Here is a 64,313-nt window from a genome sequence, read left to right on the forward strand (position 1 = left end):
CCACATGATAGGTTTAGTGAGTGCTGCCCCTACAGCTGATACCTGAGTCAAATTCTGCTATTTTCAATGGGAGTTTGAGGTCGTTAAGATTAGCAGAATCGATATGTACCCAAAGGCGCCCGATACCAGCAATGTGGTGTCTGCTGACTGGAGCTCTGCACTCCGGGACCACATCGTTACCAGATGCTCTCACAAGCAGCAGCATGACACTGCACTGCTGGGAACAGTCGCTTGGCACACACATCTGCAGCACTGAATGCAGGCAGACGCAGCACATGTCTGGGAGGAGAGTGACACCTGCGGGTGGGCCACTGCCACAGCCTTGGTTGGCCTCCGTTCTCATCTTCTGCATTCTACAGGGGACATTGGGCTGTCTGATTGATGAAGCTGGATTACTAGCGCCCGGGCTATGGTATGGCCTAGAAGCCTGGATAGAGGATCAGGGCGCTGTTGTGCTGTGCAAACACATAACCAAAGGGCAGACCCTGCTCCAGAGGCCTTACCAGCCAAATGGAGTTTTTACTTTTTTGGTAGACTTGGGCCCCTGCTGCAAAGTGAGCCCACAATTCAAGGATGTTCACACTTGGGATTGGGTCCAGGCCCATCGCTACTTGGTCCCTCTGATCAGTAGATGCCCTTTTCTGAATCCAATGCCTATAATGTCTCTGGTTTACAAGGAATCTACTGTATTTATACCAGGTCTCCCACTGGTCTCCTGTGTCTGCGTTTGGATTCACAGGGATCCCAGCAACCGGGATCATGAGCTGAGCTGCAGAGGGAAGGCAGAGATGGGCAACATAAGATGCTGTAGGTCTCCTATGGGCCCCAACTGCATTGTGGGAAACGTAGCACTAGAGGAAGTTTCCCGGGCTTGTAGAGCATTTGTCTGCAGTAAATGAAAATCCAGCAACACTTCCACCCCTGCGCTTCAACTCTCCTACTCCCCACACCTTTTCTCAGCCCCAGGAAGTATCAACTAAAAGCAAAGTTTAGGGCTACTAAAAGATCAGTGTCATGCGGAGTCTTTTTCGGTTTTAGACCGTGTCCGACACTAGTGAGTTGTGCTGTGTTTCTATTCAGTCAGCTGGAAACCCTTGAGCAATTGGAAACATGGCCAGCAGCAATGTCTCTTGCTTCCAGCAAAATAGGTGAAAATGCACCAGCAGCTACAGCTTTAGTGCGCCTAACAAGAAAAAAAAAACACAGCTCTGTTTAAACAAGATTAATATACATCAAGGAAAAATGCTTATTATGCATGCATATTCAGTTGCTTAAATTGCCTCTGCTTAGCCACTTTAGGAATAATAAACCTTAAAAGCCAGCAGATTAAATCAAGAGACAGTACGTCTGACTATTTTTTTTTCTCTGTCCAAAGGTTTGTCTGGAATGGTGCAGCTTTGCCTCCCAGTGTTCAGATACAATATAGCACTTCTGTGGCATTAGCTAATCTAACCCTCTGAAATCCCGTTTATAAATCGCATTTCCCTGGTCCCTGCGTTAGTGGGTGTGGGAGAGCAAGCGCTACAGTGAGGCTGAGGGCAGCAAGAAGAGGATGAAGGGTAACATTTTCTGAAGGCTCTAAGTGCCATTTTTTATAATTTAGGCACCTAAACATCTCTGAGGATCTGGGCCTATCTGCCTCCTCAGGCACCTACAGCCACCGTTTAGGCGCCACTGACATTTCACATCCCACCCAGCGGCTGCCTGAGGCACTAGGCACCGCACTTTCCACCGGTGGATACCCACAAAGCTGCCTTCGCCCTGGTGCTGCCTCGCTGCTGACAAGCAGCACAGAGCCCCAGTGCAAACCAAGCCCTGGAGGCTCTGCAGGGGATTCTCGAACTAGGTGGGGGAACGTCTGTCTCCCCTGTAGGGCCTGGTCCCGTAGGTCCCCTCTGAGCACACCGTAGAGCTGATACGTGCCAGACAGCACAGCAGGAACAGTGGATACAGGCCAGCACAGCACCTACTGAAGACAACCAGGGCACAGGGACATGCAGGACAATGGCCTTGAGAGTGGGAGGATGCAAGTTCCTTATCTCCAGCCCGAGCGCAAATGTCTACACTGTAGTTTTATAGTTCTGCCGTCCCAGCCAGCTGACTCAGGCTCCATGACTCAGTGCAGCTGGTTTTTTACTGCAGCATAGACGTTCCCACTGGGATTGTCATGGACCCCTTGTATGTGGTAGGCTGCTGCTAGCAGGTCAGGCCTCCGGACCAGTTCTGGACTGGCTACTGCGGTCCCATCACAGAGAGAAAGACAAGAGACGCGTTCTCACTTAGACACGTTAATGCACAGCCAGGTATGGCTACTACCAGCCCAGGTAAGGGATGTTACACATGGTGCCACCTACTGGCTGAACATTATAATACACTTTTAGAATTCCATCCCAGGTACATAAGCCCCTCTCCTTGGCATTTCACTCCTGGCTGACTTAGGCAGCTCCTAGCTCAGCATGCCAGCTTCTGAGCAGCCCTTTCTCAGATGCCTAACTCTCCCCAGGCATTGCATGGGGAGCCTGGGCACCTAGTTTAGGGCTGGGGATGCCAGGTGGCAGAGCACCTAGGAGCTAGGTGGTACAGTGCTGAGTGGAGAAAAGCCTGAGTTCCTTTTATATGTGCCTTCAGAGCCTAACTCCCTTTGGCTTTCAATGACTGACACTCCCTAGTGCCTAAATCACTTTTGCAAATAGGACATAGGCTCTTAATTCACTTAAGCACTTTTTAAAATTGGACCCGCGGCCTGTACAGCAAACAAAAAGGCCCCTGACTGAAGTTATGGGCCAGATTTTCAAGCGCTCAGTAGGCAAAATTGGGGACAGATTGTCATAGGCGCTCAGCTTATTCTGGGTACAGAGCTATTCTGAAAATCCGGTCAACCTGCATCCCAGCTTCAGAGCTCTTCTGAAGTTCTAGCCCCAGTCTCTCACCTCGAAGTGAAGGGCCTACTTTGAAACGGCCAAAGTCGGGAGGAGGGAACAGAAGGTGGGGAAAACTCTTTTTGATTCTATAGCAACAGCCACATGGCGACACTGGGACACTAAGGCCAATATAACTAGCCCCAGGAGGCTCATGTCACAGTCAGATCCTCCAGTGGCACCGAGCTAGTGTAGTGAGCCCTACACATGCACACTGCCTCCCTGCACAGGGCAATCAACAATGCCTTGCAACACAGCGCCCTCCTTGGACCTACCCCCACTTGGACTGGCCTTGGCCTGGGTCACTCACACATGAACCATCTGCTGGGGGGCCCACCACAATCTTCTTTGGGTGGGCTGGGGCAATCTGCCTGCTCCCACCTGCAAGAGTGGTGCCCGGGGGTTTCTCCTTAGGGTGACCAGACATCCTGATTTTATAGGGACAGTCCCAATTTTGGGGTCTTTTTCCTATATAGACTCCTATTACTCCCCACCCCATCCCCCTTTTTCACATTTGCCATCTGGTCACCCTATTTCTCCTTCTCTCTAGGAGTAATGGCAGTGGCAGGGCCACCCATGACTTAGCAGCCAGTGTGTGCCTGGGGGAGCAAAGTCCATGGTTGGGAGGTGTGGGCAGGGCACCCATGTCACTTAGATACACCATACCATTGAGACTCACTACACACCACTCTCAGCTGTTGTTTCAGGCTCACTGCAAACTCTGGCACTCATTATTGCATCAGTTACACTCGAGTCAAGTTTCCAAACGTTTCTTCCCAACCCTGAGAACTAGAAACTTCCTTTTTGTTTTCAAATGAGGTTCAGTGATCCAATTTGCTGACACACAAGGCTGTGGGAAGCAAATTTCAGGACTCTCACAAGAAGGAGCTAATTGAAGGCATATTCCCCTAGGGCCCAGTCCAACCAGCACCCATTAATGTCTCCTAGTGACCTCAGTGAGTGTTGCAGCAGGTCCCCCACTCCAGCAAGGTGGTGCTGGAATGCTGCCAGCCCTAGGCTTGGGAGGTAAGTCAGGGGTGCATGGGCTGTGGTGTATAGTAGTTGTGGTAGGACAAGGAGTGGCACAGTGAATGGAGGGATATGGGGCATTGCTGATGGCTTCGCTTTTCATTGGGTTGCTTTTCTAGCTTTGTGTCAGGTAAGTTGTGTATGGGCAGCAACCTTTACCTCTGTAAAATAAAGGTTTGTGGGGAGTCATTTCCTTGCAGAACCAGTCACAAACAGTAAAGAATTTTTGTAGAAAAAGGAGAAATAAAAATAAATATTTGTGTTGTGCAGGTTTTGAAAAAGGACAATTTCAAGAGCATTTCGGTGGTGGGGTTGTCTGTTCTCCCCTCCCCCGAACATCCCGCATCCAGAGCTGTTTACCCTCTACATCTCTCTTCCTCCACCCCCCACATCTACCCCCTTTTGTATCATCCTAAAAACCATCAATCATTTATTACAAATTTTGATTAAAAGTGCTACGTTTGGCATAAAACAAAATTCTTTGGTAACTTTTGACATTAATTTTTTTCCCCTTCTTTGTAAAGGTCAAATTTTCAATGAATAAAAAATCAAAAAACTTTTCATTTGAAAAATTTCAGCCTGTTCTACTCACAGCTAATGGAGATACTTGACTTTTCTTTTCAAAAATAATTGTTTGATTGTGAGCACGGGGGAAATGCAGATGGAATATTACACAGGCCTGCGTAGCAACTCCATAGTTAAATCAATATAGAGATTTCCAGAAGTGACATTTTAAAGAACTGTAATTTAACAACTTTGTCAGAAAATTCAACCACCACCAATCTTCAGAATTTCAAGTACCTTCTTCAAAAAAAATATTCAAGACAGAACATGCTAAAGGGCCCATTATCTTCAAGGGTAGCCTAGAGATGAGATTTCAGTGAGTTTAAATTAGGATGATCAGTGGAAGAATCAGCTTCTCTCTTTTCAGGACCATTCTGGACAAAACCATGTCTGACATGGAAGGCTGAATTTCTTAAAGGACCCATTAAAATTTTTTTTAAAATTTAAGACTGGGCGGGACTGAGTTTCGATGGGACTTGTGCTCCTCAGTCAAAGCATTTTGGAAAGCTCCAGTTGTCAGACTCAATGGATTCACTTGTAAACTCCCTGCACATCCACTCCGGACTCCAAGAGGAAATGCTGTCAGTGGGGGGTGGGGAGGAGAGCTACACTGCATTCTTCCTACCTAGCAAAAAGACCGCAGGGCAAAATTCAACTAAATCTTAACAGGCGAGACAGAAAACCTTCATGATTAGGATGGTGTGTACAGGCCCCTGTTCAGGCCGAGGCTCTGAGGAGCTGGCTGCTGTACTTACACGTAGTAAGAGAGTTCTTGCCATGAAGTGTTCACGGTCTAGATGAACAAAGGTCTACACTAGAAAGCTAGGTTGACTTAGCTGTGTCACTCCGGGAGGTGAAAAAATTAACATCCCAACCAACATACTGAAGCCAACCTAAGCCCTAATGTACACAGTGCTAGGTCAATGGAAGGATCTTTCCTACCAGCTCTCAAAGGGGATTTACCCCTTCTGTCACTGTAAGCTACACTACATTGGTGCTGCTGTAGCATTTCTAGTGAAGACAAACCCTAGTGTAGACACACCCAAAAGGTAGGAGACCCCAATTGTCTGGTTTTGTGCTATCAGAGAGAGTAAGTGACTTGCCTACGTCACACAGGCAATCAGGAATTCCGAGCTGCTGAGTGCCTTAAACCAGTGGTTCTCAACCAGGGATACGTGTACCCCAAAGGGTATACAGAGGTCTTCCAGGGGGTACATCAACTCATGTAGATATTTGTCTAGTTTAACAGGCTACATAAAAAGCACTAGCCAAGTCAGTACAAACTAAGATTTCATAAGAACGGCCATACTGGGTCAGACCAAAGGTCCATCTAGCCCTGTCTTCCAACAGTGGCCAATGCCAGGTGCCCCAGAGGGAATGAACAGAACAGGTAATCATCAAGTGATCCATCCCATCACCCACTCCCAGCTTCTGACAAACAGAGGCTAAGGATACCATACAGAAATGACTTGATTATACTGCTCTGTATACTATACACTGAAATGTAAAAATAATATTTATATTCCAATTGATTGATTTTTAGGGTAAAAATGAGAAAGTCAGCAATTTTCAGTAACAGTGTGCTGTGACACTTGTATTTTTGTCGGATTTTGTAAGCAAGTCGTTTTTAAGTGAGGTGAAACTTGGGGGTACGCAAGACAAATCAGCCTCCTGAAAGGGGGATAGTCATCTGGAAAGGTTGAGAGCCACTTCCTTAAACCACAAAACCATCCTTCTTCCCCAAACACAAAAACCCTGACACACTAACAGGTCTGAAACACACCCGTCCTTCCCATGCGGGGGAGGAAGGGAAACACTTTAATCCCCCAAATACGACTGTGATTTCTGTCCATATAAAACTCGGAGCCTCAAACTGGTGCCAGGAGCAAAAGGTGAACCTTCCAGCATAAGCAGAGGAAGAGACCCCTGGGAGAGTCCTAAGGGAGCCAGAAAACAAGCGGCCACATGAAAGGACCTCATAGACTCCACTCAAGCAGCCAACATGAGCACTTCAGAATGCCATTTGGAAGTAGTTTCCCCCGTCAGTAGATGAAATGCCAGATAAACACACCAAAGAATACCAGCTCTTGGCAAGCTCTGGGCTGACAAGATAAAGCAGGCCACCGATAATCCAGCTCGAGCTGAAACGTGGAGAACAAGAGAAAGGGCTGGGATGCGGTGCCGAACATCGCTGGATCTGGAAAGCATCATTTCTAGGCAGCAAGCCAGTTCCGGGCTGTGATGCACATTTCTATGTGAAATTAAATCAGGGAAGCAGTTTATTGACAATAAGGTTGAGTGTAATCTGAATGTGAGCTAGCTTTAGCAGGAGAGCAGCCTGCCTGCTGAACAGAATGAAATTTAATCATGCCGAAAAGGAACCCAACTTTTTTTTAGAAAGCCGCAAAAGCAGTAGAGAGCTGCCGCTTCCAATTCTCTCAGCAGGAATGGTAATAAAGGGGTTTAACCTATTACATTGATTAGTGGGATTACAGCTCTCTGATTGAAAAGAAACTCATTCCTAAAGGCAGGCTAATTTCATAAATACTCGGCAGCCGGGGGTTACAAAAGGCTGATCAGTTTTAATGACAGGCTGGGGTTTAAACATGCAGCTGCAAAGGGATTAGCGAGAGCTGCAACTGGTGAATGGAATCTCTGCTGATTCCGTGACATCGCCACAGTAACCAACACACCCAAACGGGAAGGGAAACATGACATTAAAAGCCTGGTTCATAGAAATCACAATGGGGGAGGCAGCACTGCGTCATTTCCAGGCCACTGCAGAGCGGAAGCCAGAGACTGGGGATGCTGAAGTGGCCTCCAGACTCTTGGCCCCAACTCTGGAACAACCGAAAGAGACAGCAGCCTGAAACCCAGCCCAGGGTTTGCACTGAACCCACATGGAAGCTGGGCCAGGACGCTGGGAGCTTCACGGGTGGAGTGCAGGCAAGATCAGTAAAGCTCAGAGTTAGGGGCCTGACTAGCCAGGCTTTAAGGAGCCCCCAGTAGCCAGGGCCACGTGGTGCTGCGCAGACCGCACGTGGCTGTCACTTTGTTTGGGGCTCCGTGGCAGCAGAAGCAGAGTGATTTTTTGTTACAGCCTCGGGGACAGCGGCTCCCCCTCTGCAATACTGAGCACTCCTTTCACACCCCAAAACATTCCTCCAAGTGCTGGCCTGGGGGAGGAAGGTGGATGCTGCAGCAAAGCCGCTGGGCAGAGAACCTCACACTTCCCAGCAAGCTCTTTCCCTTTGTGCAGGTTTTCCCACAACTTTCCCAGGCTCCCTGGCGCCAGTCCAGACTGTCACTTCAAAAGTTTTTTTTCTCCTGCTGATGATAGCTCATCTCGATTGATTGGCCTCTTACAGTTGGTATGGCTACTTCCACCTTTCCATGTTCTCTCTATATATAAATACCTTCTTGCTGTATGTTCCAGTCTATGCATCCGAAGAAGTGGGCTGTAGCCCATGAAAGCTTATGCTCAAATAAATGTGTTAGTCTCTAAGGTGCCACAAGTACTCCTGTTCTTTTTGCGGATACAGACTAACACGGCTGCTACTCTGAAACCAGTCCAGACTATGGCACTGTCAAGCCCCACACCACCTTTAAATGTAATTGGATACTGAGCAGTTACTCAGCACCATAAATGCACACCTGAGGGGGTTGCACTCAATGGTCACAGGTGAAGATAGCCCTGTACCCAGGGCATATTACAGCTCTACTTGGCATCACTGGGTGCCACAGATGCTTGGCACCTCTGGAAAAAAAAAAATCAAGCCTCAAGTGTCAAATTAGGAGCTCAAAACCTGAGGCGAGCAAATGGAGAAGCCATTTGTGACTTACAGACAGACAGTTGGGCCAGTGACAGAGGCAGAAATACAACTCCCAATCCTCTCCTCTACCAAACCACAGGCAGCTCCTGAAAGGGAAGAAGAGCTGCAGTTTGAAGGTAGGACGGGATTGAAGGTGGGAGGACATTGGTCAGGAGTGATAGAAAAATGGCGTTCAGATTAGCATTTTAAATGGAGATGTGCAAAGGCTCCAGGGGAGATTTTGCAGAGATTTATGCCACCCAAACACTGAAGAGACCCTGGCTTTAATTCTTAATTGAAACATTGAAATGTCAGGCTCTGCACTTGCTCAGACTGCAGCAATTAATAAAGCGAACGAAGGAAATGATCCCCCTCCCTCCCAGTCCTTTGCAATTAAATAATGGAAGGCTGGAATTAAAATTCCTTTGTTCATCTCAGTGATAAACACAGAAAAATTACATTTGGCTTCGAGCACATAAAAAGATTTCTGTTCCTCACTTACGTCCAGGAGAGCAGAACAAAGCAGGGTTAGCTCAGACAGAACACAGCCAATTCCTGGGCTCAAAGGTGGGGATCTGCCCCTTGTGTGGCCAGACTCAGCATTAAGTGTCACAGCTCCAGCTGACACTTAACCCAGAGGAGTAAAACAGCGGTTTTTGGCCATTGGTCAGATTCTGATGGAACCTACAGTATAAGTTTTTAAGAAGCATGTGTACACTGCCTAGCACAAAGTGGTTGGTATTACAGTAGCACTTAGAGGCTCTTGCCAAGATCAGGGTCCCATTGTGCATAGATGTGGTGAGAGAGAGCTGCCCCAAAGAGCTTACAATTAAATAGGTTGAGATGGCTCTGGTTCCTGAATGGAGCACCAAGGTGCTACAAGGATAGAGATAGCGTGCAGGGCAGGTCAGAGTATTGTGTAGCACATCAGATAGGGACTTGAGAGGAGAGGGGTTGTCCAGTTACATACCTGGCTTAGTCACACTCTCCTAGTTTTGATTCCTCACTCTTCACTACCTTAATGGATTCTCATTTTGGCTCCTTCCCTTCCCCCAGTCTACTGCAGCCAGGCCTCAGCTCAGGCTTTGGTCTCCTCAGCTAACCAGAGCTGATCAGCACTTGGATGAACGGCCAAGGAAACCCCAGATTGCTGATGAATCTAAAAATGGCACCAATTCAGTCTCCCTTGACTCAGTAGCGAATCAGGCTTACCCTGCATAGGGACAGAGGGTTCTGTGCTACTGGAACATAAGAACGGCCATACGGGCTCAGACTAATGGTCCATCTAGCCCAGTATCCTGTCTTCTGACAGTGGCCAGTACCAAAGCTTCAGGGGGAGTGTACAGAACAGGGCAATTTTGGAGACATGCACCCGTCTTCTCCTCCTGGCTTCTGGCAGTCAGAAGTTTAGGGTAGCCCTAAGCATGAAGTTACAACCCTGACCATCTTGGCTAATAACCATTAATTATCTGTTTACCATTATCCTCCATGAACTTATCTAGTTCTATTATGAACTGAGTTATAATTTTGGTCATCACAACACCCCATGACCATGAGTTCCACGGGTTAACTGTGCATTTTGTGGAGCTGCCTTCTGCTGCAGAAGACCAAGGTCCAGTACTAATGGTGCTTTTTTGCAATTCGGAATTCATGTTTTCACTGGCCCAGCTGTACTGCCCTGGGGGCTAGCTCAGCGAGAAAGTGATTGCCGTGCACTGTTGAGCACGGACATCCTTCTCTACTGGGTATATGATGGAGTACCTTTTCTTTTTTAAAAAATGTTTTACTACCATATACCACTAATCCCTGAGAGACACCAACGCAGCATTTGGGCCAAGGAACAGGTTAAACTTTGAAGCCTTGCCTACACTCTGAAAGTTACCCGTTACTGACAACAGGTGCGACCCATTGGGTGCTGAACCTAATTTAGGTGACAAAAACAAACAAGCTTCGACCCCATTTCAGGACCCAGCTCTTGCCCAAGCTTTCTGAAGAGGAGACAAGCACGGTTTGTCCGTTGCTATGCTTGCAGTTAAAAACATGCTCAGCAGTAGTTCAGTCCAATCGCACCTGGAACTGACACTGGCTGCCTCTTTCCTGTCCTAGACAAAGCTTAACTGACCCAGAATACAGTACCTCAGCATACTGAATGTGAACCACTTCCATTTACATGGGGAGAAAGGAGACCACCATTAATTCTCTCAGTACTGGAGCGATTATCCTCGCAGGCCACAAACAAAGGCCATGTATACGCTATGGGGTCTCTACGGGCATAGCTGCAGTTCCAGAGCAAGGCTGGCAAAACCCCGTAGGATACACCCATAGGAGGGGGATTTTCCGTCACTGTAGGAACACCATCTCCCTCAACAACGTTAGCTAGGTTAGTGGAAGCATTCTTCTATCCACCTAGCTGTGTCTACACCCAGGGTTAGGTCAGCCTAGCTCTGGCACTCAGGACCAGGGCCGGCTCCAGGCACCAGCTTAACAAGCAGGTGCTTGGGGCGGCCAAGGGAGAGGGGCAGCACCTGCAGCAATTTGGGGGCAGCAGGTCCCTCACTCCCTCTAGGAGCGAAGGACATGCCGCTGAACTGCCGCCACCGATCGCGTTCTCCCCCCCCCCCCCCCCCAATTGCCGCCGCCGATCACAATCACGGCTTTTTTTTTTTTTTTTGCTTGGTGCGGCAGAAATGCTGGAGCCGGCCCTGCTCAGGACTGCAGATTTTTCACCCCCTGGTCACCGTAGCTACGATCACCTACATTTTAAGTGTAGCCCAGGCCACAGTGGGCCATTTAACTGCCAGCTAATGAACAGAAATGCCGTTAATTCATCCAGTAATGTTCACATTGTACTCAGCATCAAGAGCTTTGACCCAAGTGAGGTCATTTTAAATTAAACCAGTTAGGGAAGAGTAAATGACAGTTAGACATGACACACAGGAGGGTGATTTGCAGTTGTAGTGCCTAGTGAGAGCCCCTCATAACCCACTTAACATTTCCACTATGCAGGGAGTTTGTAATGGTTGTAGCCTTTATGCCCATGCAGAAGTGTGCGGTTGCATCCTAAATTCAGCTCCAGGAGTGGGGTATATAGGTAAGAAGCCAATGAAAGGAGTTTGCAGAGCTTACTGCTTCAGCTCCCAGAGGGGAAAGAGGAGGAAAAAGTTCAAGATCAAACAACTCTATGCATATAAAGTAATCTTAGCCACCAGCTGAGGTGAACCATGGATTTTAAATGTTCCTAAAATGGTCCTGGACAAAGTTTATCGTTAACTCTTTATCATCTGCAGGAGCTCCCCCGTAAGTCATCCTTGATTTCAGTGGTGCTACCATGAGTTCAGTCCTTACCAGGTTAGCATTACATGTTTTCCTAACCCAGGCCTCCTGCACGGTCCATTAGTCTGCATCCTTTGATTCATGGCCTGCCTTCACACCTGCAATCCCTCAGGTGTCGGCTCGCCAAGGTGGGCTTTTATCTCCCCAGTTCCCTTTATTTCCTGCTGCAAGCAGCACAAACTGCTCTCCTTGAACCTAAGAGTGGCGGTTACCTGCAGCCAGCCTCAGCACCAAAAACAGAGATACCCCAAATGAGAATGTGTTTCATTATCAGAATCAGTGCCAAGGAGTTAGATGAACACAGCTACTGCTTCCTCTCTCTCCACTGTTTCATGCCAGCTTCTATTGCCTAGAGCTAGGATTTAACATCCTCATAGCCTAAAATCAGAGATTAATAAAGTAATCTCCATCAGCACACTTATCCTACACCACTCCTCCAACCACATAAGCCTTATTTCTCCACTCTTACTGGTCCCCCTCAAGGGCTTTCAGAAAAAGCAAGGCTTCTCGGCAGCCCAATGCTCTCGCTGTTCACGCTCTGAGATAGGAGAACTCTCAGGCCTGGTCTACACTAGGCGTTTATGTCGAAGTTAGCGCCATTACATCGAATTAACCCTGCACCCGTCCACACTGCGATGCTATTTAGTTCGACATAGAGGTCTCTTTAATTCGACTTCTGTACTCCTCCCCGACGAGGGGAGTAGTGCTAAATTCGACATGGCCATGTCGAATTAGGCTAGGTGTGGATGGAAATCGACGCTAATAGCTCCGGGAGCTATCCCACAGTGCACCACTCTGTTGACGCTCTGGACAGCAGTACGAGCTCGGATGCTCTGACCAGCCACACAGGAAAAGCCCCGGGAAAATTTGAATTTGAATTCCTTTTCCTGTCTGGCCAGTTTGAATCTCATTTCCTGTCTGGACATCGTGGCGATCACAGCAGCACTGGCAACGATGCAGAGCTCTCCAGCAGTGATGGCCGTGCAGTCTGTGAATAGAAAGAGGGCCCCAGCATGGACTGATCGGGAAGTATTGGATCTCATCGCTGTGTGGGGCGATGAGTCCGTGCTTTCTGAGCTGCGCTCCAAGAAACGGAATGCAAAGATCTATGAGAAGATCTCTAAAGACATGTCAGAGAGAGGATACAGCCGGGATGTAACGCAGTGCCGCGTGAAAATCAAGGAGCTGAGACAAGGCTACCAGAAGACCAAAGAGGCAAACGGACGCTCCGGATCCCATCCCCAGACATCCCGTTTCTATGAGGCACTGCATTCCATCCTCGGTGCGGCCGCCACCACTACCCCACCACTGACCGTGGACTCTGAGGATGGGATATTGTCCACGGCCGGTTCCTCGGACATGTTAGCGGACGGGGAAGATGAGGAAGGAGATAAGGAGGACGAGGCAGTCGGCAGCGCTCACAACGCTGATTTCCCCGACAGCCAGGATCTCTTCATCACCCTTACAGAGATCCCCTACCAACCCTCCCCAGCCGTTACCCCGGACACAGAATCTGGTGAAGGATCATCCAGTAAGTGTTGTAAACATCTAAACATTTATTTTTAACAGAACAGGAATATTAACAATTAAAAGAATGGGTTGTTCATGATTAGTTTGCCCTAGGCACTTAACGGTTCAGTCATGGGCAGTGCAAGTTTTGAAAAAAAATCTAGCAATGTCCGGTTTTCCGTGATTGTCCTGCCCAAGCCGCTCTACTGTTTAGTCCCTGCTACTGCAGCTAGAGTAAGATGCGGTCTATATGTGCAGGGATAGAGCAGTAATCCTCCCGGGACATCTCGATGAAGCTCTCCTGGAGGTAATTGGAAAGCCGTTGCATGAGGTTCCTGGGGAGAGCGGCCTTATTGGGTCCTCCGAAGTACGACACGTTGCCGCGCCACGAGACTATCAAGTACTCGGGAATCATTGCTCTGCACAGCAGGGCGGCATACGGCCCTGGTCTTTGGAGGCTTTCCCGGAGCATTCTCTCTCTCTCGCTGTCAGAGATCCTCATCAGGGTGATGTCGCCCATGGTGACCTGCTTTGAATTAGGTAGGGGAATGTTAGTGTTGGGACTGCTTGCTCGTTCCTTTACAGAACTGTAACCGCTGGTTTGCAGCCACGCGGTGGAGGCGGGAGAGGGGCTGCCGAAAGGGATCGTTCCTGGGGACAGCCGCGAGGGGGTGGGACAGGGGCAGAGTTCCCGCTTGCCGGATTGCTGGCAGCAGGTACTGACATTGCTTTAAATGTGAAATGAGGCCAGTGGTAATATAAAAGTTTTAAACTGCCACAAGTCTACGGCTTACCATGTCTGCCTGCAACAGAAATTCCGTTGTGCTGCCCCGCTTCTCAAATGTGCTGTGGAAGACCCCAGGCACTGAATGCGAAGGCCGAGAATTCGACCTTGTGCTGAGTGCGCATGTGATAGGTGCTGTGCATGGTCTTGTTCACAGAGAAAGACTATGTTCTTTGTTCACAACTACATTTATCTTTCTGAGGAATTCACTCCCTTTTTCCCATTCCCACAGCCACATCTGCGACTGTCTCACAACCTAGCCTGGCATCACACTCCCAGAGGCTAGCGAAGATTAGGCATAGGAAGAAGAGGACACGGGAGGACATGTTCTCTGAACTTATGGCCTGTTCCCAAGCCCAGGCAGCACAGCAGACCCAGTGGCGGGAGAAATTGACCCAAATGCAGCAAGCAAACATGGATCGGGAGGAGAGGTGGCGGCAGGAAGACCAGCAGGCGACTCAAACGCTGCTTGGACTACTGAGGGAGCAAACAGACACGCTCCGGCGCCTTGTGGATGTTCTGCAGGAACGGAGGCAGGAGGACAGAGCCCCGCTGCAGTCCATCTCTAACCGCCCTCCCCCGCCACCAAGTCCCATACCCACCTCACCCAAAGTGCAAAGAAGGAGAGGCGGCAGAGTCCCTGCTAACTCTCACTCCACCCCTGCAGAGAGCTCTAGTAGCAGAAGGCTCTCATTCCCCAAAACTTGAAAAGTTCTTTCCTTCCCGCCTGACACAAGCCCCCGTCCAAGTTTCACCTCCCAGTTCCATGTGTAGTTGATAATAAAAAATACGTTCATGTTAACTACTGTTTCAATCATGTTCTTTTGGAGGAGGAGGGGAAAGGGGGTTGGTAATTGGACAGGACAGTCACCTTTGGCAGGGTACATAGGCGGGGGCAGGCACAGCAGCAGGGCACATACACAGTGCAGTGATGCAGTGACTAGTTACCCTGGTTAGTCTGGGAGGTTGTTTTCATGTTATGTGGTGGGGGGTGGGTTGCTCTGTGACTTTGTGGCGGGGGAGGGCAGTTACAGATCTTAAGCGGCAGTCCTTATGCAGGATCACAGAGCCATGCAGCAGGGGATCTGTAATCGTCCTCCCCCTGCCACAAAGTCACATAGCCCCCCCATACACACAGTCCCGATCAGGAGGGGTGACAGGCTCCGTTGAAACAACCATCCCACCGCAGCGGAGCCCGTCAATCCTTGAGTTTAGAAGCTTCATTCGCGTCACTACACTACACCCGCTCCGCACCACAGTCTGCGTCCCAGTTTTAAAAAATTCCCGCGAAAACAGTATTAAAAAAAACGGTGTGCATTAACAAAGTAGAACTATTTTTATTTCGAAACGTGTGTTGGAAGGGGGTGAAGGGGGTATGTAACTGGGTAGGATAGTCAACATTAACTGGGTAAAGAAACGGGGGCAGGTTCAGCTTCTCTGTACACAAACTTAAAAGTCACAGGTTACCCTGCTCACTCAGGAACTTTGCTTTCAAAGCCTCCCGGATGCACAGCGCTTCCCGCAGGTCTCTTCTAATCGCCCGGCTGTCTGGCTGAGCGTAATCAGCAGCCAGGCTATTTTCATCAACCTCCCACCCCGCCATAAAGGTCTCCCCCTTGCTCTCACAGAGATTGTGGAGCACACAGCAAGCTGCTATAACAATGGGGATATTGGTTTCGCTGAGATCACAGCGAGTCAGTAAGCTTCTCCATCTCCCCTTGAGACGGCCAAAAGCACACTCCACCACCATTCTGCACTTGCTCAGCCGGTAGTTGAAGAGTTCTTTTTCAGTGTCCAGGGCGCCAGTATAGGGCTTCATGAGCCAGGGCATTAGCGGGTAGGCTGGGTCCCCGAGGATGACTATAGGCATCTCCACATCCCCAACAGTTATTTTGTGGTCCGGGAAGTAAATACCTTGTTGCAGCCGTCTAAACAGACCAGAGTTCCTGAAAACACGAGCGTCATGAACCTTGCCCGGCCATCCCACGTAGATGTTGGTAAAACGTCCCCTGTGGTCCACCAGTGCTTGCAGCACCATGGAAAAATAGCCCTTTCGGTTAATGTACTGGGTGGCTTGGTGGTCCGGTGCCAGAATAGGGATGTGAGTTCCATCTATGGCCCCACCGCAGTTTGGGAATCCCATCGCTGCGAAGCCATCTATGATCGCCTCCACGTTTCCCAGGGTCACTACCTTTGGCAGCAGTACATCAACGATTGCCTTGGCTACTTGCATCACAACAACCCCCACGGTAGATTTGCCCACCCCGAACTGGTTCGCGACTGACCGGTAGCTGTCTGGCGTTGCAAGCTTCCAGAGGGCTATGGCCACTCGCTTCTGTACACTCAGTGCAGCTCGCAACCGGGTGTCATTGCGCTTCAGGGCAGGGGACAGCAACTCACAAAGTTCCAGGAAAGTTCCCTTCCGCATGCGAAAGTTTCGCAGCCACTGGGATTCATCCCAGACCTGCAGCACTATGCGGTCCCACCACTCAGTGCTTGTTTCCCGTGCCCAGAATCGCCGTTCCACGGCATCAACATGACCCATTGCCATCGTGATGTCCTCGGCGCTGGGTCCCCTGCTTTCTGAGAGGTCTGTGCTACTCTCAGACTTCAGGACATCACCGCGGTGCCGTAGCCTCCTCGCCTGACTTTTCTGCATCTGCCTCAGGGAAAGGTGTATGATAAGCTGCGAGGCGTTGAGAGCGGCCACAACTGCAGCGATGGTCGCAGCGTGCTCCATGCTCGCAGTGCTGTGGCATCCGCGCTGTCAATGACTGGAAAAGTGCGCGAACTGATTTCCCGCCGGCGCTTTCAGGGAGGGAGGGCGGGAGTGATGGACGGATGACGACAGTTACCCAAAAGCACCCTCGACACATTTTGTTACCCAGAAGGCATTGCCGGCTACACCCAGAATTCCAATGGGCAGAGGGGACTGCGGGAACTGTGGGATAGCTGACCACAGTGCACTGCTTCGAATGTCGACGCTTTCACCGTTAGTGTGGACTCACAAAGTCGAATTACTGTCCTTAGTGTGGACACAGACGTTCGACTTTGCAATATCGATTCCAAAAATTCGATGCAAGTAAATTCGAACTACTCTCGTAGTGTAGACAAGGCCTCAGATGCACGTCCTCTTAGAATTAGTTTATTTAAATTCACATGAAATAATTAGTCTGCCATTTTCTAGGCATAGCTACCCTCGCTGGTACTTTTGGAGATGACTCACTATCACCACAAATACTCAAGGGACAGGCATGTGGATGGCCACTCCAACAGATGTAAGAATTTCCTCTACCAAGCAGCACAGGCAAGATTGAGAAAAATCCAAATGTGCGCCTTGCTCTGCTTTACAAAAGCTGCAGACCAGAGCAATACCCTGGCACATCTCCAGGGAGCAGGAGTTACCTTTTCAATTCTCCACATTGCTTTACCCTACAATATCATCCCTCTGCCCTGGGTTCATTTTGGGTGCAAAGGTATTAACTGACCCACTCAAACCCAGATGGGCAAATACCACTCTGAGTAAAGAGCTTGAAGGAGGAATTGTTACAGTCTGTGCTTTGGAAGTTAGAGAGGCAGAGAGATCCAAGGATATACCACAGGCTGGAACCAGCAAATCTCTGCTGGGCCAAAGGTCATTACTCAGAACCAGGTACCAACTGCCTACTCACACAGCCTTTAGCCATGAATGAAGCAGCTATTTTGGTAACGGGAGAAGCACATACCCTAAGGCAGTCCTTTTGCAGCAGTTTAACGAGATACTGGAAACCCATTTACATCCTCTAATTGTCCTTCCTTAAAACGGATAGATGACTCATGGGATTCCACCTGCAGGAAGTGCAATGGGGACGCTGATGTGTGACAGCCTCTCTGCAAGTCCAACTGCATGAGTGGGCATGTGTTATGGCTGAGAGGTTTGACCATTCCTCCTCTTCCGCAATTGGTACATGCAGGGGTGGTGCTCTCTGCAGACAAAACCCAAGCAGGAAGTCTCTACACAGGCCAATTCAGGGAAGGCGGCAACAGTGCATGTGATGCCATTCCAACCAGAGAGATTTCAGTGGATTAGGCCAGCCTTTAGTACTACTCTGCATTATTCTCCTGCTCTGAAGCCAGACAATAGGCACTTCATGTGCTTGAAGAACTGTCTAGGAAACTCATCATTGGATGACAGGCTCTCCTGAACACCAGGCAGCACTTAGCTACAAAAGGGCTTCAGAGACATATCGCTCTCTGTCCTTCTAGTTTTCCCTGATTAATTTGATATATGACCTTAAGGTCAAGCCACAACTTCTGTGTCCCAGTTTCCCCATCTGTACAGTGGGGATAATACTTACCACCTCTGAAAAGGGCTGAAACATCTTCAGGTGCAAAGCGCTAGGAAGGAAAGCATTAAAGACATCCACCAGACTGGATTGCATTTTTCCCCTACTGTGAATGTTGGGAGGTTCTTTGCTGGTATTGCACATACATACAATAAAGCAACTAAACTTTTGCTAGTGCAACTGTTTATGCTGGAAAAATAAAGGCTTAATTGTACCTTTAAGAGGTGAATTGAGGGATTTAGCATTCTCCTGTTTGGCTACTGTAATATATAGTAGTGGATAAGCAAGACAAACGTGGCACAACCCTGCTAAAACTGCTAATTCTTTTAAGACAACATGACACTCATTTCAGGTTACAAAATGGCATATTTTGGAACTAGCATTGGGGAATTAGCTTAGTCAGGAAAAAAGTAAAGCTGCGTTTTAGTCACAGGAATTTTTAGTAGAAGTCACAGACAGGTCACAGGCAGTAAACAAAAATTCACAGCCCATGATCGGTCCATGACTTTTACCCCTGACTAAAACTTTGGGGGGGGAGGGGGAAGAGTGGTGCTCAGGGGACAGTCCGCGGAGCAGGCGCTGCAGGAGAAGGGAATGGGGGGTGCTGCGGGTAGGGTTGACGGGGCTGGGGCAGGTTCCCTACCTGGCTCCTGAGCTCCACGCACTGACTCTGCTCCATGCCAAGCCTCGGTTCTGCAGCTCCCATTGGCTGGGAACCATGGCCAATAGGAGCTGTGGGGGCAGTGCATGCTGGCAGAGGCAGCACATGGAGCTAGCAGCTGAGGGAGGGGAGCCCCCCTTCCAGGTAAGCACCACCCCACACCCCAATCCCCAGCTCTGAGCTCCCAGACACCCAAACTCCTGCTGCTAGGGGGGCCGAGACCACCCCAGCAGCAGCCATTGTGCCTGGCCCAGAGGCTGCCTGAGCTGCTCAGGCGGCCCCAAGGCCGAGCACACTGGGCTGCTACAGAAGTCACGGAATCCAGGACAAACATGGAGCCTTAATCATCCTATTTACAGCCACAGAAAGATTAGTTTAGGAACAGTTTACCTTCTTTCAACATCATTTGGCTGATTTCAGAAAACAAGACTTACCCATAGAATGAGTCTAGACTTTCTAATAAAAGCAGGAGTGAGTGATGTCTATTTCCTTGTTTTATTCTTTAAGAGCCTTGTTTATAATTCCTGGCTGTTCACTGATGTAGGCAGGGGAAGGGGAGAAGAAGAGTCAGGAATACAGAGCAGAAGTAAGGCTCCTTAAAAAAACCTCACACGTGCTAGATAGGCACACAGTATTGACCAAAATAAGTCTTCAGAGGAGACTTCTTAAGATGAAGGTAGAAGTGCAGGGCTGCAAGAAAGACCACTGAACAGTTCCAGCTGCCTGGCCAACAGAAAAAAAACAAACACACAGGAGTTATGGTGTTCAGTTCCAATTCTTGCAGTCATTTTTTATTGCAAGAGTTGCATTCTCTTCTTGTCTGAAGAAACAGGGCGATGGTACAGATAGGAACACATTACTGACTCAGCTCTACCCTCCACAAGCTTGGGAGCAGCTAGCAGTTCCGCCATCTGTGCCTCTTTGCCTTCTTTCCATTTCGGGTTTCTGGACTTGGGTGTCAGTAACTGAGGGTACATCTACACTACAGCGGGGAGTCGATTTAAGATACGCAAATTCAGCTAAGTGAATAGCGTAGCTGAATTCGACGTATTACAGCCGACTTACCCCGTTGTGAGGACGGCGGCAAAATCGACTTCTGCCGCTTTTTGTCGGCGGCGCTTACTACCACCTCCGCTGGTGGAGTTAGAGCGCCGATTCGGGGATCGATTGTCGCGTCCCGACGGGACGCGATAAATCGATCCCCAAGAGGTCGATTTCTACCCGCCGATTCAGGCGGGTAGTATAGACCAGGCCTCTGGCAACAATACTGATGTTAAGGTAACGACTTACCTTGAGGTAGGCTTGCAAATTTCCAGCAGGAAGTTTCACTGCATTTAGTGGTCAAAGCATAAATCCTAATGGAAATATTAGCGCTGTAAAATAAAAGGTCTTCTTACTAGCACAGAATATGCAACAAATCATGAATGTCAAAGATAATTCTTATGATAATTTACAGTAGGGTAGACAGAGAAATATAAAGCCAAAGCTATGTGTTCAGCCTTTAAATCAGTTGCTTCTACCTCAAAACACAGCAGGTCTTAGGGCCCTCTGACTCGGGTCTCAATCTGTTGTTCCAGCACATCATTACACTAAAACAGTCAAGAGTAACTAGTTACAGGAACACTCCCAACCATTTCGCTCAGCTAACATTGGAGTTTGTATGATAAATGACCTGACTCTGCATCTGTCACAATACTGGCCATAGCTACAATTATGGATTCAAAGATAAACTGATGCCAAAGAGTCTGTTTATTCCTCCATCAGGCAGGAGCAGAAGCCAAATTTAATGTAAATTACATTTCTTTAAATCTAAGAAAAATAGATAATTGACGACACTAGCCGAGAATGAAAATTAAACAAGATATTTAATACAGTGCAAACCATAGTTTCTTAATTAAAATAGATGTGTGCATGTATCTGAATGGGTTATCAGTTATCACAAATAGCAATGAACACTGCACTGCTACATAGAAAAAAAATGTACAGCTGGATTTTAAGTGTAAATCTCCCTTACTTCCAAGGTAGTGTTTATCAATTTCAAATCAGTTTCACTAATTAAAAATGCGAACGGCGACTAGGTCAGTGCAGTGATAGAAGGTGATCACACAGTCAAAGGAAATAAATACAGAGTGCAAAGAACTAAAAACCTAACGCATTCTTATACCTAAACATGAGAAGCCGATAGTGGCTTATGACTTTTCCTTTTTAAATGCCTTACATGACTTCTAAACACATTTTCAACTGACTTAAAATTACAGGCTGCATTTCAGGTCATTTAGCTTCAATACGCCCCAAACTCTAGAAGATGAAGATCCAGCAGTGGCATTAGCATAGTCCAGAAGCTGAATGTTGGATTTTGCAAATACATTTTATTTTACAGAAATTCAACATCATCAACTGCAGGCAACTTTCCCCAACCCTCTTTGTTTCCTTTGCGCAGACCATGCTATGCAGAGTACATCAATGCAGTGCCCACTGCTTTGGGTTAAGATTAAAGAGAGAAAGACATTTTGCTTAATGTTTTGTCCCCAACACACTACACGTGCACCTATAACAGGTGGCCAAAGTCTGTTTTGTTTTTCCAAATGATTGCTGCTGTAGTTAAATGTTTCCAGCCCAAGCTTCCAACTCTTTCATGTCATCGTCATCCTCCTCTTCTTTCTTCTTGGCTGTAGCATAAAGAGAGTGTGAAGAGTTAGGAGTGGATACCTTGATGTAACCCCATAATGTCCTGCTTCACCTGGACAGGTGGATCTGCACTGCACAAGGCACTAGGTCCCACAGAAGAGCAAATATAACATGTGGTTTTCAGTTACAAGACTTATGTGCCATTTTAAAAGCCAGCCAGGGTTAAACTTCCCAGGGCCATATTTCAAAAAGAGAAAAGAAAATGGTTTGTGAGAAGAATGCAAATATGCATTTTAATCAGAGTGGTACACAAGCATTGCCAATATTTATCAGTCACCAAATCTCAAAACATGGGAAGATGTAGACCTGTTTATTTTAGGAGCTCCTTTGGAGCCATGTAAAGTTTATTTAGCTAAGCAGTAGCCAGTTGGCAATGGATGCCAATAGCTTTTGGTTTCTTGTTGTTCAGCATGCTTAAACCAACCACTATGGATTTGGGGCTATTGGTCTTGGACTGATTTGAGTGCAGCACTAGCTGGAAGAACAGATGGAGTTGGGAGCCAGGAAATGCCAAGTCCTAGCCTAGGACAAATTTCCTGTGCTGTTTCACCTCTGTCTCTCAGTTTACCTCTCTGAAAATGAAGGCAATAGCTACCTTACAGGAATATTGGGAAAGTTAGTTAAAAACTGTACAGTGCTTTGAAGATGCAGAACGCTAAGTACTACAAGTCTCACCATAAAAATTTCCAAATACTACACTTTCCCCAAAGAAATTCCTAATGCAGCAAGATAATTATTTTTAATTTAAAAGATATCCAGTCTCTCCCTATAATGAATCCAGACAGTAGCTTACAGTATGATGCGTGTGTGTGTATGCACAATTTGTAATACAAAGCTGGCACAAACGGGAAATTCCTGAAGTTCAACCCTTGAAAGGGGAGGAGCCAAGGGATGGTAAGTCTGTTTCAAGGTCTCTCTTCTTTGGCAGGGCCCCCCAGATTAAACGGCGTTGGAAGAGTAGAAATCAGGATAAACAAAAACTGATTTTAAAAAATGTCAAATTGAGTTTTGTATTTAAATATATATTTTCTTTTAAAAATAAGCCTGTAAAAATTAAATGTGAAATTATGACAAAAATATGCTGAGCCTTACCCTTATTATAATCTATTTAAAATCATTTAAATAAAAAATATGCTGCATCAGTCAGCATTCACATTTTAATGAATTAAGGGTGATGCTTTTTTTATTATATACAGAATTGGAGGAAAACATGGTTCACTTTTAAGCTCAACTGAAGCTTTATAAATATGGCACAATCTGTATTATTTTCAGTTGTGATAATGGAGCAAATGCTGGTATTTAAATTTATCAGATGTCAGTGCTTTTAGTTTCTGTTGTGCAGAAAAATTTTTACCTTAATTACTTTTGGTTTCAGGTTAGCTAGGAGGTGCAAAGAAAATATTTTCTTCATTTGGGCTAGTTCATTCAAAGTTGAGAAGCCAACTGAGCTGAAAAAGCAGAAAAACTTGTTTTCCTCTTTCAATCTATGAACCACCAGGCGGGAAGAGGATTCACAGATCCTAAAGCCAGAAAGGACTATTGTGATCATCTAGTCTGATCTCCAGAATAACACAGGCCAGACAGCTTCACTGAAATAATTCCTGGAGCAGGTCTTTTAGAAAAAAATCCAATTTTGATTTAAAAATTATCAGTGAGGAAAATCCACCACGACCCTTGGCAAATTGTTCCAATGGTTAATTACCCTCACTGTTAAAAATGTATGCCTTATTTCCAGCCTGAATTTGTCCTACCTTCAACTTCCATCCATTGGATCGAATCATAACTTTCTCTCCGACTGAAGATCCCATTATTAAATATTTGTTCCCTATGTAGGTATAGATTGTAATCAAGTTCCCCTTAACCTTCTTTCTGTTAAACTAAATAGGTTGAGTTCTTTAAATCTATCACCATATGGCAGGTTTTCTAATCCCTTAATCATTCTTGTGGCTCTTTTCTGAGCCCTCTCCAATTTAACATCATCTTTCCTGAACTGTGGGAAGCAGAACTAGACAATGTTCCAGGAGCAGTCGCACCAGTGCCAAATATACAGGTCAAATAACCTCAAATAGAAGTAGAGAGATTCCCGTCTTTAGGCATCCCTAGATCGCATTACCTCTTTTGGCCGGAATGTCCCATAGGGAGCTCATGTTCAGCTGATATTCCAACATCACTCCCCAGTCTTTTTCAGAGTCACTGCTCCCCAGGATAGAGTCCCCCATTCTATAAGTATGGCCTGCACTCTTTGTTTTGGGATGTATACATTTATATTTAGTGTATTAAAACACATATTGTTTAATTGCGCCCAGTTAGCCAAGTGATCCAGATCACTCTGTATTAGTGACCTGTCCTCCTCAATATTTACCACTCTCCCAATTTTAGTATCGTCTGCCAACTTTATCAGTGAGGGCCAAGCACTGATCCCTACAGCATCCCAGTACAGGGGTGAGAGGCAGACTCAAAGACCTGCAATCAGAGCATTGAGACCAACTTGTAAGACTAAATTCCAAGGGCTATTTCTCACTCAAGTCTCCCTTGCTTTTACCTCTGCGTTTGGTCTTGTCAGGATTGCTTCCCATTAAATCAGCTGCCATTAGTACAAGACTCCCAGCTTGCATTTCTTTCTCCTACGTCTCCATTCTACCTTGAACCTTGTTTTTTAAGGTATTATAGGATAAACGGGAAGTGCAGGAATACATGCTAACTGCTCCTGTTACAGCTATTCATTTTCATAGATCTAATAAAAGGAGATGAAGGATCCCTTGAGAATAATACATCATGTGATTCATGAAGCAATTCCATATTAACTCTACAAGCTGTTTGTAGCCAGAAAATTCAAATCCTTATTAACAGCTGCTGATTTGATGAATGCACATGTTAATGAACCAAGCTGGCTTTGGCAAAGGCAGACAATTACCTGGCTTTGACGGTATTGCTATTGAGGGCACATTTGGTAGTGGTACTGTCTCGGGACCACTGATATCCAGCAGGTTTTTGTCTAATTCTTCCTGTTCTAGATCCTCCAATTCTGCCATCAGTTCATCCTAGTATTGTAAAGGGAAAAAGAATGATTCAGATCACACTTGCCACTAAGTAGCACAAACAGACAGACAGACAGACTCAGCTAGGTACATTATCACTGGGGATGGCCTAAATGACCCCAGCACATGACCCTCAAACTGTGAGGGCAGGGTCTGAATCTCAACCCCGATCTGAATTTATGCTTTCACTTTCTGATGGGCACAGAATTCTCTGATCCAAAGGTCTCCAAAACGTTGGGGGTTTGAAGTCCCATCCAAGTTTTTTAGCTGCCACGCGCACAATTTTCTGAGGTGGAAGAGACCATTTGCTAGGAGAAATTTTACATCCTAGAACTTGCACTGTTGTCTTGCATGCAGAACTCAGATCACCAAGAGATGGGTTTTAATTAAAACAGTGCAACTCTTGAGCTGTTTTACCTCATCAAAGTCTTCCCCAAATCCTACAGGCTTTGAAATAGCTGTTGAAATTTCATCTGCCAGCTCCTGCTGTTCTGCAATATCCTGCATCAATTCGTCTACTTTATCAATATCCCTGTAAAGAGAAGAGTACAATGTGTTAGGTCATTAATCTGGTTTGCACTGCCCCTGACTACATTTGCTAATTCTGTGGCAATGCTAATTCCACACTGTGATGGCATTTCACCTGTGCATGACCGCACATCTCCAGCCACTGCAGCTCTCCTTCCCTCAACTGCTCCACCCTGAGCAATCTCCATTCCCTACTCCCTGCCAACATCTTCGCATTTTTACCCATTGCAGGAAGGTATGAAGCTTCTTCTAAAGCACATGCCATTTCTGCTGTGTGAATTGGGCAGGAGGAGGTGCTCATTCCCTTTCTCCCTCATTCCCAGCAGATTACCTCCCTCATGATTCTAGAAATCACCTGTTTGCTGTTCTTAAATTTTTCTCTTTGGCAGAAACTGAGTGCTGAAAGATGGACTGAGAGCCCTGGAGGACAAAAGCTTCCATTTACTCTCAGAAAAGATATAAACACATGGCAAGATGGACTGATCCCACAAAATCAGGTAGCCAAGATGCCCATTGGCTGGCAACTACTTTTGGTTACTACTACAGATCTAGGTCAGCTTCAGCTTGTCAGGAGTGAAAGGCTCTGTTACCCTATTATCAATCCTTTAAGCCATCAAGAGCCAATTATCAGTTTGCTTTGAACTCTAATTCTTAGGCCTTGGCTACACTTACCCGCTAGTTCGACAGCTGGAAATCGAACTTCTGGGTTCGACTTATCGCGTCTAGTCTGGACGCGATAAGTCGAACCCGGAAGTGCTCGCCGTCGACTGCGGTACTCCAGCTCGCCGAGAGGAGTACCGCGGAGTCGACGGGGGAGCCTGCCTGCCGCGTGTGGACCAAGGTAAGTTCGAACTAATTCGAACTAAGGTACTTCGAACTTCAGCTACGTTATTCACGTAGCTGAAGTTGCGTACCTTAGTTCGAATTAGGGGTGTAGTGTAGACCTGGCCTTAGTGTAACTCAGATCTATTTGCTTTAGTCAAGGCTGGACCAAAAAAGTGCCTTCACAGGACACAAAATTATTATCACCAGCGTCAAGTCCACAGTTAAGGGTGAGTTGAGTTTTGCACTTGAAGCTGGGTTTTAACCTTTTATGTATGAAAAATACAAGATGTCCTCCCCAAAATTCTACTCCTTACTCTCAGAGCATAGAATGACTCCTGAAAATTTACAAGCAAATTCATTAGTTTTAATTAAATTAAAAATGGGTCCTTTAAGAAACCTGGCACCTGTTTTGTCATATTTTTGTCCCCAACGACCTTAATGGAATAATGCAGACTTTTTCAACTTTCCATATACTTAACCTCACTGAAATCTTGTGCATGAATTACATTTAAAAGGTTTTCTTTTTTTTTAGCATGGTCATTCACACTCACCCACCTATTATTCTCCATATTCAAGTTTATTCAGGGGCAGAAACTCAATACACTTCAGAGAATTCCACGAAGAACTACCCTCTTTCCAAATAGTCACTTTTCCCCATTGTTCTCAATGGGACTGAAGCAACAGACTTCCCTTAACAAAAATGGCCACTGCATCTATTCACCTACTCCTCAGTGTTCTTCTCCACCTCCTGACAGCATAGGGGGCTATCATCTTTCCTGAGGTCAGTTTACCTTCACTCCCACTGGGGGCAATGGAATGTGGTGGCATTTGGAAAGAGGGCATATTAACTGAGGTCAGCACCTGGCCTCATTGTCATTGCAAAAAATGGGGGATGCCAGCCATTTTGAAAGAGTACAATTCTTCGTAAGTTTCTCTGGAGAATATTTTACACACCTAATAACATGGAGTCACTATATGGCTTAGTAAAGACTATTTAGGTGCCTTAACTATGCATTCCTATATCTGAACAGGTTTGGATTCCTTTTAAATTTAACCTCAGTTCAGAGTTTCCTGGCTTTGGAAATATTGGCTTTGTGTTAATTACAACATCTCTAATGTAGTTTACCCTTAGTTACTGATATGTACTCTCAACCATAACGCCATCTCAAAGTCATTTTTGTTTGCAAATTATATCGAGTAGAAGAAAAAGGAACAGACTATGCACCCCCTTTAAACAAGGCTTAAAAAGTGTACAGGTATTAGATAGATCTGTGACCAGTACATCTCTGAAATCACTTCAGACTATTATTGACACTATACTTTAGCTAGACAAAAGTTGTGTGCGTGCTATTAATGGCCTCGTACCCCACAAAATTTTTCTGGGTTGAAAAATCCCATCTTTTGTAGCTTGATCAACAAGCGAACGCATCTAGTATTATATTTTAAACTTTTAAAAAATACTTTACTGCTTTGTCTGTAACCTCTGCAATAATCAGTTATTTCATGCCACGATGATGCAGAGCATTTTAGCAGACTGCGTGGGACCTGGTTCTTTATTCTCTTTCTATAATTTCTGGTTTGATTTTGATAGAGTGGACATTCATTCAAGGATACAATATGAAATTTCTTACATGTTGTCATGAGCAGCTTTCATAGCTTTAGCAGCCAGGCCCATATTCTTGAGCACTTCAGTATTCGTGTTGGCATTTTCAAGGGCTTCCCTCTGGAATTCAATTGTTGATAACGTGCCATCTATCTGCGCCAGCTGCTTCTCGTACCTCTTCTTGCGTTTTAGGGCTTGAAGAGCAGCTAGACGAAACAAAAACAAAATGTATGTGATTTGTGTCCAAAATAGCCATTCAAATGTGTACAAAATTCCATTCACAAAACAGAATATTTAATTCATTCTATCGCTCATCTGCTCTTCTTTCTAGTTTAATTAAAATTTGTTACTGTTCTGTGTTCCTGTCTAAACAAATGTAATGGTAGCCAAGCCTCTGATGTCCACTTCATGTCAAAATACAGACTATAAACCAGCAATAATAACGTTAGCAGTCTAGATGCTCAGCATGGATGGTGCTACAGGGTACTGTGTTTTATAGCAAACACCATGTCTCAAAACATAAGCATGCCTATTTAAAAGTAGCATCTTCCTCCATCTTTTCCCATGGAACATACAGCAGTCCAGGGTACAGTAACCGCCAAACATGGTTTTAACTATGCTGCAGACTCAGGCAGCAGCTAGGCAGGAGTGACTGGGAGAAAGCATTATATATACACACAGTAGAACCTCAGAGTTGCGAACTGACCACTCAACTACATCCCTCATTTGGAACCGGAAGCACGCAATCAGGCAGGAGCAAACGCAAAAAAGGCAAATACGGTAGAATATTGTGTTAAACGTAAACTACTAAAAAAATAAAGGGAAAGCAGCTTCTTTCTTCTGCATAGTAAAGTTTCAAAGCTGTATTAAGTCAATGTTCAGTTGTAAACTTTTGAAAGAACAACCATAACATTTTCTTCAGAGTTACGAACAACCTCACATTCCCGAGGTGTTCGTAACTGAGGTCCTCCTGTACCTCACTTCCTGGTATCGCTCCTGTTTGAATAAGAGCAGTGGTCAAGGAAAGCTCATCTTGTATAAACACGTTTCAAATCTCCCTGGTGTAAGGACCCGCCCACATTGAATCTTCTAAATATGATTTTTGTAACCAATAGAGGTGCTGTCTCCGTATCTGTAACCCTGTTCAGTTTGAGCCTGCATAGCAGCTTTTCTGCTGTGTTTGTTTCTAGATCTACACAAACAAACATGAACAGACATTGCTAAGTGCTTTCTATGAAAGTATGGGCAGATGAGCTATCCCACAATGCCTTTGCATGAAATCCATAGACACCAACACATGGGTCTGGGTACTCTGAAATGTACTGCTGTGCAGAGAGCTGGGAGGAAGGAGAACCAGTCAAACTGGATACACAAACCAGATCAGGGTTTTCAGTTCACACTAAGCACTCCACTCCTCCACCCCCAGTGCATGCGCACAACCAGTTACAGGAAGATAATACCACCCGACTAGATCACTAGCGGAAGTGAAACTCGACTAGCTGCTCTGTATCAATCATTCAGGATGTATGTGCATTAGAGCTGGCTGGAAAATGGAAATCCCTCCCTGTTAAAAATTACGTGTTCTTAAAATATATATACACATATAGATTCCCAAACTGAGACAAAATGGCAAAAATGCAACATTTTCCCAGAAAGGGATTTTAGGAAAGCTGTTTCAGGTGAACCAACATGGAATTTATAATTTTTCTGAGAAAGTGACGTTGACAAGAGCCTTGCAGCCCAGCAACAGGACAGGCAGAGTGCCTGGGCACCCGCGGAGCGGAGCTGAGCTGAGCATCGGGGCAGAGAGTCAGGTGTTCAGCACTGGCAGCTGCCTGTAAAGCTTTTGTCAAGAGACCATCCAAGCAGGCAACTCATTTTTATTCCCTGCCCAAAACTAATTCCCTTCCCCCTCCCCAAAGCCCCCCCCCCCAAAAAAAACCACAAACAAACAGAAGTTTTCCCCACAGCAAATTTTGCAAAGGTAGGGTTACCATACGTCCGGATTTTCCCGGACATGTCCGGCTTTTGGGGGCTCAAATCCCCGTCCGGGGGGAAATCCCCAAAAGCCGGGCATGTCCGGGAAAATCGGGAGGGAGGGCTCGGCCGGGGCCTCTTTGGCCGGGGCCGGTGCGGGGCCGGGCCGCGGGGGCATGGTGCCGGGCCGGGCGGGGAGCCGGGGGCGCGGTGCCGGGCCGGGCCCGTGGGGCCGGGAGCCGGTCTGGGCCGCCGGGGGGTGCGCTAGACCGTGGGGCCGGTCCGGGGTAGCGGGGGGGTGCGCTGGGCCGTGAGCCGGTCCGGGGCAGCGGGGTGGGGCGGGGGTGCGCGGGGCCGGGAGCCGGTCCGGGGTTGCGGGGCCAGGCCGCCGGGGGGCGGCAGTGCTGGGCAGGCGGGGTGGTCGGCCGGGGGCCGGGGCCAGCACCCCAGGGCCCGAGCCGACCCAGGCTGGAGCTGCTGGGGGACCAGCCTGGGCCGCGCCTCCTCCCCCCACACTCCCCCTTACCTGCTTCAGGCTTCCCACGAATTAAATGTTTGCGGGAAGCAGGGGAGGGGGCGGAGACGTTGGGGAGGGGGCGGAGTTGGGGCGGGGGCGGGGCCCCGTGGACTGTCCTCCATTTGGAGGCACAAAATATGGTAACCCTAGCAAAGGGCAGTTTTTGTTGAAAATCATTCCAACAACAACAACAACAACTTAAAAAAAGCCAACCAACTTATGACCAACTGTAGTGTGGATATAAAGTGCCTGTAAGTAGTTACAAATTTGATTACAGGTTGTAGTGTGAAAAGGACGTACCAAAGGACAGATTGGTTGGGTATCATCACACAAAGAAGAAAGGAACAAAACATAGTAAAATATTGGGCACAACCACATAGGAATATGCCTACTATACCTATCCCCTTAGATATACATTACCAAAAAAAAATCTACATTAGAAACAAGTGCCCCTTGCCCCTCCATGACAAAGTATTACATCTCCCTCCATCATGGTTCTTTTCTAGCTATTTCCAACCAACCAACCTGTGCTTTGGCTGACAGATACAACACAACCTCTCTGACAGAGTTATTGTTTGGATGAAACAATTAATTACCCTAAATGTTATTTCCAGCTACCTCTGTCAAAGAGATCAATAATCCAGTTCTCCAATATACAATAGACTTGGTAACTTAATAAGAACATTTATCTGCTTAAGAAATAGAATCAACTTGGACATCTACTCAGACTCTAACCTGATGACTGCAGTTCTTTGCTGCAAGATACAGCTTAACATTTGAACTCAGACCTGTGTTGCATTTCACTCCATGAATGTCCTTTTTGTTCAAGCCTCTAGCCTCAGTGAAAGTCTGATCAAAAGGAGGTTTATTGGGGAAAGGTGTAGAAAACGTATAATTGAGAAGTCTCAGACATACACACACACACACACACAATATCCTGTCGAGGGCCAGTTTGTGACAGCGAACTTGTCGGTTACACATGTTCATCAGAAGTGAAGGAAAAAAACGAGAATTTCCCAAATCCAGTTCTAAGACCCATCCCCTAAAAATGCTATTTCAGAATTTGCCTTTCCTGGCAGTAGTGCTGGAACTGAATTGTGGGGGAGATTCCCCTACCCCAAAATTATAGCCTTCTTGAAGAGGGACAGACTCCCTTGTCACCTTTTCTAGAATAATGACAGTTTCAAATGACATGATAAATGAGTTGCTGCAACACAGGTGACCGGGCTGATCTCCTAGAAGCTGACTGTACATTTACAGGGGCCTCATATGTACTGTTGGGTCCAGTCTTGATGGGTAAAAGGAGAATTATCCAATTGTGTTTAGTTGAAAACACATTCCTTTTTAGCCCATCAAGACAAGGCTCCTGCGTGGCTGCACACTACACAGTCCTTTTGTTTTGTAACCCTCGGATTATTTTATCATTACTCTGCAACACATTACAAAACAGAAAACTAGGTACAGTTACAATTAAAGCTGCCAAGCACAAATCAAAAGTACCATTGATCACATCCATTGAAACAATCTAATCAGCTAGTATGAAAATGAAACAAAGGTCACATCGCCCATTTTGAGTCCAGCTTTGCACAATTCATGCACATACTGCTAAAACAAATATTTCTGTGACCTGCTTCCCCCCTCGACTGGTGTCCCTATTTTAGGACCAATCCAAATTCCATTGACAATAGCAATAGTCTTTCCTTTGACATGAATGGGAGTTTGACTGGGCTTTCATATAATAAAATCATCTAGTATTTGTTGGAATGATCAAATTATCTTGCTCAGAAGGAAAAGCCTGCTATTTGGATACGCTTGTATTCAGTGGTGATGGCGCTAGAGAGAAAAGCGAGAAACAAAGGTAGGATATTCAGAACTGTTAATTTTGTGGAATATGTAGACTGCAAGGCCAGAGTTCTTAACAGCTGTTGTATAAACAAAAGTATGGTATTAGAGTTTATGTACAGTTCTTAGTGAAAGCTATGGGATAAATACATAAGGTTCTTTTAGACTTCGCACTTACTGGGTTACAAGGGCAGAACTCAGGCTATATGGGCACTAACAATTGAGAATGTGTTTTTAATGGTGTGTGTGGATGAACTAGGTATCAGGTACTAACCAGAATTTTCTAACCGTATCTTTCTATTTCCATTCCATTTATTTCTATGTTCTTCTCTCGCCCAGGAATGTCTGTTCAGTGTATTTCACTCGAATTGCATTTACTAATCTTAAATCATTTGAGATTTTTTTGTTTTGTAATTTCCTTTGTTTGTCTGGTGGTAAACCTCTGGTTTAGTAAGTCAGGCTCCTGCTCATGAAAAGCTCTGTGTTATGTCTCAGGTAAGCTTTAGTTGACACTTAAGTTCTCTCCAACCCTGGTTCTCCAGTCAATCTGTAGCGTCCTGATCCGGGACAGTCCATGCCCCAGCATTAGCCCTACTTTCCCATGTTATCCCCTGACATTTTTTCTAACAGCAGGAATGTCCTTATATCCAGCAGTGGTCATAAGCTTGATTTTAAATCTCATTACTCAAGTTTTCCACAGTCCCTTCCATTTTGCCTGCTGCAGGATTACGCTATGAGAAAATGGTAGAAAAGACTTCTATGTTTAAGTGATGTTGAGGTGGGAAGGAACACAAATAGGAATGTAAAAGCAAATATGCGCTGTCTTACTCATATACACGGACCACACTTTTCAACACTTGGACAATTCAGGGTAATATTTACACAGTCAATTAACATCTAGATGCAAAGCACTTTTTTGAAGTGAAAAGAGACATACAACTGGTTAAATATCATTGCACCTGGCATTAAAAAAAATGTACTAAAAAGGTCAAACAAGACACTGAAATGTCTCTAATTGAGAGGTATGCACCTTCCTGTAGTTTATTTAGAGGTTATTTAATAGCAGATACATTTCCACAACTATCCTTTAATCCAATTTAGAATTCATACCATTTACAACTGGAATCTTATTAAATTGGAGAGATTATGAGACTCCGACAGGCTAATTTGGGTCATTTCACATTCATTTGCTCCTGTGAGCTCTATTAATTCATTTATCCGCCTACAATAAGATACATTTCACATTCGGTTTTTTTTTTTTTTTTTTTTTTTTTGCGGTAATCAGCTCTGCCTTTTCATGGCTTTGCTTTCACAGATAAACCAAGGCACAGAAGTCAGACTGTGAATACAAGTGAAGAGAACATTCTGTGCTATACAAGAATATCCCCACCAGATCTTTCACATTAGAACATTATGACTTCCAAGCAGACATGTCCACATAGTATTTATGTTAGGTACTGAACCAAAACTCAGATGGAATTAAAATATCCTTATTAACTCTAATCTATACCTAGATCTTTTTACTTTTGATCTATACCATATAAAATAACCATCAAGATAGAAGTGAGACTTTCTTTTTTTGCACTTGAAAAATGTACACTCAGGATGTTTGCAGGCTGCTTTAATAGGCCAGACTCCGTGGCAGCCAAAACTCAAGTCTAATTCCCAGACACACGATCCTGCAATCAAATCCACTAGCATGTGCCCTGAACCCATTCAGAAGCCTGTGGATTGTAAAAAGGAATACCTGACTTAGAAGTGATAGACAGCAAATGATTATGGCAACAAAAGAGGCCACAATTGCTTGGCTAAGTCATGTGATTGTAACTTCGTACATATATTTAAAGGATAGAAACACCAAGAAAAGGAGATGACTTGTTAAGACTAGTAAAAATAGGGTATAATCACGAGTAATAAGAAAGCAGTCTGAATATCAGAAAAGTTTTCTGACCTTAAGGTCTACAGACCTGTGGTGGAGCTTCCCAAGGGAAGTAATAGAAGTCCTTTCGTTTGGGAGACGTAAAACTAGATTAGATAAAATACAAGAAAGTGTGCAGTAAGGGACAATCCTATATCAGTAAGGGAATGGACTAAACAATTTTAACTGGTCTTTTCTGCTTCATCAGTGACTGTCCACTACCTATCCACTGATGCATCAGTTCCTCTTCTCCATTTCTAATATGGACTATTAACCCACAGCCCCTTTCTTCAGCTACAGGTCTATGAACTACCACTGACCATAAACTACTCAAGCTCTCCTCCACTTGTCGTACCACAGAGTAAGACTTCATAAGATTTCAAATCTGATCTGTCAGATACATTCCCAAGCCACCACTCCACTCTAAGCAAGAGAGCCAAAATTACCTCATTCAATCTTTACAGCATATTGTGGCTTTAAAGATTAGACTCCCACAAAGGGGACTAGACTCAGTGTTGCAACACCTAACTTTACACACCCTGCTGCCTAGTGGAATACTCAGCCCAGGCTCCTCATACAATGCATGGAAAAGATAGTCACTTAATAAAGGGATCCACAATCGCCAGCATGCTGAACAAGGAGCTGCCTAAGACAACCAAGGCGGTACATATGAGCTCCTGTTCTGTCTTCCTGTCTCATGGGTCCCTTTCTGTCCCCCACTGTCTTGCTCCTCTCCTATCCCGCTCTGTTGGCTTTTCACCTGATCCTGAAATCAACCGCACTGCACAAGATGAAATGGCCCATCCAGCTCTGATAGGCCTAAGTACCACCAATGATGGAGGGGGACATGGCCAAACCAAACAGATAATGTCCCTGATTAGAGAGGCAAGCTGGGGTCCAGAGCAACAGCTGTCATAGCTGACCTGCCCAGTCCAAACCATCTGTCTGTGACTGACCAACTGCCCTATATCCTGATAAGATCAACAAATGCTGCATTTCCCCCACATTTACCATTCTACCTCTTTTCTCCCTTCTGTGTGTCTGTCTTGTCTAAAGGAAGAAAGAAATAGCGTTCCCAACTCAAACTGAACAGAACTAACCCTTTCTTCCCCACCAACAAAGGCTGTTTGACAGAATAAAAGACCTTAACCAACATTCACCCTCTCCAAAAAGGGTTCTGGTTTTATAGGTTTTGATTATGTTTGTTTTGCATAATAACTCTGTGACGTTGTGCAGTCTATATGGTTTTATAAAAACTTATTATCAAGTCAATATAATGTAACTGGGATAGTTTTAGAGAAAATACGGTAATAAGTGAATGTAACGTAACTGGGATATGCCTCATGCAAAAGGTCTCTTGTAAGGTATCATTACAAAGCTTATAATCTACTGAGTGTGATCATCTGATTTGTATAAATGTACCACTCTTGTATCTAAAACTAGAAATATAAAATGTAACTCTGAGGGCCTATTGTAATTGTGTAAAGTGTGGACCATTAATGATGGTTTGGAATCTTGATGACTCCCATTGTCTGCAGATGGCTGTATTTACCTGTGAGTCTTCCTGTATATGTGTGTGCTGGCAAGTGAGTAATGAAGTCTTGCAGTGACATGTGATCATGTCACCTGAACTGGAATCCATCTTTAACCTGGTGCTTTTCCAGTGAGGGGGGGTGGAAACCCAGAGAGACAAAGAGTTCCCGCCTTATGCAAAAGATATATAAAGGGGGGAAGAGAACAGAGAGGGGGAGAAGCCATCATGAAGAATCCCCTAGCTACCACCTGAGCTGCAACAAGAGCTGTACCAGGGGAAAGAATTGTGCCCAGGCCTGGAAGGTGTCCAGTCTGAGAAAAACTTACTGAAACATCTCTGAGGGTGAGATTATCTGTATTCAGTTTGATTAGGCATAGATTTGCGCATTTTATTTTATTTTGCTTGGTGACTTACTTTGTTCTGTCTGTTACTACTTTGAACCACTTAAATCCTACTGTCTGTATTTAATAAAATCACTTTCTATTTAGTAATTCACTCAGAGTATGTATTAATACCTGGGGGAGCAAACAACTGTGCATATCTCTCTATCAGTGTTATAGAGGGCGAACAATTTATGAGTTTGCCCTGCATAAACTTTATGCAGGGTAAAACGGATTTATCTGGGTTTAGACCCCATTGGGAGTTGGGCATCTGAGTGCTAAAGACAAGCACGCTACTGCGAGCTGTTTTCAGGTAAACTTGCAGCTTTGGGACAAGTGATTCAGACCCTGGGTCTGTGTCTGGAGCCAGACGGGAGTGTCTGGCTCAGCAAGACAGGGTGCTGGAGTCCTGAGCTGGCAGGGAAAGCAGAAGCAGGGGTAGTCTTTGCACATCGGGTGGCAGCTCCCAAGGGGGTTTCTGTGATCCAACCCGTCACAAACTCAATTTCTGTTTCAGTATTTTTGCCTTGTTTGTATTCTTTTCCTTTGTGTATTTCAATCAATTCATTTCTTATTTTTGGCATGAATTTCCTGATGCATTGCCATGGTATTAAACAGTCTGAGGTCTCTGTATATCTAACTTTGTTTAAAACTGTTTCATGTTGGACAGTCATGTTAATGCCATTAACTCTTTGGCTCTTTATCCCAACATGCCCTAACTGCTGGGCTATGGGGTATTCTGGAGCAGGACTCTGTCCCTCCCGTTGAAACTGCTCCACTTTGTCTGAATAAGTAGTCGTGGGGCTAGAGAAAGAGAGTTAGCATGACTCTTTAGTCCAGTGATTATGGCACTCACCTGGGAAGTGGGAGGCCCAAGTTCAAGTCCCCATTCCAGTGACTATACAAAGTGGAACAATTACAAAGGAAGGACTGAGTGCCCTACTGCAGAATATCCCAGAACCCAGTATTCAGGGCACTCTCGGGAGATGTGGGTTCAAATCCCTGCTCCACATCAGGGAGACAGAGGAACTGAACCCAGGTCTCCCACATCCCAGGCAAGTTCTCTAGCCACTGGCTAAAAGCTGTAAGGGGGGCACCACCACTTCTTCTTCTGACAGCACTGCTTTGTATGGGGCCTGTTCTGTTAGTCAGCCTCCGAGCATACATGGGCTCTGCAGGTGAGCTAGATGGGGGAATGCCTAGTTTGAGGATCCCACTGGAGCTCAGGCATAAACTAGGTAACCAGACTGAAGCAGATGCACGCATGCCCAGTGGCAGATTTTTGGTAACTAGGAGACTTTACCAGTGGAAACTTAAATGCCTAGGATATTTAGCTGCCTACAGGATTAAGCAGGAGCTGAGCAGGGGTTTTGAGGATCTAAGTTTTAGACTTAGGCACCTAAATCCCATTATGGATCTAGCCCGGATACCCCACAATTCCTCCTCTTTTTCACTTTTTACATGGTTCAGAAACTGCAGCATTGGTGATTTTCATACTTGTAACTCTCTGAAAGGATTGAGAAACCACACCATGAGTTTATACACTTGTTACCACAAGTAAATTGGTGTATAATGATGACAAGGTCTGTATTTCTCCAAGGTTATCAAACAGATGCATAGCGGATTAGCAAAGGTCCACCATAACGATTCAACTGCAGGACTGGAACCCAAATATGTAGACTAAACTAGATCTGAGATGACAGCTGTGCTAAAGGTGACCATGGAAGGATGAAAATTGAGATTTCTGTGATATACAAAGGAGGCCTGAAAAGTGGGGTGGGGAGGAGGTTGGTTGTTTTGTTTTTAATTCCTCCGCTTTTTCTTTATATCAAAAAATTCAATTCTTGTTTAAGGTTTATGACATCAGATAGAAAGATGTTAAACCTGATTGGGAGAGTAAGTGATTTTTATTCAGATGATAAAAAACTTATTTTTAACTACTACTAAATGCCAAACAAAGTTATCTGAGGCCACACTCCACCCATTCAATTAAGGACTGATTCTTAGAGGCTTTGAGTTTAGATGCACTCAAGGTTCTGGAAGGGTATGAGGCACTGCCATGCAGCCTTAACCGAGTTAAGAAAACTTTTGGGCAGTGACTTTCTACTGTAAAAATAAATGGGTGTATTTGTCTGTGTTTGGGGTGGATAAGGAAGGGGAGAGAGGAGAGGTTGAGCCTTTCAGACCATAGGCATCCATCTTAATCAGATCCCAGGTGATGCTCAGCCCCCCCCCACTCCGCCCCAGGCCCCGCCCCCACTCAATCCCTTCCCCCAAGCCTCCACGCTTGCCCCGCCTCTTCCTACCCCCACTCCACCTCCTCCTCCCCTAGCGCCTCCTGCATGCCACTGAACAGCTGACCCATGGCAGGAGGCGCGGGGGTGGGGTGGGGGAGGAGCTGATCGGCTGGGCTGCCAGTGGGTGCTAAGTACCCACTTCTTTTTTTCCCCCGTGGGTGCTTCAACCCCGGAGCACGCACAGAATTGGCGCCCATGTTTCAGACCTCCTTTACACATGATCCGAAACAAAAGAATGGTACAAAGCCAGAAAGTGTTTCCTTTTACTGGCCACATTTAACTTGAAGTGTGCAGAATTGATTCTAAGCCAGGGGTCAGCAACCTATGGCACGTGTGCCGAAGGCGGCACACGAGCTGATTTTCAGTGGCACTCACACTGCCCGGGTCCTGGCCACCCGTCCAGGGGGGCTCTGCATTTTAATTTAATTTTAAATGAAGCTTCTTAAACATTTTAAAAACCTTATTTACCTCACATACAATAATTTAGTTGTATATTATACTTATAGAAAGAGACCTTCTAAAAATGTATTACCGGCACGCAAAACCTTAAATCAGAGTGAATAAACGAAGACTCGGCACACCACTTCTGAAAGGTTGCCGACCCCTGTTCTAAGCTGTTCTCACACACTTCCAAATGTCCTCCAAGCATTCTGCTTGTCCTAACTCATGAACTCTGCAGAGAGCTGCCACTTCAGTTAAAAACATCAAAGTTAGGAAAGCAACTCTCTCATATTTTAATGCACTATTTCACATGAGCAGATTGGAGTATTTTAATTTATGAATTGTTCAACAGTGAAAAACCTAATTTCTCATACTCTTGTATCTACCCGTGTCTTGGGTGTCTAACCAGAAATTGTGAAAAAATATCCTCTGGCAAACACCACACCCAAGAAATCTGCAGGGAATGGGGAAAGTACTGCTAACATGGGGGAAAAATTCAACTTAAAATGGGAAACTAATTATAGTATTTACTACGATTGCCGTGGTAGCAGGCTTTTTATATATTGCAATCAATGCTTTAGGATCACCACAGTATTTATTCTGAGGTGTATATTCAAGGTGTTTTTGTTCTGATCTACAGCAATTCTATATGTGACCTTATCAACTGCAATGTTTAATTCTGAAAACTGATGAGCAGTTCGGCCATCTTTTTCTAAAGCCTGTGGAACAGTCCTTGCTATCTGCATATATACATATTAAGCGGTGATGTGTTGTCATGGTAGATAATATAATTGTATTAAAAAATTCGCAGTGAAGCCAAAACAATAAATATTTTATCAGGAAGTAATGATAATAGCTCCTCTTCCCCCCAAATCTACTACCATCACTTCATACAAGTATAAGACACCTATGAATTTTTTCCTCTAGCATATCAATATTTCACACACACAAAATAAAGACGCATGTTTGAAGTTAAAATATAACACAGCCCATCTTTATTCTTTATGAAGACTGCTATTACATTAGGCAGCCATGAAAGAGTCAGCCCTTGGGATCTGCATATTTAATTAAGCCTTTGCTGTTTTCAAGACAGTAATTACAGCAGTAGACAACCTAACCTAATACCCAATTTAATTTACTGTGGAATTGCTTAAGCAGAAACAACTGTAACCACACATTATGTTTAAACATTTATTCTCTAGACCAAGGATCGGCTGGAAGCAGCGGCCAGTACATTCCTCGGTGCACGCCACTTCCCACAGTCCCCATTGGCACGGAACGGCGAACCGCGGCCAGTGGGAGCTGCGATCAGCTGAACCTGCGGACGCTGCAGGTAAACAAACTGTCCCGGCCCACCAGAAGATTTCCCTGATGGGCCACAGGCCAAAGGTTGCAGATCCCTGCTTCAGACTAACCAGACAAATTTCCACACAAGACAAAAAAATTTTTGATGCTAAAGTAACCATCAGTACAGTTACCTGAAGGGAACACAGATTTAAGTTTTCTTGTCAATGCACCAATTTCTTCAAACATTCTCACTTTTTTAGATTAAGAGCCTGTATTTGATAAGCTCTTTGGGGCAGGGACCTGATGTGTTTTCTGGGAAGTGCTTAGTACACATAGGTTCTATAAAAATACGTAATACTAACATTTCCATTGGAGATTAGAGCATGTGGAATAAAGACATTGTTAAGCACAGTATATACTTGTGAGAGCGTAACTGTTAGTACAGCACCTAGCACCTGGGTCCGCAGACATTGCTGCAATATTTAATAGGGTTGTAAATCCAGCTGGCTTTGGGAAGTAGATATTGGGGCAGAGGGTGTGTCTATTACAGGATTACCCAAAGTGCTTTTGCTTCTGTGCAAAGAAAATTCTGAAGAAAATAGATATTTGCATTTACTAACAGCCCAATCCTTCAGTCCCTCTGCATACAGAGCTCCCCTTGACTTCAACAGAAGCTCTGTGCATGGAAGGATCCTGGGAACAGGCTTAGAAAGATGCTATACGAGTTTGTTCAGTGGTCATTTTAAATGATTGTTAGCTCAGTGTACCAGGATCATGTAGAAAGCTCTGACAGATTTCCATATCCACCTCCTGAAAAAGAGGTCTGGGCTGATATAAGAAGAGACGGTTACCAGTGGGTTTAGAATTTTGCCATTTACACAAAACAACAAAAATCAAATGAAGTCAAAGATTCATCACTAGAGCATTCACAAGACCATGATGGTCTCTCTTCACCGAGAGAATTAAACCAAAGAACAGCAAAAATATTCTAATGCACCATCACACAAGAACTGTCATACAGGACCATACCAACAGTCCATCTAGATCAGGAGTGGGCAAACTTTCTGACCTGAGGGCCACATTGGGATTGCAAAACTGTATGGAGTGCCAGGTAGGGAAGTCTGTGCCTCCCCAAACAGCCTGGCCCCCGCCCCCTATCTGCCCCTTCCCACTTCCTGCCCCCCTCAAAACCCCTGACCTATCTAACCCACCCTGCTCCTTGTCCCCTGACCACCCCCTCCCAGAACCCCCGACCCATAACCACCACCCCCTGGACTCCACCCCCTATCCAACTCCCCCGCTCCCTATCCCCTGACCCCTATCCACACCACAGCCCCCTGACAGGGCCCTGGGACTCCGACGCCTATCCAACCCCCCTTGTTCCCCATCCCCTGACCCCCCGCAGAACCTCCGCCCCATCCAACCGCCCCCTACTCCATGTCCCCTGACTGCCCCCCTGCTCCTTATCCAACCCCTCCACTCCCCACCCCCTTACCATGCCGCTCAGAGCAGCAGGAGCTCACAGCCACGCTGCCCAGCTGGAGCCAACCATGCTGCCGCGCTGCCCAGCAGGAGTGGCGGGCCAGAGTGCTGGTGGCGCGGCGAGCTGAGGCTGCGGGGGAAGGTGAACAGCAAGGAAGGGGCCCAGAGTTAGCCTCCCGGGTCGGGAGCTTAAGGGCCGGGCAAGACGGTCCGGCAGGACAGATGTGGCCTGCGGGCCGTAGTTTGCCCACCTCTGATCTAGTTCAATCTCTTATTTCAGACAGTGGCAGATACTAGAGAAAAGTTTTACAGCCTCCACAATTAATTATGCACCAACATGCTTACAGGATATATTTCTTCCTAACCTTTGGCAGTTTGTGGTTTGGCTTATGACCTGAAGCAGGAGGATTTCTGTCCATTATAAAGTTATCCTATATAATGTAATGGTGGATAGAATTCAACTAAATCTTCTGGTCATCCATATCTAATTATTTTGAATTTTGCTAAGTTCTTTGGTTAAGTAAAACTTTATGGCAGCAAGTGCCATCAGTTAATATGCAGTAAAAGAAATTATTTCCTTGTATTAGTTTTAAATGTATTGCCTTTAATATGATTGGCTGATCCTGGGCTCATATTATGTGACACAGTAAACAGGAGCACTGACTTCTCTATATCATTATTTTAATATACCGTCATCCTGTTACCATTCCAAACTGGGTATACCTAGGGCCTGATTTTCATTCACAAGGGCCCCTTTACTGCTCTCCCAGAGGGAAGGCAAGACCAATAAAAAGCAGCTGGATCCGAGGCAGCTAGATTTGAATGTCAGTTTCAATTGCTTGAAAGAAAAGAAATTTTAAAAGAGGGAGGTTTTTAAATTTAAAGTCAGACTTATTCGCATGTTGCTAGTTCTTTCCTTTTTCAGGTCTTCAATTGCAAAGTGGATAATACATTTTTGTTTCTTTATTTTCCCACTTGTTAGCAGACTTTCAGTTTTTACAGAGAATTTTTTTCTACTAAAATTTCACACTTAAAATGTTCCACTATGATGAAAGAGATTAATCCAGGGCCTCATTAACAACCTTACAGTGATAACACCACAGATTCAAAAGACAAGATTGATAACCAAATAGCCGTGCTATCTCTGCAGCCGCCACCACCACCTTTCAATTCAGGAACTTCCACAAGGGAAAAAAACGGGAAATGCTTCAGTCAGGCTATCCTCCTCTACCACGGTTTGGAGTCTGAAGTCAATGCAACAAGTCATGTAGGTGCTTTTGAAAATCCCACTTTAAGAACAGAATTTTAGATTCATGTTTGAAAATTTTGGCCTGTGTATAAAAAAGTTCACAATCGCTTTTTATTAATGTAATAAAAGTCTGAAGTTTTCATTATAAACACCTCAGCAATTTTTTAAGTGAAAAAGAAAAGGTTTTAATAAAAATACTATTTTAGCCACAGATGCTGCACTTATCCACAAAGCTTACCTTTAAGTGACTGAGTAGGCTCATTGTGTGTGAAGTTAGGGACCTGCTTTAGTGCTTGTCGACTCAGGGCCTTAGCATTTAATATTTTATTTTTTGCTTATAGCAGTTTTAAAATACCTTATTTGAATTTTATGAAATGCCCCTATTGGTAATATATTAGAATTTACCAAAGAAACTGAAGAACCTAAGAATATATAGGGTTTCATATACCCACAAATCCAATTTTGACATCTGAAGTGAAAATGTGTCGGGTTTGGGGAAAACGGAAGAACTGTCTGCATTAAAAAGTACTGTGAAGAATCTGGAGTAAAGTTCTGTTATTTTACTTAATATAGAAACAGACAAGCAGTAAAGACCTGCACATAAGTGAATTTACAGGACCCCCCCCCCCCCCCCGAGCCTGACCTTCATGATTTTAGCTACCTACTACTTACACAGCTTTCATCTCTGTTGTCCTGCAGCTACCATTCTTTACCACAGAAAACAGGATCACATACTTGATACAAAAATACTGAAAGACACATGGCCCAGCAGAAACTCAAGGTATAACACCTTTGGTCAGTAAGACTGAGGAGAAATTTAAACTTAAACCTACTAATTACTTCACTCTAGAAAGTATGACAACTAGAGGAAGAATCTTATCAGAAGCAGACATCCCACTAAAACAAACAAAGGAGGCAAATGTATAGATTTGGAAGGAAAAAACCACTAAAAGCAAACTCAAAATAAGGGTATACCAACTGTCATCCATACAGAAAGACTATAAAATGGACTAATTTATTAAACCCATCTATCCTATTTGCCTTGTCTCTTCTGGACAGATCCCACTGTTTTCTATAATCCACATAAGAACCCTAAACACCAGAGTAATGAATACTCGACAAATATCTTTAAAAAAAAGTATAGATTCCTACTGTATAACTGTCTTCTACACAGATACTTAACATAACAACTTAGGCAACTGAAACAAAGCATGCATTAATTTAGCTATTCTATACACATTTGAGTCCATATTCCTGATGCTCACATCACAGACAAGAGTCTGAATCATCAACAGAATCCCATTTCAAAGGCAGCAAGGACAAACAGTGGGTGTCTCAGACTCGGAGTTTGGCAGTGTTAGAGCATATTTTAATATCTCAGATAACTATTCTGGATCTCTCAGTCTAGTAAGACCCATCAATTTATCTTCAACATGTCAAGAAACTCCTGAGATGAGATACTAATTAAAACAAATATTGATATGCTCTCCAACACCACATGTATAGATTAAAAACAAAGCATAGATTTCAAGGCCAGAGGGGACCACTGTAGCTTGACCTCCTGTTCAACACAGGCCATAGAACTTCCCTAAAATAGTACAAAAGCCCAACAGCAACAAGTTATAGACAAAGTGATTGGATAATCTGGTTGATTTTATCTCACCCACTGAGCACAATCCTTGTTTAAATATGATTTTATAGGGCACCAGATGGCTCAGGAGATTAGTAAAAGAGATACAGAACATTCACTTCTGCATAACTGGTCATTCAGTGGCATGTACCAAGTAGTGCTTATCTCGGTCCAAGTCCAGTTTTGATTAGACAAGTGTCGGTTTACATGATACAAGAGCCAGCACCTCAACTCCCCACTCAGTCCCAGAGGTGAGGTGGTGTACTCTGGGACATAGGGGGAACCTTGCAGCATCAGTGCCATAACTCTTCCGTGGATTATGGCACAACAGCAGCTATATTATAGTTATAACTAAGGCAGACTTTCGTTCTCAGGTACTTGTAACTGAAAAGTTATCCTTGAACACCTGGAGCCTAGTACAGTAGGCTGCAGGGCATTTCCGCAGACTGAGTACTTACCTTCCATTTTAACTGTGTGGTTTTCTACATGGTAAAGAATAAAAACCAAGCTTTCAGGAAATGCTGTTGCGATCGCTTCCTGCACAGGAGAGAGAGAGCACGAGACCATTCGAACACTGGCAGGAGGAGAAGGAAAGGGACGGCACACAATCCAGGAAGGAGTCAGAAGACGATGACAATATGATTCCTAATTGGTCACTGAGTGAGGAGGAGCGACAGTCAGCTTTAAGCATCTGAAGTTGCAGAGTCTGGTTTAGAAATAAAGCTGAATGCCTAAAACCTTTATAAAAAGAACAGGAGTACTTGTGGCACCTTAGAGACTAACAAATTTATAAATTTACAAATTTGCCACAAGTACTCCTGTTCTTTTTGCGGATACAGACTAATACGGCTGCTACTCTAAAACCTTTATACTGGACACACAGAATCTGAATTTCCTTTAAAAATGAACACTTTACCAAGGTGCAGAGCTCCAGATACGTACATACAAGCCAAATGTTTCAGAATGACAAACAGATGAAGTTGTGAAGCATCATTCACCAAGCTAAATTATATATAGTAACAGGTTTCAGAGTTGTAGCCGTGTTAGTCTGTATCAGCAAAAACAACAAGGAGTACTTGTGGCAACTTAGAGACTAACAATTTTATTTGGGCATAAGCTTTCGTGGGCTAAGACCCACTAACAAATGTATTTGGGCATAGCCCACGAAAGCTTATGCCCAAATAAAATTGTTAGTCTCCAAGGTGCCACAAGTACTCTGTTTTTATATATAGTAAGTGATTTTTCTAGCTCAAAAAGCTTCATACCATGACTAGTACACAGGTAGGACTGTTTCCATTTTAAACGCTACCAAACACGTTTAACACTACTATACTATACAGATATCTGAATTAAATAGTATACAGACTGATCAATTTGCAGTTTCCGATTAGAAAAAAAGCTACAAATTCTAACAATATAGAAGACAACTCTAGCACCAAAAAGCCAAATTACCAGGTTGTTCAACTATGATACTAGACACAAATATTCCTTTCCCCACTGCCAACTCAGAGTGCACTGCTAATTACTGTACACATTAAAGAGAAGTCCTTGTATATGGTTGAAGAATTTTTTTAAATGAGTCCTATAAAAACTTCTCATCAGAACAAATGGCAACATAAACTGAATCCAAAAATTTTAATACTTTACATTTGTATACCTTCCATCTGAGGTCTGCAAAGCATTTCAAACCACTGATTTAATTAAACCTAACACTGCTCTTGTGTAAGGCTTGAAAAACTCATCTACTAGTTGTCCCTGGCAATTTTGAGGGGGTGACATCAACAATTGCTGAAAAAGGTGTGAAGCCATTCCAAAAGTGACCTGATAAAGTGGTGTTTTCCTGAGTATGCAGAAGCCAATCCAGCATCATCTGTTGCTCCCAGTCTTGGGATACAACTGGAGTGTAAAATTAACAGTGGCCTGGTCAGTTTCCCTAGTAACAGTGCTACTGACTAGAATCATGTCAATTTCACACCCTGCCAGAGGAAAGTAGCAGAGGTTGTCATTGAGGCTATTTAGAGTAGTGCTTCTCAAAGCCGGTCCGCCGCTTGTGCAGGGAAAGCCCCGGCAGTCCGGGCCGGTTTGTTTACCTGCCGCGTACGCAGGTTCGGCCGATCGCGGCTCCCACTGGCCGCGGTTCGCCGCTCCAGGCCAATGGGGGCTGCGGGAAGCGGGCTGAGGGACGTGCTGACCGCCCTTCCCGCAGCCCCCATTGGCCTGGAGCGGCGAACCGNGGCTTTTTATTTGGAAATCTTTGAAACTGACGTCTTCTGAATTAGGCAAAATTTTAAAGCACTCACCTTCCCAGGCCCAAATGAAGATTAAGTGTAGTTAAGTGGACACTTAATCATAGTTTAACAAATATCCTTCCTGCTGTTTACTAATAATATTTTAGAATAGTGAAACAGTTTTAAGAAATATAATTTACTTTCCACTGTCTATGCCAGTGCTTCTCAAAGTCGGGCTGCTGCTTGTTCAGGGAAAGCCCCTGGCAGTCTGGGCCGGTTTGTTTACCTGCCGCGTCTGCAGGTTCGGCCGATCGCAGTTCCCACTGGCCACACTTCACTGCTCCAAGCCAATGGGGGCTGCGGGAAGCGGCGCAGGCCAAGGGATGTGCTGACCGCCCTTCCCGCAGCCCCCATTGGCCTGGAGCGGCGAACCGGGGCCAGTGGGAGCCGCGATCGGCCAAACCTGCGGACGCGGCAGGTAAACAAACCGGCCCAGACCGCCAGGGGCTTTCACTGAGCAAGCGGCGGCCCGACTTTGAGAAGCACTGATTTAGAGGGGACCACCACCCAAAAGGCTAGGGAGGAGTAGATGCCCAGACTCCCTTACAGCAACCAAGTGGATCGGGGCTGGGAGAGAAAAAAAGCTGTTCCCTCCCAGCTGCATGGGCTTCTATTTATCTATCACCCTAGGCAGAGGCTGATACATGAGATAAAGTCCCCCAGCCATCGACAGCATTTTGATAAGAATCCAAGCACCAATCCTGCTCTGCCTTGCAGCTGTGGGTAGGTGCTGAGCTTTCACCATGGAACTGCTAATGGCATTCAGTGATGGAGCCCCGACTTATCTTTCACTTTTGCCTCTGTCTAGTAAGAGCCTAGTAAGATTTTCCGCAGACCTTTCCTTGTAAGGTAAGCAACGTCCTCATTTCAAAGTTAAGTAACTTGACCACATTTAAACAGTGAGGCTATTAGAATGCAGAGATAGGGAAATGGAGAACTGGGTTCTAATCCTGATTATGACTACTAGATACTACTGCCTTAGGCAAATTAAATATGCTACAGCCCAAACAGAAGTTATGGGCTTAATGCGGAAGTTACTGGGTGAGGTTCTTTGGTCTGTGTTATGCAGGAGGTCCCTTCAGGCCTTAATGTCTATGAATCTATGGAAAAACAGCAAAGCAGTATAAAAATACATGTATGAAGTACTGTGACAGGAATCAAAGCTTGGACACATGGGTGGGCAGAAATGCTGCCAGACAAGAAACGTCCTCATTTTTGTGTAGTTCACCTTTCTGAAATTAAATGCTACCATAGGGGGCTGCTGTGGTGTCTCGTCCCCCGCCTCCCAGGGATGTTACATTTTATTATGTTATAGTCACTATTACCAAGTGATGCAGCTATATTTACCTACAGGACCAGATCCTGTGCTCCATTCCGGACTAAATCAGTAACTGCCTCTTAAGCTAAGCAGACATCATTTGTGACAACGATCAATATTCCCTGGACTTCCTGTATGAAGTGTTAAATCCTCAGCTGTCTGACATCAGTTCAACAGGTGCTTATAGCCCCCAGCTTAGCCCCAAGGCAGCTGTAAACACAATCATACTGTACCTCCTTATCACACCCTGCTAAGCAGTGAACCACCAATTTCCATAGCAAGCACAGTAAGGTTGTTCCTGAGGCTACAAATTATGATTATTCAGCTACACCTCTACCCCAATATAACGCTGTCCTCGGCAGCCAAAAAATCTTACCGCGTTATAGGTGAAACTGCGTTATATCGAACTTGCTTTGATCCGCCAGAGTGCGCAGCTCCGCCCCTCTGGAGCTCTGCTTTACCGCGTTATATCCGAATTCGTGTTATATCGGGTCACGTTATATCAGGGTAGAGGTGTATTATTCATTCCTGACACATTTGGTGACTAACCCACCCAGGCCATTTTGCACCCTGAAGTGTAATATAATCTCAAAACTAAAATTAGTAAATTGAATCACCTTTTCCACTATGGCTAGCTGCCTATAGGGCACTGGATGTGAATTTTTCACCACTGAGGGAAGCTTTCAGCATCAAAATTCAACTCTTGTTCACTCTAAAATGAAGTCAATCCTCTCAACTAGTCTGCCATTGGAACGTCTCCAGATCAACTCTGGGATAGTTTTGTTTGAGAAATAAACAGACGAAAGTGGACTACAGTGAAAGTTCTTATGTACAAAGAAAAAAAACCAGAGAAAGGAAGGGAACGTAATTACACAGAAACATTTGATTGCTGTGTTTTGAGGAAGTCTGTACACAAGAGTTAAAGCTAGCCTATGTCTCAAACACACCTCCAGCCTGGAGAATTTGTACTTCTGTTTGGTGAGTGGGCCAACAGATATTTTAATAATTTTCCTACATTGGAAAAAAATGAGAACAAAAGTATTCATGCTGGATCTGTGCCAACAATCATCTAAGTGTAGCACTGTGATTCTGTACACCTCCAAAGCACTACACTAATATTAATTTATTAAACCTCCTCACATCCTTGTGAAGTAAAGTGAGCATTATCCCCATTATACAGATAAAGAAAATGGAGACATAGGCAGATGTTAAGTGCCTTGACCAGGTCATCAAGTATGTCAGTGATTACCGCTGAGTTTAGAAGTCAGGACTTCCTCGGTCCCAATTCCATGCTCTGAAAATGCTGTTCCCAGGGAACACTCTTAAGTTGTATGTATTGATATTTTAAATCTTGCATTAAAAGATAACATCCTAAAACTGATTGCCTGCCATAACAAAAATTTAAGGCACAGAACAGACTTCTGGTGTACATGCCTAAAAGGTGATTCAGGGTGAGAATGGAAAAATTTAGTAAATATCCGTATTAAAAGCATATTTAGCAATACAAACAAATAAAATCAATAATTCTTGTTAATGCGTCAGATATGGTTGGAATACAATTCTATCAAAATGTTTACATTTTAGCATTCTCTAAATCATACCAGTCACAGCATTAATTATCCATATGATCACGTCCTTTCTCAAATGGCTGATTCAATTCCTTTACATACTTTTAAGTTGCTTTACTTTTGATGAATGATGTCACATAACTTAAATAAAAGCAAGCACATTGCTTGGCTAACATATTGCTTTTATATGTGTACAAAACACATATAAAAAGCAATTCACAGAATTCTATACAGATCTACAAATCCCTTTAAACAAAAAAACCCCAAACCCCAACATGCACAAGTTCCAGAGTGCGCCTGACCAAGTGGATATTCACCCACGAAAGCTTATGCTCCAATATGTCTGTTAGTCTATAAGGTGCCACAGGACTGTCGCTTTTTACAGATCCAGACTAACACGGCTACCCCTCTGATACAAGTTCAAGAGTGAAGTTCACACACTGCTTAAGCCTGGCAAGGTGCTGAACACCCTCAGCTTCTGACTCCAACCAGAAATGGAGGTGGTTTGGCACCTCATAGGATCAAGTCCTCAGTTTGCACCATGAAAAATGGGTTTTCTGCAGATTTTCACCCACTAACTGGCTGAGAGCTCGGGCTGTCAGTGCCGGAGTGAGGGGAGGGCCCAGCTGTAAGCCCGGCACCAGGCTAACAGCCAATAGTCAATGTAAGCAACCCAGTGTCTATACCGGGGTAGTCAATAGGCAGACTGCAGTCTGAAATCAGACTGCCAGACGCTTTTCAGTGGACCATTGGGGCAGAGGGGATACATGGGTGGGACATCCATGGGTCACATGCTCCTCCCACCCCCATTTCTCCAGACACCTCTGAAGGGGGAAGCGAGGAGAGGCACTCTGCCTGGCAGCAGTGCTCTCCGTGTCCCGAGGAGGGAGCAGGGCGGCTGGTTGAATTCCTCCTCCAACCCCTTACAAGAGGCTGCTTCACCTTCCTTGCTACTGGAGTGCCAGCACTGCTGCCTGCTTTGCAGACCATCCACCAAAGTGAGGTGAGTCGGGGGTGGAAGCAGAGATAATGCATGGGACTCCAGCAGCAGGGAAGGGGGAGGAGGAGGAGCTCAGCCAGCCACCCTGCTGCTTCCTCCCTTCTCAGGCTGCACCAGCACAAAGAGTGCCGCTGCCAGGGGGAGTGCTGTCTTCTTGCTTCTGGGTGTCCCAAGAAATGGGGGGCACATGCCCCCCCCACTAGCCACAGCTACATATCGCCTCTGCGTGAGGGTTGAAGCTAAGCTGGAGCCATGCATAGCTGTGTTTGTGATCCCGTGCTCCTCGCCACTGAAGCCCAACCTCCCACCCCGGCCTCATGCCCCCTGCCCCCAAGAGGTCCCCTGAGCCCCCCACCCTGGCCTCATATCCTTCCTATTCTCCGTCCTTTGGGGCCAGTTCCCAGAGTCCTCTCCAGTGCCCACCCCTTGCCCGAACCAGCCTCTTTCCCTCCCCAGTCCACCTCCAGGCACCTGCTTCTGCCACATCCCAGCCTCCCCCACATCTCCCCAGGCTGCTATCTGGAATCTCCCTGGTCCCTCCCGCTACCTGGCGCCTCCTTCCTGCCCCTCTGAAAGGGCATCTCACCGCTAGCTGGATCATAGTACAACAGTTTCACTGCCTGACTCCAAACTTAAAAGTACTCACACACATTCACACCATTTTGCTGCCCAGATCCCAGCCCACGCTCATTCCTTCGCCCCCCCACCCCTCCCGCCCCATCTCTGCTACTTGGCTTAATGGGGACATGGAGGAACATTTGGAAGGGGTGGGCAGCAACGCCAGCCGGCTTAGGCAAGCCCTGTGTCCTGTTTTCAGTTTAAGGAACTACGGTCACCTAACAACCCTGGACAGGATGGGCAAGGAGTTGGCAGGCAATCCGGGAGTTTGCGGGGGGAATCAGCGGGTTAGGGGAGGGGAGCTGGGTGGGGGTCTGAACCTTGACAAAAAATAATTGACTACCTCGGTCTACATAGACATTGTGTCGCCATACATTGACCTAAATGCTACACCTCTCACAGAGGTGGAGTTCTTAAGGTAATGTAGCGGGCAACTTACATTGGCAGGAGTACCATTGTAGAGCTGAGACTTACAGAGTTGGATCGACATAAGCTGCCTTACATCGACCTAACTCTGTGGTGTAGATCAGGTCTGGGATTTAAGGCTAGCAAATAAGGGCAAAGACTAGTCACCCAGTGTAAGTATTATTATTATTTTATACGTGTACCATAAAAACAAATAGCAATATAACAGTGTGACGAACTGGGACTGTTCTTACTGTGGTCTTTGAATGCTGACAGGGGAGTGTGGCTAGGATAGTCTGCATTGGGGGATGGAAGACTGACCAACTGAGAATACCTGACCATGTAACATGAGAACCCAGGAAGGGGTTAGAGGCCAGGTGACACCTTTGCCTGGGAAAACTGAACAAAAGGCTGTGGGAGGGGTTGCTGAGGGCAGAGTTTCAGGAGCTGTCTGGGAGGCAGATGGGGCTCTGACCTCGCAAGGGGCTGGGGCGCCCTGGGACCCCAAGATGGACCTAACTGAGGGGGGTCCTGTTGTCTGTGCCTGCAAGACCCGTCTTGGACTGTATTCCTGTAGTCTAAATAAACCTTCTGCTTTACTGGCTGGCTGAGAGTCATGGTGAATCGCAGGAAGCCGGGGGTGCAGGGCCTTGTGTCCCCCCACACTCCGTGACAAACAGGAAGACTAGTAATTGGGGTGTGGAGTCCTAGAAAGCCTGTTTTGCTTAACTCCTGCTCCATGATCATTGCTGAACCTAGCCCCAATGTCATATACCTGAATTCGTGTTCCTGAAATGGAGTGTGTTTTAAAGTTTGTCAGAAATACCTCAAATTTAGGATTAGAACATTTTAAGTTTATCAAGGAACAGCACAAACAGAGAGTACAATATATTTGCTATGGATTCCCTCTCACAGTCCTACTGCCTCACCCAGTTGTACAAGGAAAAAGGCTTACTCTCTCACTACTTTCAATTCAGGTCAAGGTTGAAGCACACTGATAGGGCATCTAAGGGACCATTCAAGGTGAAGTGGTGCAGCCATTGGGGGGCAGGGGGGAAATGGGGAGGGAGGGATTAGTGGATTACAGATTGTTGTAATAAGTCATAAATCCAGCGTCTTTATTTTGTACCCACTCTGTGGAAAGAATTTCAGCCTCTAGGGCTGAAAAACTGACACTGGATTCAGTAAGAAGAAAAAAGAATCCCTGCCCTGAGTAGAGGAGAAAAAAATAGTTTATAGAAATTCATAGTGGGAAATGCAGCATGTGTATTAGGGTCTATAGAAAAGCCATTAAATCCCACAGCCTCACAGGATCCTACATATATCTGCCATCATCATCTCTGGATTCAACACACTCACCCTGACTTAAGGCCCATAAACATCTGAATAACCAAAAGGTTAATCATTTAAGACAAAGAAGTAAGAACTGATGACAGATGGGAGGGAATAAGTTATACCAACTTCTCCTGGATCCAAGAAATACAGTAGAACCTCAGAGTTACGAACTGACCAGTCAACCACATACCTCATTTGGAACCAGAAGTACACATTCAGGCAGCAGCAGAGACAACAAAAAAAGAAGAGCAAATACAGCACAGTACTGTGCTAAACGTAAACCACTAAAATATTAAAGGGAAAGCAGCATTTTTCTTCTGCATAGTAAAGTTTCAAAGTCAGTGATCAGTTGAAAACTTTTGAAAGAACAACCATAATGTTTTATTTAGAGTTACAAACAACCTCCATTCCCGAGGTATTCGTAACTCTAAGGTTCTACTGTACTGCTCAACAAAAAAGTAAATATCTCTGTGCGCCAAAAAGTCTTTAGAATAAGTCTGCAACTGCAGAAGTGCCAGAGTTTACTAGCCATATTGTAACTTCTGGGGATTCATGGAACTTTCATATTCTGAGACAGGACTTCAGGTTTGGGTTGCTGCTAGAAAAGATCAAGTAGAAGTGTATTCTGGAAGCTTTGTATCCACTGCATTCAGATATGGATTAATGAGACTAGGTGCCCCCAAGCTGAAAAGTGAATCTTCCTACCTGTTTGATCTAGTAAAGATTTCCAAACAAACGTTTTCATATGCTGCTGCAATAAAGCAAACACTTAAAAAACGGTTACCTGTCTCACAACATTGTGTTTACAAAGCTTTAGCACCACAATCCACAACAGCAGTTTGTCAATATCCTATATTACATGTACTATGTAGCAGTAAAGCCACAAAGCAAAGCAGAACCCTTTTCTAAGGACAATGTTAAGATGGCTACTTAGTCTAAATCCAAAATTTGACCAATGGCCATTCAAGGTGAAGTGGCCCGTTACCCCCATAACACACCTTTAAAGATCCATGGGTCCTACACATCCCTATCACAACATGTGGTGTACCTCATCCAGTGCATTAAATGCCCCAACAACTATGAGGGTGAAACCAGAGTATCGCCATGTTTTCGAATGAACTCGCACAGAAAATTGACAAAACAAACACACCCTACCACCCGCAGGTGAACACTTCACAAAATGACCACTTCATATCTGACTCTCAGTCCTCATCCTCAAAGGAAATCTGAACAACACCTTCAAAAGATGAGCCTGGGAGCTTAAATTCATAACTTTGCTAGACACTAAAAATCATGGTCTTAATAAAGATACTGGATTTATGACTTCTTATAACACTCTGGACTCCACTAACCCCCCTTTTTTGTCCTATGACTGCAGCAGGATTAACAGGCCACTTCATCTTGAACGGTCCCTTAAAATATATGTTTACTTATGCTCAACAACGTCCACCTTGTATTTAGCTGCGACTCCGTGTACATTTCCCAAACGTGAAGACGAGCTCTGTGTAGCTCAGAAGCTTGACTCTTTCACCAACAAAAGCTGGATCAATAAAAGATGTTACCTGACCCATCTTATCTCTTTAAGATAAATTTTAGATATATATTCCTGTAGGCACTTCAAACTGTCAATAAAATCACTTACGCTAGAAACTGACTATACTGTATGCTATTACATCTGTACATTTATAGCTCTCCAGGAACACGGAATCCCACTTAGCAAACAGCAACTTATAGCCACCTGAATGCAAAGCAGCATTGCACTGTATACTATCTCCCGTTACTATTTAATGATAAACCAAAAGAAGGAACAGATCAGGGTGGATAAAAATCAATGATTTTTTAAAAAAAATATCTGATTCTTTTTATTTAAATTGCATTTTTTGATAAAATGCTTTTTGAGGAAAAAACCTATCTAAAGATAGTTTTAACTAAGATACATTATAGCTCAAAGATATCTCATCATGGAATAGAGATTATAAATTCTAATTCTTTAGTATGAGACAATATATTCATGTAATGTTTATGAAAATTTTTGTAAATGAGTTCCAATAGTTCATGGATTAAGGACTCAATCTTATGGGGTTCCAGGGGCTAATCTTTCTATCTACCCAATGGGACTCAGTGCTCAGTCACCATCAGAGATGCTTAGTTTTGCAGTTCTCAAACTGTGGATTTGTGTCTCCAGAGAGAACATGCTTGTTAACAGCAAAAATGTTTTTAAATACATACATAATATATAGAGGCGAGAAATAAGACCTCAACCCTATTGTCCCTCTGCACAGTTGTGTACACAGAGTCAATCCCTTACCTCTCTCTAAAAGTGCAAAGTTTCAAAAAGTTCAATGAATATAAGGTTGTAGGGGGCGGAACAGATCTAGACAAGGAGAAGAAGTCTGAAGATAAATGTGAGAAGGGAGGAACAGGCAGTAGAAACAAAAGTGAAACTGTTGAAGCAGCATATTCCAGAAGTCTTGAGGTCTGAGTGTAGCCTTCATTGATTTGAGATCTACCATACCATTCTTTCACTAGAAGGGAAAACCTATAATGGTAGCAGGCCGTAAAAAAGACCCAGTTTGGGAATAAGAACCATTCAAGAAATATGTGTTTGCTGCTGATGTTTTAAAGAAAGTCACACCAGTGAATTGGTGGAAGTCATTTAAGCACTTTGATTCAGAGGCTGTCGAAGTAATAATCTCACTTTTAACAGCAGTAGCTTCTTCTGCTGGTGTAGAGAGAATATTTTCTTTCTTTGGACTAATTCATTCCAAATTGAGAAATCGTTTGGGACCTGAAAAAGCAGGAAAGCTTGTTTTTCTTTTCCAGATTATGAACGAACAGGGAAATGAAGGTGAAGACGACTGAGTTAGCTGCAGAATCCAATATTTAAATTTCTCATATTGATCAGGCTGACATAGTCTATTTAATTTTTGTTTTTTTGTTTTTAAATATTTCATTTAACTATTTTAGTTAAAAACAATTTTAACAAAAACAAACCTGATTTTAAAAAACTTGAATGTTTAACTAAATTCAAAAATTCATATGCTTGTTTTGTTAAAATATTATAAGTTTGCTGTTGAAGAAAAAAATCCAGAATACATAACGTCGTTGTTTTAGTTAAATAAAACAATTTAAATGTCTGTCTGGTGATGTTCTCCTCCTAATACAGCATGGCAAGAAAATCTTCCAAATATTAATGATTAACCTATTGAATTGGAGATAGTTCACCTCCCAATGACTTCATAAATATCCGCTTCAATTACCTTTGGTAAATGAAATAACCAAATCATTCATTTTCTGATATAGCTGTAAAACTAATTTGAAAAGCTTTCAAAATAAATCACTTAAAAAATGTATCGTGTGTACCTTCTAAAAACAAAACCTACATCTATCTCTGAGTTGTGAAGAACACGTATTAAGGTTATAACAACCAACAAGAATGCACTTGTATGTAGAAATTCATGATTAAATGGAGTCTTCCTAACAAGTGATTTAAATCATGATTTCTATCAATTTGATTTAAATCGAATCCACCCTGATACAGATATCTACAAATTCTTTGATTTAATCTGTTATTTTTTTTAAGTCTGCTCTAAACCTTTATACTAGGTACTTTTCTGGTTACTTGAAGTTAAGTTTCCCAGCTGTAAGACACTGCCTGTAATGCACCCAAGCTCAAACTCTGCATTATCTGACAGTCCAATAGGCTATCTTCTACACGGAAATAGAAGTCTGCATTATACGAGCCACATGACATAATCATCATGTGATCAAGTGTATACTTTAGAACAACTTCCTAACATAAAAACCTGCCCTTCCCTAATTGCCATTATAGATGAACATTTGTTAATATAGTGTATGTTTTACACTTTCAAATTCCCACCCCGATCAGACTCAACTATGGCAGCCCCACTTACCTCCCTCTCCCATAGACTCAATTTGGGAGTCCTCTACAGCTTTGTCTACTACAGCTTTATAAGCTCCTAGTTACCCAGTTATTAAAACAAAGTGATCAATAAATACTCAAGGACATACATAGTGCCTTCTATCACAGGGTCTCAAATCACAAGTGTTAATTAAGTTTCACAATGCTCTTATTAGGTTTTATCCCCATTTTCCAGACAGGAAACCAAAGCAAAAAGAGGGGAAGTTACTTGCCCAGGATCACATAGCAAGGTACAATCAGAATCAGGACTAGAATCTAGACCTGACAACCAATCCCACAGTGGAACCACTAGACCATGCTACCGCCCGATGGGTTTTACACCTACCCTATCAAAAAGGAATGCTTACACTTTCAAATGGACCAGTTTTAGGAGATCTGTGGTAAGTCCCACTGCACTGAAGCTGAAGACAATTTTGTCTCATCCACACTAGTGGATAATGTTTGCAGAATCAAATGCAGGGAGACCCACTGTCAGCAACAGGTCCACTGTAAGAGTATAAGCCTAAAATGTTCATGCACATACAGAATGCTAGTTAAAATTTACTAAATGCAGACAGTGTTGGTGCTGTACAGAAAGACAAAGAGTTTCTCCTGTAAAGAATGTGTAACTAACTTACTCCTTCATACAGTGTATAGCGAATGGGTCCTGTGAACCGAGGTTAGACCGTGGTATGTTTTGTTCTGTCTCCAGCCATTGATAGCAGGGAAGTCAACCAATATAAATGGAACTTAAACTGAAGCTTTATAAAACAACAATCTGGGAAAGTAGCCCCTACAAGTCACCATTTGACAGGATCTCTTCAGTGTACCTAAAAAGAAATGATCCTGCAGTTCACCTGACAGGGCAGCCAATGCCAATAGCTTGTGGAACTTAATCCTATAACCCACAAACAAGCTAGATTGTTCAAGGGATCAAGATTCAAATTAGGACTAGATATCAGTAGGATAGACATACAGCTACTTTGGTGGCCCCCTTCCTTCCCCAGGCAGATCAGAAAACAGTCCCACCTGTGCCAAGGGCTGTGTGGGCTGGCTGAGAGAGCAGAGGGCTGAGCCTTGGCCAGAAAGAAGGGATATTCTGGGCAGGTTCTCATGCCATGCCCAGGGCCTCGGGACCCCAAGGTATCACCAGCCCAGCCCATCCTGCTCCAAGGCCCCGCCACACGGGCACTCCAGCCTGGGTGCTGAAGGAGAGCACAGCCACGGGGCGAGGCTGAAGGCCCAGAGCAGGGATCGCCTGGAGAGACAGAGAGGCCAGCGCCCAGCCGGCACGGACCGGTGGCTCCACCCCACTGCGCCGCGGGCCGCCATCAGCCCCTGCGGGCTTCCCCTCTCCGGCCCGGCCCCTCACCGCCCCCGCGGTCCCCCCCGGGCCGGCCCCTCACCTCGCTTGTTCTTGGTGCCGTGCTTGCGGGCCGCCACCAGCTCCTGCTCGATCTTCTTCTCCAGGAACTCCTGCTTCTTGCTGAGCATCTCCTCGGTGTCGCGGAGCCGCTGGATGGCCTCCTGCGGGGTCGGGCCCTTCCCGGCGCCCTTGCCGCCCGTCCCGAACAGCTTCCCCAGCATCCCCGACATGGCTGGGCCGCGCCAGGCAGCGAGCAGGAGGAGAGAGCGGAGCAGGCCCGGCGGGGACAAGGAGACGGACACCGGAGAGACCCTCGGCCGAGACCTCGCAACAGCCGATCCTCGCCCGGCGCCGCGCGGAACACAGTGGGCGCCGCACCTCAGCCTCGGCTGCACCCGCCTGACTCACCGCCTCGCTTGCAGCCGTCACTCCGCACCACGGCAACGGCGGCACCCCGCCCGCGCCACGTCTCCCAGCCCCCTCCGCGGCACCCCGCCCGCCCCACGGGCCCGGGGACCGAACCGAGCAGGGGATGCTGGGAGCTGTAGTCCCCAGCTCCGCTCTTGTCTTCAGGATAGCGTTGCATGCTGGGAGCTGTAGTCCCCACTTTTGTTCTCGCCTTAGGGCAGCAGTGCATGCTGGGAGCTGTAATCCCCACCTCGGCTCTCGCCCTGAGGCAGCAGTGCATGCTGGGAGCTGTAGTCTCAGACTCTCATTTTACCCCGTAGGAGCTGAAGTTCACATTGACCCCCCCCTCACCCACCATGACATCATCATCATGTGATGAACCCACCGTGGTAAACTTCGTGACGTAAGAGGTAAAGCCATAACAACCGCACTGAGATTTCCGCCTCTCCCCCAGCTTGCTGGGTGCGGTCGGCAGGAGGGAATGGCCCGGGACAGAGAACCCGGCCAACGGGGCCTGGTCCCTCCAGCCTTGGTCCCTGCGTTAGGTCAGGGCGCTGAATCCATAACAACCAGAGGCCGCTCGGAAACCCCCGGCTTGGGCTGCAGCCTGTCGTGGCTGGTTAACACGTGTTACAGCGTGGACCAGCTCCCTGGCAGAGCTGCTGGCGGCACAGGGGGCTCCCGGACCAGAGCCTGGCTACGCTGTAACCCCAGGGGTCTCCTTGCAAAACCAATAACTGGACATCTCTAAAATTTCTTCTGCCCACCTCCTGCCACTCCCATTCTTTGCCTGGTGCGCGCCGCAGACTCCTGGCAGCTATGGTTATACAAACCGTCAATCAGAATAGCACTAAACTCTGTGGGTTTAATCACACTTTGAATAGGAGCCACTTCTTCGTTGTTTAATTCACTCTCTCCTACTTCTGTTTCTCCACTCTGATCTCATCTATGGAAAAGATTCCTAGAGCTCCAGTAGTCATAGCATCTAGTCACTTATCACCACCCTTTGCCTAGGACATCATAACTGGTGGTTAGAGCAGGGCCGGTGTAACCACTACGCGAACTAGGCGGCTGCCTAGGGTGCCAAGATTTGGGGGTGCCAAAAAGCAGTGCCCCCCAATTTTTTTTTTTTTACACTACAGTGGAGTCACATCTTATGCGGGGGTTAGGTTCTAAGGTCAGCGTGTAAGAGGAAAATCACGTATAGTGAAAATCACCATAAAGTACAGTATACACTAGAACAGGCGTCCTCAACCTACAGCACGCATGCCAAAGGTGGCACAGAGCCAATTTTTTTTAATGGCAGTCTGCGGGTCCCGGCCGCCGCCGAGCCCGCCGCTGGCCTGGGGTGCTGTTCACTCAGCCAGCAGCGGGCTGAGCGGGCCATCGGCCAGGACCCCAGCTGGCAGGAGCCAACAGACGGAACCCCAGACTGGCAGCAGGCTCTTACGGGCTGAGCAGCTCAGCTCGCTGCTGGTCTGGGGTCCCGGCCGCCGGCCCTGCTCAGCCCACTACCGGTCTGGGGTTCCGGCCACCGGCTCCTGCCAGCCGGGGTCCTGGCCGCCGGCCCGCTCAGGCCACTGCTGGCCCCGCTCAGCCCGCCACTGGCTGAGTGTACGGAACCCCAGGCCGGCAGCGGACTCAGTGGCGGCTGGGACCCACAGCCTGCCATTAAAAAAAACTCTGCTTGCGTGCCACCTTGGCACGTGTGCTGTAAGTTGAAGACCCCTGTTCTAGTGTATACAGCGTATACTGTACTTTATGGTAATTTTCACTATATGCGATTTTCCTCTTACGCGCTGACCTTAGAACCTAACCCCCGTGTAAGATGTTACTCCACTGTATTCATTTTTGAAAGCTTATCATAAGCGATGTGGCGGGGGGGGGGGGAGGAGAACGCAAGGTGGAAGTTTCACCTAGGGCACAAAATATCCTTGCACTGGCCCTGGGTTGGAGCAAAACAAGAAGTGTATTATGTTTAGACAACCCATGCTGGACTATTTCATAGTAGCCAATCCGGGAGAATTAGGAAAGGATAGACTTGAACTTGCAACACCATTATGGCACAGACTTATCCCTAAAGAGGTCTGGAGCCTATCCCTGCAGAACAGAAAAGACTGAATGGTAGGAGAGAGAGGTAAACCACACCACCTCTGGAACTTCATCCCCTAGTTATTAATTCATCCTTCAGGTCAGTAGGGAGCAGGCAATTAATTCTTTAAAAAAAGGTTCCAGCTTTCATTCTAATATTGCCATAGTAATAGCAAACATACAAGAGTTAGACCACCTACAACTGTGATGTTGGCTGTCCCAACAGATTGGGGCCAAGTCAATAATACCATGAGAAACTTCCCAGAAAAATGCAGGTGCTACAGAAAGTGGTCCTGGAAGATCTTCTTTGTGAGTCACTATTGAATTAATGTCCAAAGATGGTGCTAGGGAGTGTTGGTGGTGTAGGAGGGGACCATCCTTCAGCTGTGACATAACACTGATGCCCTGAGTAGGTATAATCATTACAGGCCCGTGGCACTTTTCCTGGAGGGGCACTAGCACCAGTTTTGTGATCTAATTTCAATTTTGCTGGGTCCTTCAACTCCCTTGACACATTCATTATATATACTTTTTAGTGCCTTATCAGAATTATACTATACTGCTAAAAGTGGCCATGTTCCACACTAGAGGCAGCTGCATTTCAATTACGAATGACAATTCTTGTGTAGAATTAACATTGCACTTTGTTTAGTGTGGGACAAAAGGCACAAGATAAATAATAATACTTAGCATGTGCCTGGTGCTTACACACAATACAGACATTAATCAGATCCTGATTTTATGTCTGTGAGGTAAGTATTAGCCCCATTTTGCAGATGGAAAGTTGACCAAATGGTTCATACTCATCCCTGCTAACTCCAGGGAAGTGTGAAAGCTCAGCTTAAGTAACTTGAGCACGGTCATACACCACATAAGAGGGAACTGGAACCGAGTCCAGTGTGTAGCATGTTGACCAATACTGTCTCTGTTTTCTTGTACTCCCCCTTCATTCTGTGTGTAGCCATCTGTCATCTCTTAGATTGTAAACTCCTGGAGACAGGGACTAGCTTTTTGTTCTGTTTGTACTGCACCTAGCACAATGGGATTCTGGCCATGGCTAGGGCTTTAAAATACTATAGTAATACACTGCACTGTGCCCCCACTTCACTGCTCCTCTGCATATATGCAGAATATTATTACAAATAAAGACAATTAAAGATCACGTTTTAGACTTTTTTTCTAAAGTAAACCATGGTCTCTTCCTGGAAGATCTCTTTCTACATCTGAGTTTAAATTTCAGGCAGCAGAGCTGCAGGCACACGAGAACGTCTTTAAAAAATTACAAATCAATCATCTTTCTATCCCCGTCCACCAGAAGGAAACAGGATTCACCTATATCTATGTATTCTTGAGGGAGTCTCAACAGGACATTATAGCAGCTTGTGGAACCATCTGTCCCAGCTCCAGATTGCTACTGTGCAGCCTGAGAGATGGCACAGCCTGCTGCTCTGACACACAGTCACTCATTGTCTCTCCTGAGATGTAATTGGATTGCGCAGCCTCCACGAGCCATGCAACATATTCACATGCTCAGAGCTTCCGAGACAGAAGCTCCACCATAAATACAGCTCATTTTCTCTCTTGTTCCCAGACTTCTATAAACCCTGTTTCTCTATTTCAGCATTTAGATGTTCCCTCTAGAAGAGCAAGCATGCCGGCCAAGCTGGGTGGGGAGCTGGCACTTGGAAGTCAGTGCTAGTTCTTGGATGTAAAGGTAATAAAATAAGGCAGCTTTCCAAAACACAGACAAGTGAAAAACTATGAAGAATCCCTCAGCCTCTGACTTTTCAAAATCGTGTTACTTGAAGCCCTGTTTGTATTGTCTCTCTAAGACCTGGATTACTTTCAATACAGGCGGATTGGGCACAATTGCTTTTAGCATCTCACTGAACATTTGACTGGCTACCCTGTGATCACAACTGGTTGAAAACAGAGGTTAGAATGGAAGGCCATCCCTGGGATGCCATAATATACACAGGAAGAATGAGACACCCACATACCATCTCAAACCAGGGATGATTGTAATGCTGCAATAGGTTCTAGCGGCCACATAATTATGCCTTACAATGTGGGCAGATAGAGAGGGAAAGCAGAAGAGGTATATTTAGCAAACCATTTCCTGGTGGTGGTGGTTCTGTCTGGAAAGCTGGGTATTTCAAACAAACTTTTAGGCAAATAAAATCTTGCCTCTGAAATGGATGAAGTTTCATACAAAATGCTTGAAGGCAGCCGGACAAAAGCAGCAGTAAATACTGAAAAGGGGTGGGCACTGGGAGCAAAGGGAACCTGTAGGATGGGAAGCAGGAAACACCCTGACAGGAAATGCATTAGACTGTGCAATAGTCACCCAAGGGAAGGGGTAGAGGTCACATCATCCCATTACTCAGCCCTGGCGCATGTGCTGTGAGGGAACAATCTGACACAGGCTGCCTGGGATGGACAAGACAACTGTGTTCTGTCTCTGATGTCTGTGCATTACTGCCTCTAGTTTAGCATAATACATCATAAGAACAATAACATATGAACGGCTGTACTGGGTCAGACCAAAGGTCCATCTAGCCCAGTATCTTGTCTACCGACAGTGGCCAATGCCAGGTGCCCCAGAGGGAGTGAACCTATCAGATAATGATCAAGTGATCTCTCTCCTGCCATCCATCTCCACCCTCTGACAGAGGCTAGGGACACCATTCCTTACCCATCCTGCCTAATAGCCATTAATGGACTTAACCTCCATGAATTTATCCAGTTCTCTTTTAAACGCTGTTATAGTCCTAGCCTTCACAACCTCCTCAGGCAAGGAGTTCCATAAGTTGACTGTATGCTGTGTGAAGAACTTCCTTTTATTTGTTTTAAACCTGCTGCCCATTAATTTCATTTGGTGGCCCCTAGTTCTTATATTATGGGAATACGTAAATAACTTTTCCTTATCTACTTTCTCCACATCACTCATGATTGTATATACCTCTATCATATCCCCCCTTAGTCTCCTCTTTTCCAAGCTGAAAAGTCCTAGCCTGTTTAATCTCTCCTCATATGGGACCGTTCCAAACCCCTACTCATTTTAGTTGCCCTTCTCTGAACCTTTTCTAGTGCCAATATATCTTTTTTGAGATGAGACCACATCTGTACGCAGTATTCAAGATGAGAGCGTACCATCGATTTATATAAGGGCAATAATATATCCTCTGTCTTATTCTCTATCCCCTTTTTAATGATTCCTAACATCCTGTTTGCTTTTTTGACTGCCACTGCACACTATGTGGACGTCTTCAGAGAACTATCCACGATGAGTCCAAGATCTTTTTCCTGATTTGTTGTAGCTAAATTAGCCCCCATCATATTGTATGTATAGTTGGGGTTATTTTTTCCAATGTGCATTACTTTACATTTATCCACATTAAATTTCATTTGCCATTTTGTTGCCCAATCACTTAGTTTTGTGAGATCTTTTTGAAGTTCTTCACAGTCTGCTTTGGTCTTAACTATCTTGAGCAGTTTAGTATCATCTGCAAACTTTGCCACCTCACTTTTTACCCCTTTCTCCAGATCATTTATGAATAAGTTGAATAGGATTGGTCCTAGGACTGACCCTTGGGGAACACCACTAGTTACTCCTCTCCATTCTGAGAATTTACCATTTATTCCTACCCTTTGTTCCCTGTCTTTTAACCAGTTCTCAATCCATGAAAGGACCTTCCCTTTTATCCCATGACAACTTAATTTACATAATGTCAAGTATCAGGGGGTAGCCGTGTTAGTCTGTATCTACAAAAACAACAAAGAGTCTGGTGGCACCTTAAAGACTAACAGATTTATTTGGGCA

The 64,313-nt window shown here is 45.2% G+C and overlaps 1 protein-coding gene across 2 annotated transcripts; it reads right to left on the reverse strand.

The window, feature by feature from the left end:
• Positions 1 to 20,666: 20,666 nt before the first annotated feature.
• CHMP4B (charged multivesicular body protein 4B) lies at positions 20,667 to 58,459 on the reverse strand. 2 transcript variants are annotated; one of them, XM_034787574.1, is made up of 5 exons: positions 58,032 to 58,459; positions 27,646 to 27,823; positions 25,079 to 25,193; positions 24,538 to 24,664; positions 20,667 to 21,604 (listed from the first exon to the last, which is right to left on the reverse strand). In XM_034787574.1, the coding sequence occupies exons 1-5, from the start codon at positions 58,219 to 58,221 to the stop codon at positions 21,537 to 21,539; spliced, it is 678 nt and encodes a 225-aa protein (XP_034643465.1). In that variant the 5' UTR covers positions 58,222 to 58,459; the 3' UTR covers positions 20,667 to 21,536. The 2 variants fall into 2 exon arrangements, with proteins under 2 accessions (XP_034643465.1, XP_034643466.1); XM_034787575.1 differs by lacking the exon at positions 58,032 to 58,459 and adding an exon at positions 44,630 to 44,765.
• Between the last annotated feature and the right edge of the window lie 5,854 nt (positions 58,460 to 64,313).

The sequence above is a fragment of the Trachemys scripta genome, chromosome 12 (genome assembly GCF_013100865.1).
Source record: "Trachemys scripta elegans isolate TJP31775 chromosome 12, CAS_Tse_1.0, whole genome shotgun sequence".
Lineage (NCBI taxonomy): Eukaryota > Metazoa > Chordata > Testudines > Emydidae > Trachemys > Trachemys scripta.

Excerpts from the sequence above, each read along its gene's own strand:
- CHMP4B (XM_034787574.1), bottom strand. The coding sequence starts at position 58,221 with ATGTCGGGGATGCTGGGGAAGCTGTTCGGGACGGGCGGCAAGGGCGCC. Across the intron at positions 27,824-58,031 it reads CGGCACCAAGAACAAGCGAG|CTGCTCTTCAAGCCCTAAAA; the intron begins GTGAGGGGCCGG and ends TGTTTCGTCTAG. Across the intron at positions 25,194-27,645 it reads AAAGCTGCTCATGACAACAT|GGATATTGATAAAGTAGACG; the intron begins GTAAGAAATTTC and ends TTCTCTTTACAG.